Here is a 72089-nt window from a genome sequence, read left to right as displayed (position 1 = left end):
GTTTTTTTTTTTTATCTATTTTCAGAACAATGTCTCTTGGCCCTCTGTTTCATGGGTCTGTAGGAAGAACAAAGATAATTGCCCTCTATTTTTGGGCTTTTTATGATTTTGTACTTACCCGTTTTTATGGCTATGCTTCTGTTGATGACCATGCATGTGTTTGTGATTTAGTATAAATTTCTTAGCATACCTTGTACTTAGCTTGTACTTAGCATAAATTTCTTAGCTGTGATCTGCTCGTCATTCTTTATCTTTAATGAGGGTTCTTGTCCTTCTTCTTTTTCTCCTTTATCCTTTCTCTTGCGGATTCGTCAGTATCCTGAGTTCGTCAAGCGGGACTTTGCCAATTGCGTAGGCCTTAAGGATTGTGTCTTCGTCACCAGCACGTTATGGGGACATTTACTTTCTTTTATGTCTTCGTTAGTGACTTACATCCGTCAAAGCGGAATCTTATCACTTGGCCACTTTTCGGTGATTTACATCCGGTTAAGGAATCTCGTCACTTCAAGATTCGTCAGTGATTTATATTCGTCTTGGCGGAATTTTATCACTTGACCATTTTTTGGTGACTTACATCCACTCAAGGAATCTCGTCACTTCAGGTTTCGTCAATGATTTACATCCATCTTGGCGGAATTTTATTACTTAGCTTTCATATATTTTGTACCCGTTATGAGGGTCGTTAGTAACTTACATCCGTCAAGGCGGAATCTTGTTACTTTAGTTTGCCTTATACCCGTTGGCGTTGTCGTCAGTAACTTACATCCGTCAAGGTGGAATCTTATTACTTTAGTTTGACTTGTAATTGGCTAGACCTGTTTGCACAAAGACATCAAAGAATAAACTTTTTTTTATTAAATTCAAGAATGACTGCATTTGTCTATTACATCTACTAGTGGTACTTTTTTAAATGCTCAATGTTCCATGGTCGAGGGAGCCTTTGTCCGTCCATGGTTTCCAGGTGGTAACTTCCTTGTCTTGAGTAATGAATGACTCGGTAAGGTCCTTCCCACGTAGGACCCAGCTTTCCCTGGGTAGGGTCTTTAGTTGCTGTGGTGGTCCTGCATAGGACGAGGTCTCCTATGTCCAGTCATTTGAGTTTAAAGGTCTCCTATGTCCAGTCATTTGAGTTTAACCCTCTTATCGTAGTACTCGGCCATCTTTTTCTTATACTTCATCATTTTGCTGGATGCATTGTCTCTTACTTCGTCCAGACAATCCAGGTTGAGTCGTAGTTCGTCATCATTGATCCCTTCGTTGAAAGTTCCTTGTCTGATGCTCGTTACCCCCACTTCGATTAGGATTACTACTTCTGTGCCATAGGTAAGCCTGAAGGGGGTTTCTCCTATCGGGGTTCTGGCTGTGGTTCTGTAAGCCCATAGGACATTTGGTAATTCTTCTGGCCAGGCACCCTTCGCATCGTCCAGCCTGGTCTTGATAATCTTGAGCAGCGTCCGGTTCGTCACTTCCGTCTGCCCGTTTGCCTAAGGATGCCCTGGGGACGAGAACTGATTCTTGATCCCAAGGTTTGAACAGAATTCCCTGAAGCCTTGGCTGTTGAACTGCCTCCCATTATCTGATATGATCGTCAAGGGAATCCCGAACCTGCAGATTATATTCTTCCACACAAAGCTCCGGATCCGAGCCTCAGTGATCGTTGCTGGAGCCTCTACTTCAACCTATTTCGTGAAATAATCAATAGCAACAAGTAGGAACTTTACCTAACCTTTACCTTGGGGTAGCGGACCGACGATGTCAATTCCCCACTGTGCAAATGGCCATGGGGAAGCTATAGTCGTCAATCTCTCTGCTGGAAGCCGTTGCACATTCCCGTGTCGCTGGCATTTGTCGCACCTCTTGACGATCTCAACAGTGTCTACCTGCATGGTTGGCCAAAAATATCCTGCTCGTACTACCTTATTCACCAGGGATCTGGAGCCAGCGTGGTCACCGCAAATTCCTCCGTGGATTTCTTCCAGGATGTATCTAGCCTCTTCCTCATCGACGCACTTCAAGTAAGGCATAGAGAAGCCTCTCTTATACAAGGCGTCATTCAGGATCATGAACATGGCCGCCCTCTTCTTGATCTTTTTAGCTTCTTCTGTGTTCTGAGGGAGGCGCCCATCTTGGAGGTAGGATATTATGAGCGTCATCCAGGTGTCTGTGCTCTGGATGGTGAATGTTACAATTTCTTCGATACTAGGGTGTTTCTGGACCTCCATCGCCAGGTTTGTGCTAATCCCCCCTTCTTCTGATGACGCTAGCTTCGATACTTCGTCAGCCCCCATATTCTGACTTCTTGGGATCTGCACAAACTCTACTATATCGAACTCCTGAGTTAGATGTTTCGTCAGTTTGAGGTATTTCTGCATCCTTTCTTCCTTTGCTTTGTACTCTCCCCTGATTTGTTCGATCACTAGCTTTGAATCACTTTGGATCAATAAGTTTTTAGCACCAAGAGCTTTCCCAAGCCTCAGTCCTGTCAGTATCCCTTCGTATTCAGCTTCGTTATTGGTGGCTGGGAATTTTAGTTGGACCCCATATTTGAGCACTTCTCCGTCAGGGGTGGTTATGACGACTCCTACTCCCCCCTTCCTCTGGGCCGACGAACCATCAGTTTGTATTGTCCATCTGTCTACCCCGTCGGTAATCCTATCTTCGTCTGAAAGAGTGAATTCTACGATGAAGTCCACCAGAGCTTGCGCCTTGATCGCTGTTCTGGGATGATACTCGATGTCAAATTGACTAAGTTCAATTGCCCACTGGACCATTCTTCCTGCTGCTTCAGGCTTGTTCATTGATTTCTTGATTGGCTGGTCCATCATTACAAGAATGGGATTTGCCTGGAAATATTGCCTTAGCTTGCGCGAGGCTACTATTAGCGCAAACGCAATCTTTTCGATCCTTGGGTATCTAGACTCAGCTCCTTGGAAGGCTTGGCTGACGTAATAAACCGGGAGCTGCTTCTTGCCCTCTTCTCTGATCAGGGCTGCACTTACTGCCGAGGCTGACACTACCAGGTATAAGTATAGGTTTTCCCCTTTTTTGGACGGGCTTAGGAGAGGTGGGCTGCTCAGGTAACGCTTTAGTTCTTGGAACGCCGCTTCGCACTCGTCGGTCCAGGCAAAAGCCTGCTTCAAAGTCTTGAAAAAGGGCAGACATTTGTCTGTAGCCCTAGAGACGAACCTGTTTAAAGCTGCTATCCTTCCTGTGAGTTTTTGAACATCCTTGACGGTTTTGGGTGAGGCCATGTCGATGATGGCTCGTACTTTTTCTGGGTTTGCTTCTATTCCTCTCTGGGACACCATGAATCCCAGGAACTTCCCCGAAGCTACCCCAAAAACACACTTACTTGGATTCAACCTCATCTAGTGTTTTTTGAGGGTTGCAAACGTTTCCTTCAAGTCGTCCAGATGTGTAAGCTCTTCTTTACTCTTGACGAGCATATCGTCCACGTACACTTCCATGTTCCTGCCAATCTATTGACTGAACATTTTGTTCACCAACCTCTGATACGTAGCTCCAGCATTTTTCAACCTAAAAGGCATTACCTTGTAATAGTAGAGTCCTTGACTTGTGATGAAGGCGGTCTTCTCCTGGTCTTCCTCAGCCATCTTTATCTGGTTGTACCCTGAGAAGGTGTCCATGAATGTCATTAACTTGTGCCCGGCTGTGGAGTCCACGAGCTGGTCTATTCTTGGTAGAGGGAAGCTGTCCTTTGGGCATGTCTTGTTCAGGTCGGTGAAGTCTACACACATCCTCCATTTCCCGTTCGCTTTCTTCACCAGGACGACGTTTGTGAGCCATTCAGGATAATACACCTCCCGGATGAATCCAGCCGTCAGGAGTTTGGTAACTTCCTCTGCAACTGCCTGATCTCGTTCTGGGGCGAAGGTTCTTCGTCGTTGCTAGATGGGTTTCCGTTCTAGGTCCACATTCAACTTATGCTGGATGACTTTTGGAGATATGCCCGGTATGTCCTCGTGGCTCCATGCGAAGACATCTAGATTCTTTTTAAGGAACCTTATGAGTCTTGTTCTCATCTTAGGGCTCAACGTCGTTCCTATCTTGGTCGTCTTGTTCGCTTCTCCTTCTACCAATTCCACTGTCTCCAGGGCCTCTATCCTGTCTTCTTCCTTTTCTTCAATCATCCATGTGTGGTTCTCCTTCCCGGCCAGGACGGCTTGATAGCATTCTCTTGCCAGGACTTGATCTCCTTTCACTTCACCGATGCCATCATCTGTTGGGAATTTCACCTTCAAACAGTAGGTTGACGTCACCGCCTTCCACTTGTTGAGGGTGGGCCTCCCAATGATGACATTGTAGGATAAGGGACAATCTACCACCAAGAAGTCTACTTGTCGAGTCAACTGTACTGGGTAGGCCCCTGCCGTCACCGTCAATGTCACTATGCCCCTGGGGTAGACCCTGTCTCCGCTGAAGCTGACGAGTGGAGAGTCAAAATGGCACAGTCTTTTAGGATCTAGTCTCAGCTACTGGAAGGCTTGGAAGTAGATGATGTCCGCGAAGCTTCCGTTATCGACGAGGATCCTCTTGGTATTGAACCCTTCTATAATCAGCATTATGACCAAGGGATCGTTGTGGGGCTACTTCACTCCCATGGCGTCTCCTTCACTGAAGGACACGTCCTGGTATGTTCGTCGGTGCTTGGATGGAGGTATGGCGTGGACGCTGTTCACTGCCTCTGGTATGCCTTTTTGAGTGATTTAAACGATCCTCCTGAAAACGGTCCTCCTGTAATCGTGTTTATCTCCCCGATCACCTTGTGTGGAGGCTGGGACGGACGGTCGTCATCCCAGGAGAAGGATTCATGCTGGATTTTATTGTCGTCCCTGAACTTGCTATATTCTCCTTTCTTCACATATTTCTGTAACTTCCCTTTTCGTATTAACTCCTCTATTTGCTCCTTTAGGTCTCTGCAATCCTCCGTGTGGTGGCCGTGATCTTTGTGGAACCGGCAATACTTGTTCTTGTCACAGACATTGGGGGATGAGTACAATGGTTTGGGCCATTTGAGATAATGCTCGTCCTTGATCTGCGTGAAGATTTTGTCAACAGGCATAACCAAAGGAGTAAATCTTACCGTCCGAGGATTTTTATCATCTTTCCTCCTGTTCCCGTCATTGTTCCGACGGTCTGGTCGATCTCTCTTCTGCCCCCTGCGGTTGTCTTCCCTCTTGGCCTTGTCTCCTGGCTTCTCGGCATCCTTTATGGCAGCTAGAGCATCTTCAGCATTCATGTACTTCTGTGCCTTCAGGAGCATTTCCGCCATCGTCTTTGGGGGGTTCTTTGCGAGGGAGGCCACAAGGTCTCTGGACCTCAACCCCGCCTTGAAGGTCGTCAGCTGCACCTTGTCATCAGCTTCGTCCACCTCCAGAGTCTCCCGGGTGAATTGTTTGACATACGACCTCAAAGTTTCCTTCTCTCCCTGCCTTATGGTGAACAAATAGTCTACCGGCCTCTTCGAATGTTGCCCCCCTATGAAATGGCGCAAGAAGGCACTACTTAATTGATCGAAGTTGTCTATGGACGAATTTGGCAACTTCGTAAACCATTTTCTTGCAGCTCCTTTGAGAGTCGTCGGGAAGGAACGACAAAGTATCTCGTCAGGTGGTTGTTGAAGACCCAAAGTCGTCTTAAAGGTATTAAGATGATCCTGAGGGTCTTTTAGTTCGTCGAATGGCTCAAGTTGAGGTAAGCGAAACTTTGACGGTACAGGGCATTCGAGTACCGCGGCGGTGAAAGGTGAATCCGTAACCCTTAGCATTTTGTCTACGCTTCGGTCCATCTTCTCCTTAATGGCACTCCTCAGTTTGTCCATCTCCTTCCTCATTTCTCAAAGGAGATCTGAGTTCTGCTCGTCTGGAGTAGTTGGCCTCTGAGGGGTTCCTCTCTGGTGGCTATCCCCTTCTCCCTCCGGGTTACCCTTGGACCGGTTCTCTTCCTGTTGAGCCTGTTGTACCTGCTGGAGCCGTAGCTTCATTTCCTGGTTCTGTTTGGTGAGTTCTTCAATGGTGGCTGCAAGGGCTTGGACTTGCTGGGCCAAGGCTGCTGAATCTGGGTTGGATTCCATCTGAATGTAGAGGGTTGATAGAAACTACGTTTTCAAATATAAATTTGAGAATGTCTCCCCACAAACGGCGCGCCAAACTGATGAAGTGTAAACTCGTCAGTCGTAATAAGCAGATGGAACTCCCCGTCAGCACCTGTGTGTCCTCAAAAAGGGGTTACCGGTGTGGTGCTTGCCACAACGCCTCCAATGCCAAAGTTAGAACGATAAAGCAATTCACAAAACTAGAAAGTAATAGGTATTTTCTCAGAGTATCAGTATGTATGTACCTTATGCTGCCAATGTAAGGACTTTATATATGTGATCTTGACTGCTAGCCGTTGGGGTGTTAATGCCTCTCTTTAGTAACGCCTTCAGCCCAATTATGGGGCTTTTATTAGGCTCCAACGGTCTGTTTTGCTGGTTTCGTAACTGCCCAGGTTACTTGCTGGCATCATTGAATGACTTTCCTTTCCTCGTCAGTGATGGCTGCTCGTCGCCAGGGATGACCTCGTCACTAGGTTGACTTCGTCAAGGTAATGTGTTCTCGTCACTCCCATCAAACATAAAAGGAAAAAAAAAAAGGAATAATTTGCTAAGAACATGGATATGAACAGTCATGTGCAAGGAAGAACACAAAAACCATACATGATTATGTTCTTCCGAAAAAAAAGAAAAAAGAAAAGATATTTTATTTTATTTTAAAAATCATAAGTTTAGATTTTTGTTTTAATTGTTTTTCTGGAGTGGCTTTTTTTTTAATATGTAAAATGCTGACGTGGCATTATTTTAATATTAATTAAATTTATTATTATTATTTTAATGTCTACATAGACACTTTATGTGCCAATAGTGCACTCCGTTTAGTACATAGAATATTTCCGTTAGTTTGATGATGGTAGGGACCAAAATGGAACATGTTTTTCACTTTGGGACTAAAAACGGTAAAATAAAAATGTAGGGACCAAAATGGAAATAAGGTTAAAACATAAGGATCAAAACTTCAAAAGGGCATTTATGCCTATATTAAATTTAATAATAAATTAAATTATCTATTTTTTTTATTTGAAAGTGTTTTTAAAAAAATTGCAAGTTTTTTTAGGGGAAAAATAAAGCATTTTACACTAAATTATTATATAAGGTGAGATTTTGTAAATAAAAACTTTTGAGTGTGACTTTGCTTTATTAGTAGAAAAAAAAATCCCAAACCAAAGCTTATCTAGAAAAATCAATCACCCAAATAATTGAACAAACAAAGGATTCAATCTTTTGAGGGAGAAAGACTAACAATTAGATAGTATGGTCGTGAACAAAAAATATGTTGCCTTAAGGTATGACATAACATATGCAGAAAATAATTTTTTATATTTTATACTTTCTATTGCAAATAAAATTCATAAAAGTAAACAAAAGGCAAGTCTTTAACTCGTGATAATAATAAAAAATTAAATACAAAATAAAAGGGAAAAATATGTAAATTTCTTTATAACATCCTTTTATTAAGGACTTTATAAGAGCATGAAATTTTAACTTTACAAATTTGATCTTATAGTTAGGACTTTATAATTTATAGAGGCACTCTCTTTTAGGGATGGACCTATGCGTGGGTTGGGACTTGGGACCCAGGTTTTGAAAAACCAAAGACTAGTACATATATCTACAGAGAAGTTTAGAATTTTGTCCCTGAAATATTATATATTTTACCTACTCCCTCAAAATTCTTTTCAAATTGACCCATGAAATCAAAATAGTAAACTTATTATCTGACCATTCCTGCATTCCATTTGCTAGAAGAAAAACAAAAACCTTAAGACAATCCTTTGGACAAATTCACAAAGAAGCCCCATCCCATGCCTTACCTTTCCTTTTCTCTGTCTTCCACTTCCTTATGTGGCTTTCTCTCTTAACTCCAAGATAATTCCCACTTTAATTATCTTGATATATTCCGAAATTCCAAAGATGAAAAACATATTAGATCAAGCTAAACTCAGGCCCTTGACAAACCACAATTCAGAAGCAAACCCAAACCATTTGCAACTTAAAGCCAAGTTTCAAATGGTATTGACTACTGAAGCGAAGGGTAAAGACAGAGATTGGAGTAGAGAAGGAAGTAACTGAACCGCAAATGGGTTTCTTGTGTATGGTTTTGTAGTCAAGTTTTATAAAGAGTATTGGTGTAAACTGTAAAGTTTTAGTTGGGTTTTATAAAGAGTATTGGTGTATGGTTTAAAAAATAAATGAGCCGTAAAATTGTGGAGGGTGCAAAGCTTACGTGGCAAGTTCTAAGGAAGTTAACAAAAAGTCATAGGTTTTAGTTTTATAGTATATATAGATATCTTCATCCTTATTGAATTTGTAATAAAAAAGGGTGACGTTAATCTTTAATTATTAATATATCATTATAGAGATATTAGGTATAATGTTAAAAATATTAAATAAATTGATTTTAAAACAAAAATTGTAGTGTGAAAAGATTAAAGAATCAATCCAATTTGAATCGAACCAAAGAACCTAGAAGTTTAGAACCACTCACTATTTTCGGTTCCCTTTGCAATCGTATTTTTAAAACCATAATGGATTCTTATAATTAATATATATATATATATTATATATAATAATATGATAGTTACAACAAAAAAGAAGGGGATTTGAACCCTGCACATTTTTGTTGGACACACAACAAAAAATAATCAATAGTTTTGTAGCTCAATTTTCCCATAATCCCTAGAATTAATATGACTTTTAAACAATTCTAGAGCCAATTACAATATGCTATTAATCCCGCAGCTCAAACATTTTTTCTCCTAAACCTCTAAGCACCTTATACATGGGAAGGTGCCAATTTAGTTACAAGACCCTAGACAAGCACAAAGATTCAATGTAAGGACATCTTGACATTGCATATTGGCATGTAACGGTTAGAAGATTTCTTTGCCACCGAATAAATAAAATCACAAACTTCAAGCTTTTTTGGGAGCTGTAAAGAGTGGAACATTTACACAAGGAAGAATATTTACGTTTCTAGCTTTACTTCTAAGTGTTAGCTTGAAAAAGAGGCTATAAGATTAAGCGGTGTGAATAAAAGCAAAGAAATATTAAAAAAAAAAAAAAGAAAAAAAAAAGAAGTGTTAGCTTGAAAAAGAGGCTATAAGATTAAGCGGTGTGAATAAAAGCAAAGAAATAAAAAAAAAATAAAAAAAAATATAAATAAATAAAAAAATAAAAAAAAAAGTGAAAGCCAAAGGACCTTGTCATGTGTTAGGCTCAAGCTTTGTTTTTTTTTTTTTTTTTTTTTTTTTTAAGAAAGTTTCAATTTATAGGTTCTACTCCTGATAATAGCTCTTTATTATCATACTAAGACATCAATTAGTTTTTGGTATAAGCGGGGATTGAACTCCAGATCTCTTATACAACCATCAGAGATTTTACCAGCTGAGCTAACTGGAACCCATGCCTCAAACTTTGTTGGATGCTTTTAAAAAATGTACATTTACGCAAGTAATATTACATAAGCATTAATTCTTGTTTTTTAATAGAATATTTATATGCTTCTAGTTTTAGTGTTTTTTTTTTTTTTTTGATAAACAGTTTTAGTGTTAGTTAAAAAAAAATAAAAAAAAAGAGACTGGGCTTTTTAAATCTGTCATATATATGCTTCCATAAGCATTATATATGAATGTGATAGCTTCCTTATTTGAAAGCTTGATCCATTGCCCATACAGATGGGCTGTGACCGTAATTTAAAATTCTTCTTATGGAAATTAAACATTGCAATTAGAAAGTACCAGACTAATGAGACTGAAACGTTCTTTAAAAAAACCCCTCGAAATTGGACCACTTCAAAGAATTGATTGTCCCTCGAAAGACCATAAAAATCCAGTACAGCAACCCGTTTAGACAAATCAGTACAATTAAAGTATCATTAGAAGTAGAGGTAGGCAGGTGCCACTGTTGGGGGTGACAGTAACAGAGATCCATGAGCTAGAAGTTTTGACGATGCCTAGAGAGCATTAGCATTGAAGAATGCCAATGCCATATTTAAGGCCTTTTTGGCATTTCATGGCTCAAAAATATTTGCATCAAAAAATTGTAAACCCCACTATTGCAAAATTTTTTGCAATAGTACTACAGTACAATTCTAAAGTTAGAATTGTACTGTAGCAGTTTTCTAAAACAAAATATATATATTTTATTCCACCCTCGAAATTTCTCTCTCCATTGTCTCAGTACTTCAGTTCTTTTCTCTCTCTTCCTTCTCTATTTCTCCATCTGCTCTCTCCTCTCTTCAGACCCAAACACCATCTCTTCTCTCTCTTCCTTCTCTGTTGGGTCTGGTGTTTGGGTCGTGGTTGGGTTATGGGTCCGGTGTTTGGGTTATGGGTGACGGCGTGGGTCAATGGTGGTTGTGGTTTTTGGCGTGGGTCACTGTGGCGGTTGTGGTTTTTTTTTTTTTTTTTTTGGTTGTGACCGGTGCTTAAAGGGGTTGTGGGTCGTGGTTGGGTCCGGTGTTTGGTCGTTGGTCGTGGTTGGGTTGTGGCTAAAGTGGGTTGTTGGTCGTGGATCGGCGAAGCTTCACACGGCCTCTCTCTCATCTCTCATCGTGGATCGGCGAGCTGGGTTTGGATCGATGGGCTAGGATCGGTTGATGGTGGGTTTGAAACGGTGGATCTGTTGATCGGTGGGTGGATCGGTTGGGTTGATCATCGGTAGCTCCGATGGTGGCTCTGGTAATGATTTTTTTTTAATGGGTTTGCTCCGATGGGTTTCAAATCGGTTGGGTTTCAAATCGACGGCGTGGGTTTCTGATCGGTGGCTTGGGTTTGCTAATTGGTGGCTTGGGTGGTGGGTGTGGTGGCCGTTGTTGGCTCCAACTGGTTTGATGGTTTGTGTGTGTGTGGCTCTATTGATGGTTTGATGGTTTGTGTTTGTGTGTGTGGCTTTGTTGATGGTTTGTGTTTGTGTGTGTGGTTTTGTTGATGTTTGATGGTTTGTGTTTGTGTGTGTGTGTGTGTGGTGATGGGTTTGGATAGGTTGATCGGTGTATCATGGGTCTGTGTGTTGAACCAGTGCTAGAGGTTGAGGGAGACTGAGGAAAAAAAATACTGTTGGAAAGCTCAGGAAAATGGAATCATGCCTAGTTTGAAAAAAAGTATCGGTTAGAAAGAAATAATAAAAAAAGATTAAAGAATAATATTTTAATAAAAATAAAGTTTTGGGATGTGGGAGGTATTGTAAAATGGTATGGTATAAATAATAAAGTGGCTTTTTGAGATGGTAAAATAGAATAGGATAGTATTCTTTGATGCTGATGCTCCAAGGAAGACCAACAATTCAAATTGGATTACAATTAGCTAGCTTCGTGATATTATTGCTAATGTGAAGTAGGTGATATTGCTTATAACGTGATCCTCGTTATGTTCGGAATAAACAATCCTCTATAAATAAATAAATAAATAAATAAATAAATATATATATATATATATATATATATATAAAACAAAATATTTAGTGACAGTACTTTTCAAATCTATATATTACTAAAAGCTGAAGTGTAGCGTTTAATGCTACTGCTCTTACGTTGCGCCACATCAGTTACTACGTCATTCTTTTTTTTCTTTTCTTTTTTAAAATATTAATTTGTCCTACAATTTTAAAATGGTTTTTACAATTTTCAACCTTATAAATGCAACTCACTACTTATTTATTTACTTCCACTATCACCCTGTAATAAATCCAGCCTACTACTTATTTATTTACATCCACGGTCACCCTATAATAAATCTGTATAATTAATCAAGTCCACCTCTTATTTATTTAATTCCACTATCAAGCCCAACCCAAAGCCTTTTCAGTTCAGCTTTAGGGTTTTGTGTGAGTCTTTTCAGCTTAAAGGAAGAAAAAAAAAACAAAAAACAAAACAAAACGTTGAAGCCTTTCAAGCTTTAGGGTTTTTTTTTTTTTTTTTTTTTTCCCAATTTTCTTATAATTGTTTTTAACATTTATTTTTTTTAATATTTACACTTCTCCAACCTTTCTCTCTCCCTTACCATTTCATCTTCCCACTACTTCTTCAATCTTTCTCCCGTCCTTACCTTTTCATCTCCCTACTACCCTCTACCTTAATATCATTCTTCCTCTTTCCCTTTATCTTCCTTTATTTTTATCTGTTCTTATTCACATCCTCTTACTATAAATTTGTCACTATCTTTTCTATTCTATGCATAGTTTTCCCTCCAAAAAAAAAAAAAAAAAGGTTCCCTCTCTCTCTCTCTAAATATTTTGGTGGATTTTTTTATTTTTATTGCATCTCTACTTTAGGTTGATAATTAGTTATATTCTTTAAAACTCTATTTTGGGTTAATGTGATTTAGTTTTGTTTTTTAATTTGTGATTTAGTTTTGTTTTTTAAATTGTTGTTGTTGTTTTTTTTTTATTTTTTTTATTTATTATTATTCTCTTTGATTGTTAAATATTATCCTATTGTGTTCTAAAGAATTAAATATAGCATATACAAATATAATATTATTCTATTACATAGCATGATTTGGATAATTTGGTATTTATTCCATTACATAGCATGATTTTTTATAGTACTCAATTTAGATGTTAAACTATGAGACTTTACTAATTTTTGTTTATTTTCTAATCCTTTGTGGTGGACAAAGTACTCTTAATAGTTGTATTCGAAGTACTCTATAATGCCATTTATTTAAAGAAAAGCAAAGGCTAGCCAAACAAAGACAATCGGATATGTGACAAATTTTAACTTTTGCAATTTTATTTTTATTATTATTATTTTATAACAATGCATGTATAGAAATTTAATTCTTAGATTTTGCTAATAATTGTTTATTTGATAATATGTTTTGGGCGGTCGAAATTATAATTTTTACAAAGAAAATAACCTTAATAGATTATCAAAAACAAAATTTTATCCTAATATTGGTTCAATTAATCATTGTTAAGTTTTATTAATTTTTTTTAGTTTACATTTTTTTGGTGTTTTGGATTGTTCCTATATTACATTTATGATTGTTCATATAATAAATAAAAATATAATTACGAAATACATTACTCATTATTAGATTAGTTTAAATTGTAAAATTTTTTTTTAATAAAACCACCATAAAAATAATTATCACGCGCAACGCGTAGCTAGTACAAGTGAAAGTCAAATTCGTGTAATTTTGTAATATTTTTAGGAATACAATAAATGCATACTTAGTATCATTTCCACTATAAATTTAATTACTATCATGTAAGAAAAGGGAGCATATATTTATTATACTCCTAAAATACTGAATAATTACACGTCAAATTCATGTTATAACCCTAAACCAAAATTTTTGCATCTTTCACTTTGTTCACACTGATGAGTCCAACCCAAGAGTATATGAGAAAAAAAAATTGTGAAAAATAAAAAACTAAAATGAGCCAATCTGAACTTGACTAAATTAACTAAAATTTGGTAACGAGACACCTTGGAGGCCTAGAGCTAGATGGACCGGCATCCTCAATTTACAATCAAAGCAGCAGCCAGCAAGCTCCATCGATTTTGGAGGTTGTGTTAAACGTTACTACGATTTACGGGGAATAATAGAAAAAGGATTGTGGAGACGATTTTAACAAGCCAGAAAACTCCAAGCTAAAACAACATTCCTACTTTTTTAGCCCCTTGTTTTGAATAAATCCCGGAAGGGAAAGAAGGAACAGTTGATTCAGAATGCGCCACATAATGAACTAGAGAATCTCATTGTCTGTAAGCAATCTGTTGAAAATTTAAGGGTTAAATGACAAAAGATCATTGAAACTAGAGAATCACCTAAGTCTAGAGAAGCTAAGCAAGATATACAAGTCCTAGAGAAGGAACCTGAAGACAGGCAGAAAATTTGGGGGTAAATATCTGCTTTGTGACAATATACATATTGGGAATGGCTCTATAGATAGGAGGCTGACTTGTTTCATTATTTATTGGAATTTGGAGTCTTAACAGATGAAATTGCTTTTGTAGCCTTCAGAGCAAAGGAATGGGGCTTTCTAATGGAAGTGGCATATTTGATATTAGGAAACAGTCAATAATTAAAAGAAAAGGTTTTATAGAGGAAGAACTAGAATATGACAAAATTTCCCGAGGTAGATATGGATACTCAAGGCCTTTTTCAAAGATACGCATGCAGACTCAGATTTCTTTATATTCAAAATAATATACAGTGGTTCTTTACGAAAGCATTGTGTCAAGAAGCTCAAGTAGGCCCCATCTACATAGGATAATTTCACCCAAAAATCTTACAAATCAGCAATGCTAGAACAAACCACAAAGATTTTAGAGGACGTACTTGACATAATTAGTATCAACATGCAGGAAAAAACAAAGGGATACAATAACACAGAAAACATCAAATTAACAGCTACTCTGATTGGAAAGTGCTGCTAATCACTTTATTAAGCCATTTTTGCTTCTAAAATGGTGTTCCAAGTGGTTCTTCTTCACTGTGTCCTCATTACATCTTTGGGAACTCATATATGCTTAGATCTTGTTGCTTCCAAATGGTTCTGCCTATATATTGATAAGATTTGTGGTACATCCCTTCTTTCTATCCTCGATCAAGGACATCTGTATGGTCCAAGTCATTAAGAAACTCGACTGATTGGTTGAAGACTGTTGTTATGCCCACATCATGTCATTTATCATGACCTTGCTTTGTTTCTCAATTGAACACTGCAAGCACAAAATGAGCAAACAAGTCCATATTATATTGCTGGCTAGTTGCCAATAATAAAACCAATATGCTCCTGCCCCAGTTGAAAAAACTCATTTATCAATGAATGAAATTTTGAATAAAAACTTGTAGTCACTTACAGATTCATTGATCATGTTTCTAGATCAATAGGTGCAACAAGCTATGTGTAAAACAGGCCAGATATTTAAAGGTCAGTTGGACATTTGTGCAAACCCACAAACACATACATATAGCTCACACAGAGAGCCAGACATGATTAAGGAAGATAAAAAATTTCCAACCAAGAAGAAACTTACAGGGAATGGAATGTAAGCATGCCTCCCATTAATAGGCTCGACTGTGAATATAATCCATATACCCTACCACTAAACCATGAATAGCCCTGTGTGCAAGGAGGGTTGAGCACACATTTCAGATGCATTGCTCAGAACAACACAGATCATGTAATTAGGATCTGCAAAACAAGCAAACAAAGGCTTATCATTTGCCCATCAATTTTTAGGACAAGGGACAGAGGAAGGAACTGTAAATTTTCCCCCTATACTGATTTTAGACTGCTCCAAATACATGAATATCTCTTTAGACATAATTGAGGCTTTACACTTGCCTAACATGCACACTATAGATAACATGCATGCAAGAAAATGACCAAAAAAGAAGTTTAAAATACAACATTAATTTTTAACACCATGTTCCAGGAAACTTTATATCTCCAAAATGATTTTTGGGCGTTTTACGCAGTCCAACATGTTTCTCCAACATAATGTGTGTTTTCCATAAATCATGGCTAACTATAAGTTTCCACATCAGATTATAGGACATTATAAGAACAATTATTTTTTAATAAACTAACAGTTATATTTGAGAAAGATACCCATCTTATGCAGCCCAACATTGACGCCAACTTTCTCTTGCAGTACACATAAACGAGATCACAATTGTATCTCCATTTGGCAACCCTGTCATTAGGGAGAATTCTATCCATGAACGTTAGCCAACAAATGAAGGAATGCTTAGGAATAGCAATACAAATCCAAACCAAACACCATCAATCAACAACTGGAATCTTTTACCTAATCTTATTGATCTACATTAACAAAATGAATAGAAAAACAACAATTTATTTACTTCTGAAGCACAATAGGGAGCAAAAATAAGGACTCATTTGTCAATTGAACAAACAAAACACAAGTTAAGGGAAAATTATATCAAGTACCATGACTAGTAGTGTTAATCTGTGACCACATAGCTGGGATTTTCTCTTTGAGATTGATCTTGACCTTTCTTCATCATCCATTGCAAGTTTTTTGTGTTAATCTTCTAGGCTTATGCTATTTGTAAAATCCAGAGGACCTTTCTTTGATCTGAATCATAAGTGCCAAACAGATTAAGATTATCTTGAGATGAGCTAGATGTGACCTAGTTGACAGTCATTTGAAGCATAGAGAGTACCGGAGTTCCAATTAATGTGACAATTGTCAATGATTTTAGGAAGTCCAGCCAAAAAAACTTTGGGGGTAGTCCTCCAAATTTCCTACAGAGAGAGTAATCTTTCATACAAATTTCAAATCCACAAATTATCATTGTGTAGAAACTTGTTATTATCACATAGCCCAGTCCACTTAAAATTAGGGATCTCAAAAACCTCAAATTTTAACTCCATGTGACCATAACTTAGAAAACCAAAAATAATGCTAAATCAAATTGCATTACCTTACAAACCACTGAAGACCTTCTTGAGCTCCTGCTACTCTGAATGAATAAACTCTTGAGATACACAAACAAATAATTACCAAAGAAATAAATTGGAGCTGTTCGCGTGAAGACAACCACATAGGCTAAATTTTAAAACTTATTAATGGCAATGAAAACATATTTACTATAGGATGTGATCCTGAAACTGTTGAATTTGAAAGTGTGGTTTTGGGCGCATTATTAATATTAATATTGCATTTGCCTGAAACTGTTGTTGTTGTTGGTAGTGGTTTTTGACTGCTGAAAGTCTGAAGAAGAAGGAGGCCCGGGAGGTTTGGTTTCTGAATAGTCTAGGTTTTAATTACTTTTTTGCCCCTTATAAACCCTTATTGTGTGTGTGTGCCTGTGCGTTTGGTTCCACTTTCAGAGCTACGATTGCGAAAACACAAATATATTTTTACCAAGATCTCCAAATAAATAAATAAATAAATAAAATACCATCAGAATTTCTCTGCATTCTTTGCTCCCTCCTCCTCGTCACTGCCAACAAGTCCAAAAGCAGATTCCCACCGCGCAGTGCACTGCAGGTAGTAGTGTTTCTTCTTTCATTTCCTTTGCTCATTTACTAGCCATGTCAGGAGTGGGAAGTATCTCATAACAGTTAGCCAAGAAATGAAGGTATTGCTTGCAAATAGCAGCTGAAAACAAAACCAACCCCTCCAATCAACAACTAAATGCTTTTCCCTAATCTTATTCCAAGTTGATCTACATTAACAAACTTCAAAATCAATAGAAAAGAATCAATTCAATACTTCCTAGGCACGATGAGGAGCGTAAAAGTAACCCAGCATTTATAGTACTAATTAATAAGGTGCCAACAGCTCAAGTACCAGTAAAAGTAATGGCTGATTGATTGCCCCGTGTCATCACATAGCTAGTAGCCTCCCAAATTGTTTGGAGAATCACCAAGGGATGATGAACCAAAGCATTCATATACCACTGGCTGATTGAACATTATTAACACACTAGCACTTCTCTCACCTGCAATATTATCTTTAGGTCATTAATTATCAGAAAAATGAAATTTAACAAAATCATGCACTTGTACAAACAAATTTTTCTGTAACTTTAGAAACCACCACCTGCCCCTAGAGTGATAAACCTGAAAACCAGTCATTCACATTCAAACAAAAAAGATATGGAAAGTGGTACTTACAGATATGCTTAACGCCAATTGCCTAGTTTCCAATTCATTTGTCACTGGTTGACCTTATTTCTTCTTCACATCCATGACATGCTACATTCACAATGTTGAATAGTACCTCTTCACTCAGCATAGTTGCAATCTATGGACTTAGTATAGAAATTTATTAACAAGGTAAATGATATAGGGCAGAGAGGAAGGGAGCTTTGTTATTCTAACGTATCAAGCTTTGCAGCTGATGGAGCTTACCAAATATATCTTGCACCAGAATGTAAGACATGGCTATCTGAGGTGCATCCTTGCTCAACAATTTTCACCAATATAAAACTGTGCTTCTCCAATAGGTTTAAACTGCATTAGTTTTTACAAACAAGATCAATGATTCTGGACAAAGGATAGAAAATAGAAAAACGTACTTATGAGCAAAGTTTGAAATATTAATTAGGTGAGGATACAAAGATGAAACTCTAGTTTCTGCAAGAGTTGTATGGAAAGCAAGGAGCATTTGTTCTTTCAATGTGAATGCTCCTTCTCTAGAAGGATTTGGCAACAGTTTGATTAATAATCGCTGGAGTTGTTGTAAAGAAATAATGTTGTAGTGGGGAGTAGTTGTACAAACTAGCCTGGGCTGCCACTATTTATATTGTTCTACTTTAGATAATATGAAAAGGCTAACAGAAAACAATCTCAGCACATAAGTGCCAAAACCCAAATTTTTATATGGTTCAGCTTCAGGTACTTTGCAAATAAGAGGCTGACTCTACACAAGCACAATCTCAGCAAACACTATGGGCAATGAATTTCGAAAGAAAGATCGGATAGATGTTCAAGTCATGAAAAGGCAAACCTTCAATGAATGCCTAATGATGAGGAGGAAACGAAGACATTAAGGCTTCAAATGGTGAAACTAAAACCCAATTTTTGAAGTCATCGTCGCTATAAAGCTCAACACCATAGTGCACAACACCATTTTCCATGCATATAACTTTGTGCAACTAGCTTAATGATCCTCATCTGTGATCTAAGTCATTAGTGACAACCATAAGAGAAGATTTAGTCATTGGGAACATTAATATGCAAAAAAGAAAGCCTTACTTCATTGGCTGTTTAGGATCTTTGCTTATATCCCCAAGTTCTTGCCAAACTTCCTTTATATGCGGGGATTGTTTCTTTTGGCAAGGAGAAATAAATAAACCCTGATGAGCTGATCTTTGATTTGCCACACCCAAGCATCTGGTATAGCTGCCTTGCCATTCTGTTTGCCATTGTCAGTTTCTATGGGCCCTTTCTATCAACCGTGCATGAAGTTTGAGTGGAGTTTTGCACACGCATTTGTTGGAGGCAGATTTGCAAAGGAGTAGGGGATTAGAAGCCCAACGTCTTCCATACAAGGATTATTCAAGTTAACAAGCATCAATTAGAAGTAAGAAGTTTAAAGATGGCATAATATTGCAATAGACAACAACGAAAATGTTCTAAAAAAGAAATCAATTTTAAGATTTTTATCTCTATTTCAAGGGGTTCTAACATTTAAAAAGGAATTTGAAATTCTAACCAATAAAGAAGTGATGGATGCGACATTTCATCTGAGCAATCAAAAAAATAGTTAATATATATATATATATATATATATTATTTTTACGACTGAGATAAATTAAAAAAAAAAAAAAAAAGAAGCAAATATATCACAAAATAGTTCAACCTTGACACAACACAAACAGCAAACTACTGCAAAACACAAAAACAATCAACACATCTATCTACTCTAAAACAGACACTAATATACCCCTGTAGCCAAAATGGCTCTATTTTGCACTGAGTTCTAGAACCCTGTAAACTACACTAACGACGTCTAATGTCATTTTTCACTAAACACAGGATCGTCTCTTTGCTATAAATGACTCCCTTGTGAACATTAGCATTGCCTTGACACCATATATGATTAATGAAGGTAGCCCAAGCCAACTTGCAAACAATAGTTCTGAAACATTTACTTTCAAGGAATGAATACCTCAACAAAACACTGAACTCCAATCATTCAGTTGCTTGCAGACTAAACAAAACCTTAACACCTATTGCTATAGCCTTTTATTAAAGGAACAGTCATAGGAATATGTGAACTCTGGACTCTTGCTTTCTCCTGTAGAACACACATACTAGGTCAGACTTATCCCCATTTACCAACCCTGTCAGGAGTGGGAAGTCTATCCATAAGAGTTAGCCAACAAATGAAGGCATGCTTGCAAATAGCAGCAGAAAAACAAACCAAAGCCCTCTAATTAACAACTGGATGCCTTTCCCTAATCTTATTCCAAGTTTATCTAAACTAACAAACATCAAAATCAATAGAAATGCAGCAATTTATTACTTCCTAGGCACAATGAGGAGCATAAAAGAAACCTAGCATAGATAGTACCAATTCATGTCACAAAACAGAGCTACCAAAGACTTTCATGCATTGTATAAGAAAAAATAAGAATGCTTTTGTCAATTGAACAAACAAAACAGGAGTTACGGGAAAAATATATCATGTACCATATTTTAAGAGTCAATCTCTCATAACTTTCCTTTTGGACTGGAAGATTCAGGCTCATGCTTATTTCTTTCCACAGCTGAATCCATGACCAGCCAAATGGGTTGTTTTCTTTGAGATTGATCTTGATCTCCCTTCCTCATAAATGGTTTGTATCTTCTAGTCTTATGCTGTTTCTAATACCAGATTGAGATTATATTCAGATGAGTTAGATTTGACCTGCAGTTTACAAATCAATTAAAGCATAGAGAGTACCGGAGTTCCAATTGCTGTGACATTGTCAATGATTTTTAGGAAATCAAGCCACAACAACTTTAATGGTCGTCCTCCAAATTTCCTACAGAAAAGAATAATCTTTTTTAAACAAATTTCAAACCTTCAAATTATCGTTGTGTAGAAACTTCTAAATAACACAACCCATTCTGATCAAAATTAGGGATCTCCAAAAATTCAAATTTTAACTCCACATGACCATAACATAGAAAACCAAACTCTTTGTTCAATTAAAATAGCTATTCAAATTAATGAAACTTACCAGTGTTGCGGCCCATTAACTTGATGACAATGATACCATTCTTAATGCTTTATGATTGAACATGGGGTGTATGACCACTTTATTGAGCTTCCTAACAGTAGTGCCAGAAACAAAGGATAATTAATAACCTAAACTAGGAAGAGGATAAGGTCCGATAAGAGAGTTTCAATATCAAATCATGGTTTTCTGTTACTTCATGCTTTTTGCAAGAAGTGGCCTTGTTCAATAAATTTTTTCTTACTTATCAAAAAATCAAAAATGTGGCCATCAAATTTTAGAGTTGTGTACGCCTTGAGGAGTACTAGAATGTCATCATCAATTGTGTTCAGTATCCTACCACTGCAACTGTAAGCCCACACCTCCTAATTTCCTGCATGAAACAGGGCTTTATTAAAAACCGCGTACAATGACTGGCAACCTTTTCCATTTCTATTTTATAATGAACATTTCCATCTCAAGGATAGAGCACAAACCCTAAGAGTGGCAAGAGAGGGAGTGATCCTTCTGGTTCTGACGCAATAGTCAAAGAAATGCTGCAAAAGGGAGAGTTAACAGAGGCTTTAGATCCCTCTTCTCTCTCACTATCATCATTCAAAAAACCTCCACTTGTATCTAAAATTAATGATCCCTGACACAAACACACAAAAATTCAAAAAAACCATTCAATAAAATGCTAATATAGTTTTAAATTTTAACAACTATAATCATTAATTGAAACACAATTGGATTCAAAAAATTGATCCAAGATAGAAATATTAACCGTAACCAAAAATAATAGGCACAAAGCAATAAACACTGATTGAAAATGATGATCATGAAAAATAATCAAGGAATTTCACCTCATCATTTCGTCTTTTTAAAGTCTCTGTTTGATTCAACACCCTCCTCTTACTACCCTGTCCCATAATATGTATCTATCTTCTTCTGTGTATGTCAATCGCCCTGTACTGTTCAACTTTGCAAATCACGCTTTCATCATTGTCTACTTCCACTTCTTCATCCATCGTATACTTAGTCTAATTGATAAGTCCTTATGCTTAGTCCCATCTTCTTAATCACCGCTATCCTCAATCTTGTATACCTCAACCACCTAATCTTTGTCATTGATTTCTTGTTCACTGTCTTGATCATCATTAATGCACATCCATGCCTAAAAGAAAAGCATAAGATTTACGTCACATTATTCTAAATGGCCAAAACAAAGAAACTCCACATAGACCCACACAATATTAACTGATCCTAAACCGTATTCAATTACACTACAGTAATCATGTTTTTCTTTGACCTCATGTACAATGTTTTTCCGAAACCATTTCCCTTGAATGAACTTTTATATGAAAAAATTTTAAAAAAATCTTAAAATAGCTTTCTTTGCAACAGAAGTACATGTTCAGATCAATCCAATAATTTCTCAAGTGTTAACTCTTTGTTATGTTAAAATAGCTTTTTAGGTGAATGAAGCTTACCAATGTAGCAGCCCATTAACTTGACAACACAGGTATCATTCTTAATACATTACAATTGAACATGGGTTGCATGAATTATTTCTTGAGCCTCCGGACAGTAGTGTAATCATGGTTTTCTATCGGGAGATATACATGACCATCAGATTTTAGAGTTGTGTCTGCCTCGAGGAATACTAGAATGTCATCGTCAATTGTCTTTAGTATTCCAGCCGCTGCAACTGTAAGCCAAACCTCCTAATTTCCTACATCAAACAGGGCGTTAAAAAAAAACCCACGTACTATGACTTGAAATCATTTTCATCTCTACTTTATAATGATTGTATCTATCTCAAGGAAAGAACACAAACCCAAAGAATGGCAAGGAAGGCAACAGGGAGGGATTGATCCTTCTGGTTCTAAGGGGAGAGTCAAATTAATCTTAAAAAAGGGAGAGTTAAAGTCAACCCAAACTTTAATAACAGAGGCTTCATATCCCTCACTATCATCATTTTATAAAAACTCTATTTGTAACTAAACTTCATGATCCCTGACACACAAACACTCAAAAACTCAATAAAACCGATCAATAAAATGTTAATATGGTTGTAACAACTATAATCATTAATCTAAACACAATTGGATTTAAAAAATTGATCCAAGATAGATATATTAAAGGTAACCAGAAATAATAGGGACAAAGTAGCAATAAACATAGATTGAAAATGATGTTCATGCAAGTAATCAAGGAATTTCACCTCATCATTCATCTTTAAAGTCTCTATCTTCTTCTGTGTATGCCAATCGCCCTGTTCTGTTCAGCTCTGCAAAAACCTTCTTATCATTCTCTATTCCACTTCTTCATCCGCCTTATACTTAGTCCAATCTTCTTTTTTGATAAGTCCTTATGCTTAGTCCCATCTTCTTCATCACTAATGTCCTCAATCTTGTATACCTTAACCACATAATCTCTGTCATTGATTTCTTGCCCAGATTCATTATCTTGATCATCATCAATCCACATGCATGCCTAAAAGAAAAGCATAAGATTTGTCACATTATTCTAAATAGCCAAAATAAGGAAATTCCATAAAGATCCATACAATATTAACTGATCCTAAACCATATTCAATTACACTACAATAATCATGTTTTTCTTTGACCTCATGTACAATGTCTATCTAAAACCATTTCCCTTGAATGAACTTTTATATGGGGGAAAAAAAAAAGGAATAAAGAATCTACACAAATAACAATTCCTGGTTCTTTTTCTCTATGCTGATGCAACCCACAATTTCCTTAGTAGGCACATCGAAGGCCAACTTGATGGATAAACCTCACCGTGTTTGACCAAGTTTTCATCTTCAAAATCCTGCTTAGGTTACAGATGGTTCCCCCTTTATTTCATGTTGAACATCTTTCCTGATAGGCCCTCCACCAAACCGACTTGCTAAATAAAGTATATTACATTTAATCAAATACTATTTTTCTACAAACTACTCTCAATGCCTTGCATTTATATTATTTTTAGCTCAAGATAATGGGTGAAAAAAACGTAAAGTGCCACATGATTTACCTATAAGCAAATCAATGGTTCTTAAGTTTGCATCTTGTATAGAGGCTGACAGTTCCTAAATGAAGGAACTATCATGTTCTAGTGCTACATTTACCATTTGCTAAACTGAAAAGGGGCAACTCAAGCAGTTGAAATTACATTAATGTCTCTAGCACCATGTCAGAAAGCAAAATGAAGGAAATAATAGGCAGCCCTTAAAGTTAGAATGAGTCGCTACACAAATAATCCTCTCCAAGTTCTTTCTTTACTATATTTCAAAATTGAGATGTTCACAATTTCCGGGCATGGCAAACAACATAGTTAACTCCAAAGCAAGACTTACATCCTAGCATCCATGCCTAAATCCCCTGAGATATCCCCATACTCATGTCCTGCTAGTCTTTTGTATGCATTATTTCAAGAAGAAGTTTTGTAACTTCAACAATTACTATAACCATGTGCCCATTTTCTTTGTCTTTTCACAATAAATTCAAACAGTCCACTAGCTCCTCCAAGATAAAATGGTGATTGCACAATCAAGCAACACTCCACATCTCAGCTAACAAGGGAAATGTACATTGCTATGGATCGTTCATAAAATTTTCTAACCTACAAGAATTTGGTGAAGCTAATTCAAGAAAGATTGATTCTCTTTAAAATTGGCAAATTTGATCAAGAAGAATTAATGCAGGGAAACCCTTCAAAAAGAATAAAGTCAGTGAGAACAAAATTGACCTGGGCAGCATAATTACTTGATGGATGTGCCCCAACCAGCATCCTGGATTGAACAATGATGATCATTTAAAGACGCTTAAGTTTATTTGAGATAAAAGTAAAGAATAGCAAGGAGAAAAGTGAAAGAGGTTCAAACTGAATCACCTAAATAAGGGAGACAATATTGACATTAACATGGAATAGTAGGAATGTATTTAGAGTTTAATTTTTTTTATTTCACCAAAATGGCAAATGCAAAAACATATTTTTATCAAGATGGTTAAGATTAATCACATGAATTAGTAATAAATCAAATAAAAAATAACAAATAATATACAGCGCAAATAACAATCCAGCCAATAAAGACATGGAATTGAAATCAAGAACAAAAAAATATTACAAGAAGAACATCTTATGTTATGAAAAAACTTGGAGAGAGTTTCATAAACAAAGGCTTTATATCTCTCTTTGCTCTCGCCATCATCATTCGAAAAAACTCTACTTGTAGCTAAAAATTAATGATCCCACACATGCACACACAAAAATTTATTGAAATCAATCAATAAAAAGTTAATATAGTTTTATCTAGTATAATCACTGATCTAAACACACAATGGAATTCAAGCAATTAATCGAAGATAGAAATATTAAGGGTAACTAGAAATAAGAGGCATAAAGTAGCAATATAAACATAGATTTAAAGGTAATGTTTGAGCAATTTAAAAGGGAATCTGACCTCCTCGTTCATTGTTTTCTTTAACACCCTGCTCTTACTACCCAGTCTCATCATAATGTATCTGTCTTCTTCTGTGCATGTCAACTGCCCTGTACTGTCCAGATTTAAAAATTCCCTTCATCAATGTTTACTTCCACTTGTTCATCCGCCTCAAACCCAGCCCCATCGTCTTCCTCGTGATTACTGTCCTCAACCACATCATCAGTGTTTCGGAAGCATAGAGCCTTGTCCCACCTGTCCAACACGTCTTTCGGAAGCACTGCCCTGCAAGCATCGAGTTCTATGACACCCTTGCAGTCCAATCCAGGGCAAGTAACAACGGTTATGCTTTCTTGGATCTTTGTGGCAACATGTTTGCCAATGCAATCAGAGCAAAATGAGTGAACACAACTCTCAGTTTTGAACATCTGGTCACTATCTTTCCTTTCCAGACAAATTTCACAGAAGCTATATGATGATTCTCCAGCTTCTTCTGCATCTACTTGCATCTGGTCACTATCATCATGCATCTACATGCATGTCCAAAAGAAAAGCATACCAGCTATGTCAGATTAGTTTAAATAACCCAAAATGAACAAAACCCACAATGACCCATATTATAATAATATTGAACAAAAAAAATGAAGAAGAAAAATAAAATATAATAGAACCCATACCAGTGAGAGATTAGAGCAACAAGGATCACAAGCCAAACAAATAGAATGATTTGGTGGCGGTAGTGTGTTTGTGATATTGGGAAAATTTATCAAGGGACGTGGTTGGTATTATAATTAATTGTTTTTGATGGGATAAATTTAGAAGTTAAGTTAATTGCGTCTATTTGCACAAATCCATATATGTATTATTATTTATATATTTGATAGGATAGTTTTGCAAGAAAAGAAGAGTTACCTCTGAATCACTGCTGTCTCGAAGTTGACGGCCTGTTTCCGGTTCAATTACGATGTATGGAATGTGAGAAATGTTGGGGCAGTAATCTGCTATCCCTCTTTCGCAATGCTGCTCCAGAATTGGACATGCATAGATGTACAATTGATGTAGTAATGGAGTATTACGCAGGTAGTCTGGCAGAGACTTTAGATTGTGGCACCCCACAAGTGCCAAGGAATGAAGAAGTGGCATTATTTTAATTTTTGGAGTGTTATTTGTAACAAAAGCATTAGCACTATTATCTTTTTCTTCTTCTTCTTCTTCTATTGTTCCTCCCATCCCACTCCATTCTTCCCACTTGAACAAACCCCAGAAGCTGAGAGATTTAAGGTTTGGGAATATGATGATGTCTTTGGATGATTCTGATAATTCTTCTTCTTCTATGTCTATTCCCAAAAATTCATCTCCCACCTTTCGAATCATATAAGCAAGCTCTATCCTTAATTGTTCGAGCAACGGCAGCTTCCCCAAAGGAGGCAACTGCTCTAGGTTTGGGCATCTATAGAGATAAAGGCTTTTCAAATAGGTCAATTTGGACATCATCCAATTAGGATACATTGTGGTGCCCTTATAAAGACGAATTGCTAAAGATTCCAAGCGGGGAGGTGGCTCTAAGGCATTTAGAATGGCTACATCTTTCTCCATTTTTCTTCTTCTTTCTTCCTCTGTCTCTTCCTCTTCCTCCTCTTCCGTTTCCTTTTCAGATTTGCTTTTCAATTCCTCTAATGTGTTAAAAAATAGCGACAAATCACGGAGGTGGATCTTCGTCTTCAATGCATTCTTGACCTCACCAAAATCTACCACATTTCTCAACCCTCTTATTTGAAGTTCCCCTTGAATGTGGTTCAAATGTTCTAATTCTCCCAGTTTACATATTTCTTCGCCCTTATCTACAAGAAAGTATTTTAATGTTCTAAGACAAGTTAATCTCCCAATTCCCTTCGGAAATGATTTTATTATAACTCCATCAAAAAGCAGGAGGTGTCTTAAGTTAATTAGTTTACCTATCCCATGTGGTAATTTATCAAGTTCCGAACAGTCACTAACATCCAAACTTTGTAAATTACATAAATTACATATACTTTCAGGCAATTCTTTTATCTTTATATAAGATAACTTGAGTAATCTTAAATGTATCAATTTTTCCACCTCATTTGGAAGTTCCAAAATGGACTTACCTTCCAAATGTAATGTACGGATACATGTCAAATGGTCGAATAACTTGGGTTGGACAATCGGAGAAGAAATAAAATCCAAATTTAAAAAGCGTAGATTTTTCGCTTCATAGACAAACTCAGGAAATGTTTCTCTAAATATTAAAGACAAATGACGAGCCCTCTTAAAGTCTTTCGCAACCTTGTCACCCCTATAATTGATTTTGAAGCACACATCTTTAGCCATTGATTTCGCAAAGTCATGCACTATATCGTGCATTTTGCAACTTACAATTTTACCATCATTATTATCTTTCTTAAAGTCTTGAAAAAAAGAGCGCATGGCTAAATTTTCAAAGTAGTGCTCTGCTCTGACTTCCATCTCCATATTTCCTTTTGAGTTGATATATCCTTGTGCCATCCAATTGATGATTAACTCAAATTTATTGAATTGATAATCTTTTGGAAAGACAGCACAAAATAAGAAACATTGTTTCTCTGATGAGGACAATTCATAATAACTCAAAAAAAATGGCCCCAAAAGACCCTTTTCAATATCTTCTAATTCCCATAAATCATTGTGCAAAACCTTCTCCAACTCTTTTTTACTTATCTTACCACGTATGTAACCCCCTAAAGTCTTTGCAGCAAGTGGCAAACCTTTACACTTATTTGCTAATTGTTTGCCCAGGTCTTCTAATTCCCTACATTGCTCTCCATAATCATCAAAAAATGCTACTTTCTTGATAATTAACCAACAGTCATTGGAGGACAATACCCCCAAATCCATTATGAGGGAACTCTCCATCATGTTTGCAACCCTAGTTTTACGTGTGGTCACTAGAATTCTACTACTTTCGGCACCACATTTGAGTGCATTTCTGAAAGGCTCCCATTTTGTGAAGTCTTCAGTCCACACATCATCTAGGACAAGAAAGAACCTCTTTCCCCCAATCAAACTATAAAGTTTATCTAACAAACTTTGTAATTCAGTAGTGTTGGGAGGAGCCTCAAAAGATTCAATGATTGCTTTGGCAACCTTGCACTGATCGAAAGGATCAGAAACACAAACCCACATTCTTTTATCAAAATGGGCCTGCACCTCACTATGATTGTAGGCTATTTGGGCAAGAGTGGTTTTTCCAAGACCTCCCATGCCCACCAAAGATATGACATGGGGTTTTCTTTCCTTTGGACTACCCTTGCCTAAGAGGACGCTCAGTAGGTCATCCCTATACGTATCACGACCAATTATATCTGACTCATCCACAAAGGACGTAGTTCTTGGTCGCTCAACCATTTCAGGTTGCCTGTTAAAGTCCATCCCATAATTCTCTCTGTCATTGAGAATCTTACCTAATTTTTCATTCAGTTTTTTAATTTTGTGACCAACATCATGACGCAGAGGAAGGGTAAAACAACATGATGGAAATGGGAAGAAGGAGCATACCTTCTTCTTCACAACAGCTGGAGCGTTAATATCAGCTGGTTTTCCTTCTTCTTTCTCTATCTCTGCTTTGATCCTTGCAGTGTTCCAGGTGTCCAAAACGTCATCCATCTCGTAGTATTTGTCTTGGAGCTGCTCTAACCAAAGCTTCTCAGTATCCAGCTTCACTGCATGTCTTTTATCGGCATCATCCAGCATTGCCTTGATGAATCCGAGCTTGTCTTGAAGCTTTTGGACTTCTTCATCAACGCCAACAAGCAACTTGATCTCTTGTTTAGCCAGCTGAACAGCGATTGAAGCCAACCGCTCAAAGAGATCAGTAAGTAGTGCATCAGCTGACATAGTTAATGGAGACTGAAAGTTAAGTTGGATTGATAACACAGCAAGAAATGAACAGAAAGTAGAAAATAATTAGCAATAGTGCGGTTGAGTTTGTGCTTCTTCATTTCTCATATTCAGCTATTTATTAGGAGTGGCTAAGTGGTACATGCATGTTGGAACATTTTAAATTACTTAAAAGAACAAGTTGCAGCATCTTTGACTTTGTCCATGTGATAGTAATACGCGCGTGCCCCAATACACAACGGAAGTAAATGTGGTTCAATATATACTAATTAAAGGGCATTTTTTTTTGAAGATTACTAATTAATTAAAGGGCATTGATCGATCAGGATATGTAAAGGGAAATGACGTTTTAAATCTTAGTCCTGTTCTTAGCTTCATTTCAACAAAAGGAACAGGTCTTTTACGGAATGGACACTACAATTATGTACCACTATAGTCCTTCTAGCTTCATCTGTGAAATTGTTTTCATTTTTTCATTTCTTTCTTCCTTCTCTTTTGCTTTTTTTTTTTTTTTTTCAAAATTTTAAATCAATACTTAAATTAGGATCTGTACAGTTCTTAAAAATAAAAAACAATTAAGAAACTAAATGATAAAAAATATATATTTAGGTAACATTCTGAAAATGTTATTTTCCTACAAATTTTTCATATTTTCTCAGCTTTCAAACAAATTTTATATCACAAAATCCACCACTATCCACACAAAACCCACCACCACACAACACATAAACCACCAAAACGCCACCACCCACACCACCACAACAACAGCAAAAAAAAAAAAAAAAAAAAAAAAAAAAAAAAAACAGAGATCAAAGAGAGAAAGCAGATCGGTGACGAGATCGACCTAGAGGAGGAGATAGATCAGCGAGTGGCGGACGACGAGATCGATCCAGAGGAGGAGATGATCTGACCCAGAGGAGGACGAGACCGGTCAAGCGACGACAGGCTTCATGTGGCGCGATCTCGGCAGGACGATCTCGGCGACGCGAAGTCGACGATGCGATCTTGTTGGCGCATCTAGGGTTGGGGCGCGATCTCCCTGACGTGTTTGGTTGCACGAAGTCGAAGGCTCTCTACTCTCTCTCTCTCTCTCTATGCGTCTAAGTCCAGAAATGGTTTGAAGTGAAAATAGAAATGGAAAACAATTTCCAGGTCAAAGCTTTTATTTTATGGTCAAATGAAATACTTTTCAGGAAAATTCTATTTTCCATGCGTAACCAAAAACACGATGAGGTGTAAAATGATTTCCTGAAATGGTTTGAAGCCAAAACAAACGCACCCTTAGGGAGCATTAACCAACCATCTTACCCATCAAGTAGAACTTGATGAGTAAAGGATAAAAAAAAAATGATGTGTTATGTGTGTTTGGTATGTGTTAAAATATGTTATGTTATGTGTGTTTGGTATGTGTATGTGTGTTTAAAATATCTCTCTTTTAAAATATGTAATGTGTGTTTGGTATGTGTATGTGTTTTTTTTTTTTTTTTCTAAAGCTGAAAAGTACAGGAAAAGTATCATTATTATTTTATTTGAAGAGAAAGAAAGTTCCCCCATGGGGTATAATCAGGTGGGACCTACAATTTTTAACATATTTAACATATTTTTATTTGGGTACTGTTATTTGAAAATTGAGAACTGGTATGAGGAGTTCTCTAAATTCAGTGTTCAAACACCCTAAAATAAGAAACATAACTCAACCAGTCCTAAAAGAAATCCTCTACCAAACGAGTTTTTTTTTTTTATTACGTTTGTAAAGACTAATACAAAGTGGAAATAATCAATCAAGAATTAGAAAAGAAAAAAAAAAAAATATATATATATATATATATATATATAAAGGATAAAGATAGAAAGTTGTTAACCTTGATTATTGGCATAAACCCAAGGATGTCTAGGGTCTTATATTTAATTACTTTTATTCATGGACGAATCATGTGGATCATTAAGATTAAGGAATAAGTGAATAACTAAAATATTCTATTCGCTAGTACTCTTTAATAATTCTCGAAATCATATATTGTTTTTTAACTATTCCAAGGAATAGTAGTTTATGTTTAGAGCTATAAAACATTGGTGCTAAGGGCTTTCTAGTTGAATGGGTACCTTTCCATGCACAAAGCAGTTGCGGTTGTAGGATTATTTTTTAGGGGTTAATAAGAAATATAAATTATACAAAATTTAAAATAAAAAAGAAGTTGAATATATTGATACCACCAAAAAAAAAAAAAAAAGCAACAACAACAACAACCATAATATATAAACTTTTATAATTGATTTATACAATGTTTCATATTTTGAAATCATTGCATGATATCTTCATTATCAGTTCTATAAGCTACATCTCTTTCAATGTACACAGTCTAGCAATAATTATCCATTGATCTCCCATTTGATTGATTTATTTCAAATTTTTTAAGATCTAAATGGGATTTTTTTTAAGTTTTAAGATTAGCAAATTTCTACTTTTGTTGTTGATCTTATTAATTTGTTTTCTAAGATTTTATATCAAATTGGTTTGTTATTGAGGTTTTTTTTTTTTTTTTTTTTTTTTTTTTTTTTTTGTGTGTGTGTGTGTGTGTGTGTGTGTGTGTGTTTAAAAATGTTAGAATATTGTTAAGAGGATTATATTCAAACTTATTTTAGCTGGGCTTAAAAAAAAATTTAAGGTCATGGTGTTCAACTTTTTATATATTTTAAGGGGGTCAAAACAAAAAAGAAAAAAAAAAAATATATATATATATATATATAGTTTTTTTGGGGGGGGGGGGGGGGGGGGGAAGCAAGTTCAGGGGGTTCATTTGAACCCCCTGAGCTCTAAATGGATTTGCTTATGGTACAAAGTACTTGGGAGTCTAGGAGGGAAAGCTAATTATAATTTTGAACTAATTTTTTTTTTAATAATAGATACAATAGTATTTCAAACCTATAGCGTTCATGTTTTTAAAGATACAATAGTATTAGAAACTTTTTATATATATAAAAAGAGAAACAAGAAACTGTTTTTGTTTACAAGTTTTTATATTTTTCATAAAAGTAGTATTAAAAGATTAAAATAGTCTATTAACAAACGAATGACTTGAGGGCACCTGTTATCTATATTTTTTGTTTTTGTTTTTTTTTTTTTTTTTTTTTTTGTATATATGAAAATTGAACCATGAATTTCTTATTCAACAATAAGATATTTTATCAATAAAACTAAATGGAAACCATCTTTGAGACTAATCTTTATGGTTATCATATACTATTCTATTGACCATTCCAAGGCAAAGTCACGTGATAACAGGTCACAGCATTTTATATATATAGTCACTGGTCTTTTGTAATGAATGTTTTTACATAGAACATTGAGGATTATTAACTTATTCTATTGGTTCCATTTAAAAAAAGAAAAAAAAATTATTCTATTGGCTACTCTTTCATAATTCACGATATCATATACTAATTTTTATTTGCCATTTTAAGGCAAAGTCGCGAGGGTAACATTTCACAGCATTTTGTATAATTAATTTAGTTCTTAAAGTTGTTCCATTTAAAAAAAAAAGAAAAAAAAAATTATTCTATTGGCTACTCTTTTATAATTCACGATATCATATACTATATTTTATTTGCCATTTTAAGGCAAAGTCGCGAGGGTAACATGTCACAGCATTTTGTATAATTAATTTAGATCTTAAAGTTAACTTTTTTTTTTTTTTTTTTGAGAAGGAGTTTTTAAAGTTAACTTAGTTCCTAAAGTAGTTGAGAAAAATAACTAATTGGCCTAAAAATTTTAAGGGAATAAATTAGCTTTAAGAACTAAATTAATAAGTTTTGAAAAATCTTGAACTTGGTTGACATTAGTCTAAACCTCAAGATTTATAAAAGAAATTTACCCTTTATTTTTTTTTTTAACGCTAAGGTAAAAATTTGATTCACAATAAAATTTAAAACTCTACAAATTATAAGGGTAGAGTTGGTCCGCATAACGTTGGCTGATATTAATTGAAAGCACTTGCCAGCCACTACTTTGTTTTAAAAAAAGCAAAACGCGTGACAGGTCCTTGATATTGTCTGTGGTATTGGTAATAATAATTGCTAAGTTCTAAGTCCTAGACAGAACAAAGGTCTTGCGTGATCCTAGGACCTCAGGCTTTGTGGAAACTAACAAGTGATGGTACCTTTCTAAGCGTTCAAGGTAAGTTCAATCATGCCTCGGTCCTCAGACCAAACGCGTAAAGCAAGTTAAAGCTATGAATATCATCAGAAACGTGGAAAAGAACCCCATTACCCAGTGATCCCCTCGGACAACTTACTTTAGGTTACACGTCCTCGGGCGATCACTTTGTTCGCAGCACAGAACATGCGGTTGTTTTTCCCGGTTAGTCTTACGTAATTGACCTACTTAAAGTCAGCGTTGCGATACCCGTTAGTTTTGATAAGTTTAGAGTGATGACTCTTTACCATCAATGGCATCAGTTCTAAGTACTATTTGAAAGAAAAGACACCGGCACATCCATTCATAAAACAACTATTGCAAGAAAGAAAGGATACGCAAAATGAAATAAAATCACCTTTTTATTAGATAAATGAAAAGTACAATGTGCATAAAAAGATTTAGACAAGCCTATATCAGAAGCTAACTAAAAAAAAGGGGGTACAAGGGAACCATAAATCCTCGATCTAGTTCCAGTAGCAATAGAGCAAGTACAGATGACCCCGGCGGTGGAAGAGAAGAAGAAGCGAAGGTGCCCGATCCACGACCTTGGTCTAGCAGCAACCAAGCAAGTCTGGATGGTACTGGCGGTGGAAGAGAAGAGGAAGCAGGAACGCCAAATCTCCACACTTACTCTAGCAGCAATCGAGCAAGTATGGATGGTACCAGAGATGGGAAACCTAAACCCTCACATGCGTGACACACGGCGCCGGATGAAAGCCAAAATTTTGCCGCACCAGAAATCTGATGCGACCTACACCTGCTTCGGATTTTGGCTGAAGGAAGAAAGACTTCTTTCTTGTCCAGTCGAGGGGGAGAAATATCTTTAGCCTTTGTCTCTCTTGCCCTGATCGGGCCATTCTGAGTCTTGGAGACACCCGAGGGTTCTGAAGAGGGTTGGGTTCCTTCACCCTCATCCTATCATTGACCATTTCAGTCACTCTCATAGTGGGGACTTTGGGAACAATTGGTGAGTTAGAAACTTGAAAAACTCAAGGGTCTGCGAATAAATAGGGATTGCCTCCCATCATGCGTCTTATATAGGGGGAAAACCCGGAGACAATCAATTTCTAAAATCTCAAAGAAGGAATTACAAGCGAGATAAATCTCACTCAATTTCTAAAGAAGTCTTCAGCCGTTAGATTTATGTCACCTTGTGAAAAAGGCTTAATTAAAACGTGCCTCGTGTACCGAAACGACAGGAACGTGGTTTGGATAGACTAAGAGGATGTCTCACAGCCAGGAACGCACCTCAGGCAAGCGAAGAGGCTCTGGCATTAATGGAGGACAAAACTTGGCAAGCCGTGATAGAGGCCTGGTGTCACCAAAACCCTCCTCTCCGTCCGATAAGCCGGACAGCAAGATTTTGAGGGGCTATTGTAAGGGGTAAAAGACCCGGAGGCCCGTGTCAATGCCTACATTGGGCCAAGGGCCTAGCCCAAAGAAAAACCCCTCCTCGGCCATGGGGAGAATCCTCCTCGGCATGGATGTAGTCGAGGATAAAGGAGGCAACCTGTTATTGGCAATGACACTCCAGATCATTCCACAGAACGGGACAAGTACTAAAAGCAGAAAAGGACAACAGAGAAAAGGGAAATGTCTGAGGGAAAGGCTGTCATCATTACGTTCAGTGCCTTGTGCCTGACATGGCCATGCCTTTCTGTCTTTACAACCACTCCCAACAATTGGAGGGAAGAGCTAATGGGACAAGTACCTACCCTAAGAATCTCATTTAGGAGGAAGGAAACTATTATAAAAAGGGAGTAGAGGGAGACAGAAGGGGCGGGACAGAGACCCTCCAACACACCAGAGGCATCAAAAAAGCTCCCTAGATTGTGCCGAGGACCAATTCTCTCAGATGAACCCAGTCCATCTCAACTTGATCCTAAAGAACACCGTGATGACCGTTGTCCATACACTAAAGCCTAGCTCTTTGGCCCATTCTTTACAAATTCATTGTATCGGGCTCGCTAGTCTGAGGTCCCAAGCATCTTGGGCTTGGCTTGAAAAATGTGACCCTACAATATATATCAGATTGGGTTCAAGTTACACCTAGGGCACGTTTGGTCGACTATAACGGTAATTACATGGGAATAAGAATAGGTATTATAGGAAATAAAAGATGTTATAGTATAATACTTATTACTATTCATTTGTTTGGTGACAACATAATAATAGAACCTTGAAGATAATGGAATGAAAGCATTTTTTTTTCTTCAAAATTAAGATATATTTTAAGAAATATTTTACTCATATAATTATATTTCCTAAAAAAAATATTTTAGGAAACACTACTGGGACCAGGCTAGTGTTACATCTTGATGGTCACCCCTCCTTTCACCCTTACTGGACGATCTCGTTTGCATGCCTCTGGCCTATTTTGGCCCCCCTCTGGGGCTCATCCTCTTAAGAAGGGTGGGTTCTTCCTATTTCCACCACTTCCTTACCTTTCTGCTCCCTCTTTCTCTTGTGATCGGCGGGATCAGATCGGAGGGGCTGGGTGGGTGGAGGGGTAGGAAGCTTGGTTGTGGCTGCCTTCCTAGGCGCATCTCCCCCAGGATGGGACTCTAGTAGCTCTTAGAGGGTGGACCTCGGCTTGGGCTGTATCCCCATATCGTCAGGCACGTTAGTAACTTCTTGGTTATGACTGGCTAAGGCCGAGAAAGGATAGCCGAGGTCACCAGTTGGGGCTTCTTGGGACAAAGGCTAGTTAAAGATTTCGAAGTCATCTTTCGAGTCAAAAACTTCAACGACCTCTTTCTCTTCCTTAATTAGGGGCTGGGACGGGGTTGCCTCTTCCTCGGCAGTGCATTGGAATGGTAATGCTACCTTTGGTATGCCTTTTGGGATAGGATCGGTGGTGAGAATGCCTTCTGGGATAGGACCAGTGGTGAGAAAACCCAGGGCGACAACACTTATCCAATGTAGGCGAGGGTCCCTTGCTTTAATTACACACTTCGGCGCCTAGAAATTTTTGGAGATGGGGATGTAGTCCAAGATTAGATGGGCCGTCCTCAGTTGGCCGTTTGTGTGAACAAACACCTCGGCCTTCAAAATCTTGTCCAAGCTCGGCTGGTTTACAAGATTAAAGTTGGGAACAACAATGTTCTTATCTCTAAGACCATTAGGAAAAACAAAAAACATCATCAGCAAAAAATAACCCGAATCAAAGGAAAACTCATGTACAAACACAAATAAAAGAAAAAGAAAAGGAGATGACTTTGAAATTATAAACCTAGACCTAGAGCCCCACCTGGTGTCCCCTTTCTCGTCGGATAGGGGAGGCCATCGTGCCACTCCCCCGATACGATCAAGAAGTCCTTGTTCAGGCCTTTATTGGAATCAGGGAGGCATTGGATGAGCCTAATCTCAAGGTACCTAGATTTTAGGTAATACACCTGCCACTTTAGGTGGTGGAGGTTGTAAATCCAATTGACATCATGGTGGGTGAGTCCTAAGCCCATTTTTTCATTTAGGGCGTCTACACTACCTAGAATCCTAAATACGTTTGGGACACATTGGGTGGAAGCTAATCTATGAGCCCTAAGGTAGTCCCTTGTGACGGTGCCCATGAGGATTCTCATCCCTCCCTCTATAAAGGTAATCAACGGGATTACCACTTCTTCCTGTTGCCTTTTCTCGTACCATTCCCCTTTGGCACAATATCTGATGAACACACCAGGTGGAATCCTATACTTGGCTCTAAAGTTCTCAATATCCTCCACGGATTCTACCAGGTAAGCAAATCTACCAATTCTTAAGAGGGATTTGAAGGTACTAAGAAGATTGAGGGAAATAAGAGGAGCTGAGGAGAAAAAGACACAAAGAAAAGAAAAGTAGATGGAAAAAGTAACTGAAAGGATTTATGAAGACTTATAGAAAGAAGAAAACTCTCCTCGGACTAGCTTTCGGTGTTTGTAAGGGCATGAGTAAATTAAGTAAATTTTGTAGATTCAGTGTATGAGTGCTAAAGTGAGAGGACTAATAGATTCAGGCAGTATTTATATCAAAGAAAAAATTACAAGCGGGAAAATTCCAGCTCGGATTCCAGCAAAATCCTCAGCCATTGGATCTGCATCGTGCCATAAACCGTGAGGAACATGGAGTCGTAAAAATTTAATAAAAGCGTGTCTCGGATATCGAAGATTCAAAAGCGTGCCTTGGGCAGTTAAAAAGGCATCTATGCAATCAGAAGGTGATATATGACAAGCAAGGGGTAATTATAGTGATATCGAAATCCTTCTTTCTTCTCGAGGAGCCAGAAAGAAGAATTTCGAGGGGCTATTATAGGAGTGAAAGGCCCAGGAGTACATATCTACATATGTATTGGGCCAAGAGCCCAATTTGAGGATAGTAAGTGGTCCGAGGATAGGTAGACACTGTCATAAGGATCTGTATCAGTAGGTAAAAAGGTAAGGTCTGATCATGATCGCCCAGGAGGGGGTTCGAGGAGGAATGTTACCTCGGCTGAGCAAAGCCGAGGTCAGAAGATGTGGTCTGCTATCAAGAGCAACATTTCAGACCATTCTATGAAAAAAGATAACTATCAGGAAGGAACAGGACAGAGGAAAGTTATGAAATATCTAAGAGAAAGTTGCTACCACGGCATTGAATGCTCTGCAGCTAACTCTCTTGCCGCATTAATGAGGAAGTGATACCTGAATAGTAGTTTTCAGCCTTACAGCTACTACCCCAAGACTTCTAGAAGGTGCTGATGGGATAAGGATCAATACTAACAATCTCATTTGCACGTGGAGGGTAGAGATGAAAGGGGAAGATAATATAAAATAGAAGAGATACCCTGAGAGAAAGGGATCGGAGAATTAAGAGAGAAACACTGTAGCAATCAAAATTGTATTTGTAACCAACTTCAAGTAATATATACAAGAACTAATCTCCTCGGATTGTGCCAAGGACGATTTTCCTTAGATAAATCCAGTCTACTTTTACTTTGTTGTCATTTGGATCCATTATAATTGTTACCCAACTCATTAGAACCTAATTTTCGAACCCTCTCTCTACAAATTCGTTGTATTGGGCTCTTTGGACCTAAATCCTTTTACCATTTGGGCTTAGGATCCAAATTGCATCCATACAGTGCCAATTGAATAAACCAAAAGGCACTATAGCTATTGTTCATTAGCGCATTCGCACTTTTTATATATAGATAAAAGGCAAAAATACTATTTTAGTCTCTATATTTTGGAGTCACAGTCAATTTGATCCCTACATTTTGGCAACAACCAATTTGATCCTTGTTATTTTCAACTTGCAATCAATTCGATCTCTACTGTTAACTCACTAATAGAAAATGCCTACATGGGCGTGCACAAGTGACACACTTGAAGCTGACGTGGCTAAAAAATAATAACTAATTCAAGTTAAAAATTCCACCTTAGCATTAAAAAAGATTTTTAAAAAATTCAAAATCTCATTTTCTTTTCTCTTTTCCTGCCCTTTCTTACTAATCAAACAAATCTAAATTCATTTGCTTACATGTTTCTGCAAATCCAATAATCACACAAATTCTTACAAAAATAATCACACAAATCAACACACGATGACGAAATAGATTTAAATTATATAAATAAATAAACAAATCTAAACTCGCTTCAAATTTTTTTTTTTTTAATTTATTCTCCTATTTTTCGTTTCCCTTTCATCTGTGCAGATCTCTCTCTTAGAAAGGAGTAGATGAAGAAGAGCTTTGGCTTGGAGGCTCTGGTATTACTTGAGACTCCCATCCCAATCCTAGACCATACAAAAACAGATTTTTTTTTTTTTTTTAATTTATTTCGAACAACTTCTTCTTCTTTTCTTTTCAATATTTTATACACACTAAAATTTCTCTTTCGTGTCTTTCAGAGGAGTAAATTTTTTTACTACAAACAATTTCACTTTTTTCCTTTTTAGTAGATCTCATTTAACTTCGGGTTTAGCACTTTTTAAAATGAAGATTCTTTGTTACATTTGGTCTGCATGTCATTCTATGACTAAATCTGAGATTGCAGATTGAAACCATAGATGAGAAGGTCCATGAACTCAGTTTGAAAATGGTGCTAACTAATGAAAATAGTCCTAAATAGTTTGAAAACAGTACTAACTAACGAAATTGTTTGAAAATTGGTGTTATTTTGAAAAAAAAAAAAATTCCCAGTTTCTTGGCCGAGTCAGAAGCATTGGAACAAATGAATTTAAAGATCTTTTGGCACAATAAAAAAAGGGGCAGGAAAGATTAAAAGAAAAAAGGATTTTGATTTTTTGATTTTTTTTTAATTTTTTATATTTCAAATGATGAGGTGTAATTTTTTAATGTCAATTAAAATTTATTATTATTATTTTTTAGCCACGTCAGCTTCAAGTGTGCCACTTGTGCACACCGTTTGCCATGTAAGTATTTTCCGTTAATAAGTTAACAGTAGGAAGCAAATTGATTGTAAGTTGAAAATAACAAGGATCAAATTGATTGCTATCAAAATATAGAAACCAAATTGACTATGATCCTAAAATGTAAGAGGCAAAAATACTATTTTTGCCTTTTAAATAATTGTTTTTGTTTACAAGTTTTTATATTTTTTATAAAAGTAGTATAAAAAGATTCAAAACTTTTTAAAAATAATCCACTAATAGACAAATGGTGTGGGGGCACCCGTTATCCAAGTTTTGATAACCCCAAATTTCTTACTCGACAATAAAATATTTTATCAATAAAACTAAATGGAACCACGTTTGAGACTAAACTTTATGGTTATTATATACTATTCTATTGACCATTCCAAGGCAAGCCATCTCTTCTTCAATGGAAAACACTTCACTATTTGGCAACGATGTTGATGATATTCGTCATTTGATTTGGGGATTGCAGTGGTCTAGTGTTTGTTGTATAAGAAGGGGTGGGAATAGAGTAGCACATGCTTTGGCCCAATATGCTAGGAATACATTAGATGATGATTTGTACTGGATGGAGGATTCTCCCCCACCAGCTATAGAAGCTCTGTATCATGACTTTTTATCACTTTAATTGAACGACTATTTCTCTTTAATAAAAAAAGAAAAAAAGAAAAAAAAGAAAGGCAAAGTCACGTGATAACATGTCACAACATTTTATATATATATATATATATATATATAGTCACTGGTCTTTTGTAAGTGTTAACGTGTATTAGGGTATGTGGGCTTTAGGCCCACCTTGTTTACTTGTATAGCACACTTACTTGTACTACACACTCTGCCTCCTATATAAAGGCACTTATGTATATTCTAATACTTGAGAAATACAATACAATCATTCAGTATAACAGTAAGCAACGTTTTTATATAGAACATTGAGGATTATTAATTTATTCTATTGGTTCCATAAAAATAAATAATAATAAAAACACTTATTCTATTGGCTACCCTTTTATAATTTGCGATATCATATTCTAATTTTTATTTGCCATTTCAAGGCAAAGTCACGAGGGCAACATGTCACAGCATTTTGTATTGTATAGTCATTGGTCTTATGTAAAGAACGTTTACGTAGAAGACAGAGCCAAGCTCTGCACTGTTTTGAAAGAGCTTGAAAGGGATGGTCAAAGGGGTCAATGGAGATCGATTTGCATTGTAAGCATGTAAAAATATGAACGCAAAGAAGCAGAAGAAGACAAGGTTTTTAACGTGGTTCGGCTGAAATGCGTACATCCACGGTTTATTTTATGTTGTTTTTCTGCCTTGATACAAGTTTTATATTGCCAAATCCGTTCCCTACATATATTGACGACCGAGCCGTTTACTAGCCATTGTTTTCGTCTTGCATTGGGTGGAGCTGTTGATGCGTAGATAGTGGAGGATTCTTGTTTCTCAATGTATCACCGGCTGCACACACAAAATGAGAAAACAAATCATATTATATATTAATTACTGGCTAGTTGCCATTAATCAAACCAATATGCTCCTGCCTCAGTTTAAATAACTCATTTAATGAACTTTTGATTATAAACTTATTACTTGTAGCCCCACTTACAAGCCTCATTCATCATGTTTCTGAACCAATAAAAATACAAGAAGCTATATGTTAAGTTCAAATGAATAAAAAATTAAGGAACGTTTTTACATAGAACATTAAGGATTAATATATTTTATTGGCTACTCTTTAATAATTCCCACTATCATATCATTTTTTTTATTTACCATTTCAAGGCAAAGTCACGAGGGTAACATGATCGCAACATTGTATATAGTCATTATTGGTCTTTATGTAAGGAACATTTACATAGAAAATTGAGAATAAACATATTCTATTGGCTATTTTTTGATAATTCTCTTATCATATTTTTTTATATTTAAAAAAAAAAAATCTATTTTGACCATTTCAAGGCTAAGTCATGAGGGTATCAAGACACAACATTTTATGTAGTCAATGGTTTTATGTAATGAACGTTAACATGAGGAGTGGGAACAATGGTATTCCGTAAGATATATTATATATCATCTCTAAACTCTATACTCTACTCCAATGGTATTGTATTCGCTACTCTGCCTTAGACCCGCACTCATCCCCTCCCCTTCCAAATTTATATAAAATAAAAAATAAAAATCAACTCTACCCCAAATATAGCTTGCTATTTCACATAATCACAACTTAAATTAAAAGTTTATAATCGTACTTTAACATGATTTTACCATGACATTTTAAATTTAATAAGGATTTGGTGCAAAAACTGTTGGATAATTTGAATGCCTAAGTAAATAATAAATTAAGCTTAATGCTTTGTCTATAGAAAGAAAGCACAGCCATGCATGCACACAGAGAGGCTCAAGGCTAATTTGTTGGATGCTATTAAGAGATGAAAGTTTGCCATTGCTCTTAAAATATGTTCATTTTTATAGAATATTTATGCTTCTAGTTTTAGCGTTAGTTTATAAAAGAGCCTACACATGACAGCTTACCTTTTTGAAAGCTCAGCATTGCCCATAAAGACGGGCTGTGACCTTAAGTTAAACTTCTTCTTATGGAAGTTAAACATTGCAAAGAAAAAGTATCAAATATAGGGGAACGAAACTAAAGCAGTCTTGGTGTTTATAATCTTGTGGGTTTGATTTTTTTTTTTTTTTTTTTAGTAAAAAAATTCTCTAAAGACAAGAAATCACAAATCTTGTAAACAAGAACTTCTTTATTAAGATTGTCGGACCATGAGCTATGCCATTCCACCTCAAAACCAATTGGTGATGAGAAAGACACACTTAAATCTTTTATATTATTCAACATTGTGCAAGTTTATTTTTAGAGTAGTTGTAGGGAGTTAAGTTGTGGTCTCCTCAACAATCCCTCCCTCACAATACCATGCCCGCAACTCAAATCTATGACCTTGGCTCTGATACCATTTGTCAAACTATGAGTTGTGCCATTTCACCTCAAAACTAATTAGTGATGAGGAAGACACTCAAATCTTTTATGACATTCGACATTGCGCCCCACAAACCTATTTTTAGAGTGGTTATAGGGAGTCATATTGTGGTCCCAAAAAAGATTCTAATTTAATTAATTATTGAAATTCATTACCTATAATAACAAGCAGTCATAGATTTTATAATGACGGGCATGACCAAAATCAGAAGCAGACTGCAAAAGAGGAAATAGGAACCGAACCTGCAATTGATCTAATAAAAACCATAAAACCCAATGATTTAACTGTAAAAACCATTAGTTCAACTTGTAAAAATTGAATACCAAACATTTTTTTTTTCAATATTTTAACTATTTCAGTTTTTGAAACCATAGGAAGATGTGATTCATTAATGAAAGGAGAAACCACATGCATACTAGAATCTTCTATTAAAAAAGAATACATATATACATACATACATTATAGAAAATACAGATTGGTTGTGCTACTAAAGTCTATGAGTAATCTATAGAGGGCCTCATAATAATTAAGCCATGCAAAAAGTAGAGCCAAAAACGAAAGATGGTTAGGATTTGGAAAATCTTTTCTCAGTAAAAAGTACTTTATTTTATTTTTGGGTAAATTTCATTCGTATATCCAAAGTGTTATGCTAATGACAATCAGATTCAAAAATTTTCAAAATTAACTGATTTGGTCCCTAAAACTTAGTCCTTGAAATAGTTGAAAAGAATGACTAACCGGTCTAACGATTTTGAGGGATTAAGTTCGCTTTAGGGACTAAATTGGCAAATTTTGAAAAATCTTGAACCTAGTTAGCATTAGCCTAGACCTTAGAGTATCTTAATGCTACTTACTCTTTATTTATTTATTTATTTTGAACGCTTAGGTAAAAATTTTATTCTATTGGCTACTCTTTAATAATTCCCGCTATCATATCATTCTTTTTATTTACCATTCTAAGGCAAAGTCACGAGGGTAGCATGATCACAACATTGTATATAGTAATTGGTCTTTCAGCCTTGATACAAAGTTTAATATTGACAAATCCCTACATACATATGTGCGTTTACATTGATGACAAAGCCATTAATGTTTTCCTTTTGCATCGGGTGGAGCTGTTGATGCGTAGATGGTGGGGGATTCTTGTTTCTCAATGTATCACCGGCTGCACACACAAAACAAGAAAACAAATCCATATTATAAAAACCAATATGCTCCTGCCCCGGTCGAACTTATGCGAGTGCTTTAAGGAGTCCACTCCGTTAGATAAGCTGTGCATTTCTTGATTAGGTAGCAAGCAACTTGTTTATTAACAACCAAATATGCAAGTGGCTATTGTTAATTAAAAGAGAAAAATGTACCAACAAGTAGTGGACTCTACTACGTACGTACCTTTTTTATACAATCTAGTTTTGTCTTTCCCACGCAACAAGTAGTGCAACAGGTAAATTAATCAACAAGTAGCTTAATTAATTTGTTACCTAACCATGAAAAGCACAACCCACCACCAAACCAGAAAACTATATCCTTTTGGCATTATATACCATGTAATTGCTCTTTTCCCAAGCAACGTCACATGAGAAAAAGAATCTTACAAAGAAAAAAGATTAATTTGCCACCTAATCAAGATAAAGCACAATGTACCAAATATCTTTCGTGGGTGTTCTCTCTAATGTGGATAGACAGGTTTGCTCTTAACCCTTTATACAAAAGGTTTGGGCCTTTGCGGGCCCATTTTTCACTATTGGGCTATAAAAATGGAAGGGTCTTAAGCTTTGTTTGTTTCGGCTTGTCCAAGTTGTTATGCATCCAATTTGCCCAGGTTGTTCTGCAGCAGATCCATTTTGGGCTTTCTCCCCTTTTCATGGTATTATGGGCTATTTCAGGCCCACAATTACTCTTTTGGGAAGAAGTCCCTTCTAGAGGTTACCTTTCAGTATACTATTCTATTAACCTTCAACACTTTTTTTTTTTTTTTTACTTATTCTCTATGTTAGTCATTATATATATATATATATATATATATATTTTACTTATACTTTGATACTATGTATTGTATTCCACACACATAAATGAAATAATTTTTTCCCTTATTAGTGTGAACTATTAGAATTGTATTTAAAATTATGAATGAGGTTTATAATTTAATAGATTTGAGAAAATTTGTTAATTGTTAACATGAAGTTATTTTATATGAATTTCAAAAATCGTACGAAATCTTTTTTTTTTTTTTTTTTTGGCAATTTTCCTTATACTATTTTTTTTTTTTCGCTGAATTTCCTTATACTGTATTTGAACACTTGGGAGCTTGCTTCACAAATCTATTAAATACTAAAAATATTCTAAATATGAACATTAAGGATAATTACACAGATACTCTAACAAAGCTAACTAAAGAAAAGGACATACCATTAGTTTGGAAAGTAAGTATTTTCATTATACCTTATTTTGCATACTGTAATTGTGATTTAGTTCCAATTTTTCTACATATGATTTTAAATATTAAATTTATAATATGGTATGGTCTCCTAAGAATGCCTAAGAACTATACAATTTCAATCTCATATATCAATATTACTAAACAAAAGTCAATCAATAGTTTGGAACTACTTCTAAAATAAGAAAAATTATAAATATGAATTAAGAAAATGGAGCTTTAAAGCATTTTTGACAATAGTTTGGGAAAACATAAATACTATATACAACAAAATGAATATTATATATAGACCTTAAAAAGAGAACATAAAAATTATTTTCAAATGAAATTGTAAAGTGTATCATGTAGGACATTATCTAGTTGACCAATGGGCAAACGACTCTTATATTTCCCTTTTCTAGTAAACAAAGTTAATACTCTACACGTCTAAGCTCTTCTAGACTATTCTAGTGTTTTGATTCCCCACCCGCCAGTTGTAGCAAATTCTGAGTAAAGTACAGGATATTAAATATTGTAGTATATATTTCTGTATGCTGGATAAGACAATTTTCGCAATTAAACATTATATGGAATTGAGCCCAAAAACAAACCAATAATAGTAACATACTTTATCTTAGACAAAGGAGGGGGGAGGAAGAGGGATGGAGCACTTTTGGTTTTGTAATTGCCCATATCTTTAAGCCGGGAAAAAACAGAGGGAACTCCTTGAGTGAGACATGATTGACATGAGACAGCATAGAAGTCACAATAAACCAATAATAAATTCATTTCACTTCCAGTAATGTTGTTCTAGGTAAATAGATTACATGATTGTTACCTAATCTAGCTAATGAAGCCAAAGTATTCAGAACATCTTGATCCCTACTGGCAGCCACTTCCCATGCTTTGCACTCTTCCACGCTGAGAAAGAATTTGGCTCTGAGACAAAGAACAAGCACAAGATATTGACTTAGAAACTTGATAAACTTACCCTATAACATTAGGACTGAATGATTAGCAAGTATATATTTGAGCTATTAGGGCTTCACTCTTTCTTCTAAAAAAATGTTACTTAAAATAAAAAAAGGTTTCAAGCATTCAAAATCATAAATGGAATGCCAAATAAAGGTGTTACACTTACTGTACAAAAATCTAGTTTGCTTTCATATGTTATCAAACTAGACAGACGATCAAAGAAACCAGCAATCTAGGTTAAACTTATTGCTGCTGCATCTTGGAAGTGATAGAGGACCTTTTGTACACACACAGCCTTCTGCTGATGATGTTTAGATTGGATAAGGCCGAATGAGAATGGGACATTTTTGCATGATGTTCTTGAATGAGATCAAAACATTCCTGGGACCATTAAGGTTGGAAATGTAACAGCATCACAAGAAGAATATAAAGGTACTTGTGAGTGAATTAGAATTGAAGAGCCCAGATTCAACCAATGTAATATGATTTCAATGCTTCAATCTCCCACCCCCCCCCCCCCCCCCCCCCCCAAATTGACTTCTAATTCAGGTATGTCCATTTTCAAAATTTCATTCCAAAATTGTGCAACTGTCAAATCAGTGGTAAGAAACCAGGATTCATCCCACTCTTTCCCCTCTACCAAGGCACATAACTCTTCAATCACTAAGACAAGAAATCTACATGCTTCTATTTTTAACCTCCTAAATCCACAACACTAAACGGTGATAATTATCAAAGTAGATGGTAAATCTCAAAAATTAAAGCTAGAAAATTCATACATTGATAATTGGTCAATTACCAAGCTCACCTTTCATCTGCCACGATATAATATAGACTATTCTAGAAATGAAACATCACACTTGCCTTTCTACCATTACAAAAAGATAAACAGAGTTTCTTTTGTGGCCCTTTGTCAAATGTTGCTTCAGCACAAAATATTATGGATGGAGAAAATGATAAGGAAAATAGACAGAAGACTAAGAAGATTATCCAGATATACCTTACTATAGAATAGTATCCAACTCTTAATCCAATTAAGAAAGCCAAGATATTTGTGATTTCTTCTTCCCACCTGGTTGTCACATCCATACTTGACAGAACACTTCAGCCTTTGAAACAAGAAAAAAACATTGGATATTGATTTAAAACTTGATAACTAGCAAGTACCAAAGTGTATAACTTTCAAAAGTAATGATTAAAAAAAAAAAAATTGGACCCTTAAAGCACTCTCTTTATTCTTAATAATTTTCAAGCATTAAAAACTCTAAATAAAAATAATATGTAGTAATGTTAGGCCAATTAACGAGATTTCTTTTCATGAGGCACCAAATAAGATTAGCTACTAAAGATAACCAGCATACCAAATTAAGCTTGTTTTTTGCTGCATCTACCAATTAATGAAATTTTGAATATACACTTGTAGTCAAAGGAAAATATAAAGTTAATTCAAATTATGAAGGAACTTAAATGGAATGGTATGTAAGCATGTCTCCCACTTAGAGTGCCATGAATGGTTGTGAGCAAAGGGAATGCAACACACTTTCAAAAGCATTGCTTGGAATAGCGCATATCATGTACATGGGATCTGCAACAGAAGCAAAATAAGTCCTATTGTTTGCCCATCAGATTGTAGGAAAAATATAGAAAGAAACAAATAACATGAAGATAAAGTATCAATAAGACAATAACTAACCTAAACATTTAAGACTAGATAACCATCTTCTTCAATTTCGTAAAGTGATCCCAAGAAACAAAAAAACTTGTGATTACTTAAAAAAAATTCATGATTACTTTTAAGTATATATGAACTTTAGCAATTGAAAATACTTTATGTCTTACCATGACTGAAAGCATAACAAAGGAAATTATAGCCAAGCCTTTAAAGCTAGAATTAGTTACTACAAAATACTCCTCTTCAAGTTCTTTCTTGTTCAGTGATTCCCAGACTTGATTGGCTGCCTTGATTAGCCTTGATTTCAGCACCATATTTCAACACCAGATTCTCAGCTCATCTCCCCCATGATTCTAGAGATTTGATTTGTATCAATTAAAAACTGATTATAGGGATTGGTCTGGCCTTTCCTTCTAGGTTGTAGATTCTTACCTATAAATACATGTACACAATGTAATCTTTTTTAAGCCAATATACAGAAACTTTCTGGTCATTACAAGGTTTTTCTCTTCAGTTCTCTACTAATTTTAAAGGTGATCTGCTCACAATTGCCAGGCTTGACAAACAACACATTTAACACAAAGGCAACAGAATGCATACAAGTATCCATACCTTCATCTTTGAGATATCCACAGACTCACATCTTGGAGTAGCTAATTTCCAAATTCTCCACCAGCTCCTTCAAGGTAAAAAGGTGACTCAGGAATCAAACACAAGTCCTCACCACAGTTAGCATAATTTGCTATGAATCCTGCATGAAATTAATTCAGCCACAAGATTTAGGTGAAGCTAATTTAACTTCTCATTATAAATTGGCTGATTTGATTAAGATGAATAATTGGAAGAGAATTGTGTTAGAAAGATTTAGGACCATTAATTGGAAAGACTTAAGACTATTCTTGAGAATACTAATTGACCTAGGTTCTTAGCTACCAGATGGCTGTGTCCCACTTAGCACCCTGGATTGACCAAAGATGATCATTTAAGGATTCTTAACATTTGTTCATATATAAGTAAACACGTTTAAAGAGAACAGTGGAAGAAGTTACAACTGAAAGATTTAAATATTAAAGAACATACATTATAGTACCATTGAGAGCCAACGAGGTTTTTGACTTTTTGGACTAGATTCAATCTAGTAGCTGCTCAATAGTAGGCTGGCTTGTAATGGGCAAATCACAGACCAAGGCAATCCCACTCCCTTACTCCATCAAAACCATCCCTAAAAGCTCAACCTCCTCTCTAGTAAAAGACACAAAGATATTATCCCCATGTAGTGTTGAAGAATTCAAATAATAGCAGTGTGTTAAGTGTTATAGAATTTGAGTACTAGTAAGGTGTTATAAACAATCTCATAAGTTCGTTGCAGTTAGGCACACAGAAACAGTGATGGGAGCTGGTAAGATAGGAAATCACTGCTATAATTTTGAAAGTTTCTGCTCCTCTCTGTTGTGGTTTTACCTGCATTTCTGTAGCACTAAAAATTTCTTTTGAGGTATAATATGCCAAAGTCAAGTCTTGACACTATGCCCACAAATGAAAGGAGAAATAAGAAGAATTCCAACAACAATAAACAACTAATTTAGTTGCTAGGTAAGTCAAATATGCAATATACCGAATATGCAATTTTTTATTTTTGTTTAAGGATGTAACTCTATGTAAGTCATTAAAGAACAAGGACATGAAATAATGAAAGTCCTCCATTAAACTTCATGATTTCATGGCAAGCAGATTATAGTTTGCAACAATCTCTATGATTAAGTTCGTATATACTTCATGCATCAATATTACAGAATAGAAGGGAAATTAAGAGGAAATAGATTTCTAATTTCAAATCTTTCATTATTTCACATTCAAGAATACAAATAATGGAATTCAATTCAATTACAATAAGAAGAAATGAAATAAGTAAAAAAATCACGAACCTGAAGAGTGTGGCCATGGAGATGGCAGGGAGGGTTTAGTTGTTTTGATTCTTAGGTGTGAGAATGAAGCTATGAAGCAAAAGAGAGAGAGAACCAACTACATGCCCCAAAAAAAGAGTTATGTCAAATTAGTCTAATAAATACCCAAAATCAAGACAACTTGTAAGACCCATATTGATATAATATTAAAACATAAATGAATAATAAGAAAAATCAAATTTAGTCAAAACATAAATGCTATAATATTAATCTACACTTTACCCACAATCCAAAATGATTTAAATCATACATAACCACATGGTAGTATGATTTAAAAAGCTAACAAAAAAGCACCTCATGAGAAAAGAAGAAGAATGTATAGTTAACTATGCTAGATGCAGTATTAGCACCCAGAGGTTTATAGCAGACAGTAACTCCACAAATTGTATGGACAATTGGGCTGCAAAAGAAAGATGCAATAATATCCAAACAACAAAGGTCTTTATGAACAATCACAATAAATACATGATCATGACACTTCAAGTCCATAGAAAAAAATGCAAACCTTCAATGTAAACATAAGGCTATAAAGAATGAAATTTGGAGGTCAGCTTTCAGATCATTAACGCTATAAAATTCTTCACTGTTGCATCCAACACCATTCTTCATGCATACTATTTCAAACACTGGTTCTGCTACTACCCTAAAGAGCCTTGAAAGAGATATGAATCATGAGTGACAATCATACCAACAGATTAGTGGAGAGGAAGATAGAAGAAACTGAATAACAGCATGCCAAATATAAACCTAATAAAGCATCAGATCGATACTTGAAAGACAAATTTGGGGCAACATTAGAATGTACAAAGGGAACACATACTTCCTTGGCAATTCAGAATCCTTGCTCATATGTCCAAGTGCTGGCCCTTGGAATTCCCTTGTAAAATGGGAATTGTTTCTTGTGCTGGATGGGGGTTATTCATGGTAACAAGCATCAATTAGAAGTAATACCACCACCACAGTGAGAAGAAAAAGAAAGGAAGAGTATTTAAAAACATACTTTGTCTAAGACAGAGGAGGATGGACGAAGATAAATAAAGTACTTCTCGAAGGAAATAAACTAAACACTAGAGGGAACTCTTTGAGTGAGACATGATTGACTTGAGACAGCAACGAAGTCACAATAAACCAATAAGAAATTCAGTTCTCTTCCAAGAATGTTCTTCTGGATATAGATATTGTGTAATGATTACCTACACCAATAAGAAGTCAAAGTATTCACAATATCTTGATCCCTAAAGGCAGGTGCTTCCCATGCTTTGCACTCTTCCATATTGAAAAGCACTTCTGGGTCTGAGACAAAGAACAAGCATTAGATATTGACTTAGAAACTTGAGAAAGCAAATACTACTACCTAATCCTATAACATTAAGACTAGGTGATTAGCAAGAATAGAATTTGAGCTATGAGGGCTTCCCACATTCTTCTAAAAAATTTATTTATTTGAAAAAAAAAAAAAAGAGATTTTAAGCATTCAAATCATAGATGGATGGCTAAATAAAGGTATTACTGAAAAATTACCTAGTTTCCTTTCTTAGTTATCAAGCTAGATGGGCTGCATCTTGGAAGTGATAACAGGCCATTTGTACACACAGCCTTTTGTATGATGTTTAGATTAAATGTGGGCGAATTAGAATGGAACATTTTTGCATGATTTTCTTGAATGAGACCAAAACATTCCTGGGCCCATAAAGGTTGGAAGCTTGGATTATAAAGCAAATGTAACAGCATCACAAGAAGAAAAGGAAGAATATAAAGATACTTGTAGGTGAATTAGAATTGAAGAGCAGAATATGACTTCCTTCCATTTGCACAATCAAAAACATTTAATTGATATTTTTGCAGAAATAAACAAAGGACAGTTACCTCTGAATGTTAGTCCGAATCAAACTTGATGCTTAGGATGTGAGAAATCTTGTGCCCGTCTTCCCTTGTCCCTCTTTTGCAATGTTGCTCAAGACTTGGACTTCGAAGAACCTCCAATTTCTTTAATGGTGTAGTACGAAGAAAGTCTGGTAGCGACTTTAGCACGGGGCATCTCAAGATTTTCAAGGAACAAAGGCGTGGCATTATTTTTGTAGTAACAAACCCATTATCTTCTTCTTCTTCCCTTGTTCCTCCAATGTCAATCCATTCTTCCCACTTTGGAAATTCCTGAAATTCGAGAGATTTCAATTTTGGGAATATAATTGCGTTATCTTTCTTATTTTTGGGTTCTATTCCCAAAAACTCAACTCCCACCTTTTTCAAAGTATATGCAGCCGATGTCTTTAATGATTCATCATCCAATTAGGATACTCTCAAGTGCCATGGTAATCAAAAATACGTAAACTTTCCAAGTTTGAAGGTGCTTCCAAGGCATTCAAAACTAATACATCATCCTTTATTCTTCTACTAATTTTATCTCTGAAAATATCAAATTTTCCAAACCATAGTTCCAAACTATGGAGGTATTTCTTCATCTTGAGTCGTGCATCTTCATCATCAGATACATCTATCATGTTACCCAACCCATATATTCGAAGAGTCCCTTGTAGGTGATTCAACTTTTTTAATTCTCCAAGCTTACATCCTTCTTTTTCATTTTTACCACCTATGTTGAAATCACTTAATGTTCGGAGAGAAATCAATTTCTCAAACCCTTTTGGAAATATTGGACATTTTTGACAAGAAAATCCAATAAAACTAAGATGTCTTGAGTTAATTAGCTTACCCATCCCTTGCGGTAATTTCTTGAGACTGTAACAATACTTGATACACAAGGTTTGTAAATTATTGAGATTGCATATGGTTTCAAGCAATTCTTCTAATTGAACATAATTAGACATAAGGTGACACCTTAAATGTATCAAATTTCCTTTTGCATCCGGAAGTTTATTAATTAGACAATACAAAATTAATGTCCGTAACCATCTAAAGTGTGTAAATCAGCTAGGAGCTTGTCAAAGATATAATCCCTTGCATCAGAAAGAAGAAAGAGAGTGCGCAATTTTTTGCTTGGTAGACAAGTTCAAGACTTCGTGTTCCTATTGGAATTTTTAAACGCCAATGGCGAGCACTTTTACAATCTATATCCAATTCTTTGTCACAATTGATTTGAAAGCATTCATTTGTTGTTATTGATTGGGCAAAATCATGCACTATATCATGCATTTTACAACGTATTATCTTTCCATCATCGTCATCTTTCTTGAATTCTTGAAAGAAAGAGCATAGGGCTAAATTTTCAAATTATTCTTCTCCTATGATTTCCATCTCCATATTTGTGTTTGACTTGATATATCCTTGTGCCATCCACTGGAAGACCAATTCATCTCTAGAAAAGAGACAATCTTTTGGAAATAAAGAGCAATATGAGAAACAACGTTTCATCACTAAGGGGGCAATTCATAATAACTCAATAACAATGGTGCTAAAAAAAAGCTTTCTAACTCCCACAAATTACTATCCAAAATTTTCTTCCATTGTACTAAATCTCTCTTCTTGTGCATGGGACCACCTAGAGACTTTGCAGTGAGTGGTAAGCCTTTGCACTTAATTGCTAATTTTCTACCAAGATCTTCTGGACTCTTACGTTCATCCTCATTAGAAAAAGCTATTTTACTAAAAATCAACCAACAGTCATCATGATTCTTAAACAGCTCGTTAGCTGCGGTGAGTCAAGGCCCGGTCCACCAAATCCTCCTTTTCATTTAGGCCTAGGATCCTTGGGCCTGAGTGTCACGAAAAAAGGGCACTCTCACATTTTGGCGACTCCGCTGGGGACTGGGCAAAGAAGAAGGAAGAAGCAACCCCTTCACAGAGAATGCCTCCAAGACAAAGAAACAGCAAAGGAACTAATGTGCCACCTACGGCCTCTGAGCCCGTAAGAGAAAACGAGGTAGCTTCCAGGCAAGGAGGTGGGATACCCCTGGTAGAACAGAAGGTTGTGTCAGAACAAAGACACGCAAGGCAAGAACCAGACCTCATGGCCAGGATGACAACAATGTTAAAGGATCTGGAGCAAGAGGTTCGTCTTCTCAAAGAGGGCAGGACACAGGAAATCAGAGACAATGTTCCCCCTACTGGGCACCAAGATGGGACGCAGCCAGAAGGAGGGTCGGCAGTGGGAGGAAGAGACAACCCTCAGTACTTGACACTGGCAGATGTCAATGCCCTCCTGGAGCAAGAAAGGGAAAAACACTCAGGGATCCCCAAGCAATTCTCTCGGGATCCCCCGTTCCCTCCAGAACTTCTTGGCAAACCATACCCTAAGGGGTACGAACCCCCAAAGTTCCATCCTTTCGATGGGAGGAACGGGAGTGCTGTGGAACATGTGAGTAGGTTTGTCCACACGATGGGCCCCTATGCAGGAGACAGAGAATTATGTCTGAGGGAATTCGCCAAATCCTTAGTGGATAGGGCATACACTTGGTACACCACGCTGAGACCCGGGTCCATCAAAACCTGGGATGAGATGATGAAGAAATTCTGCGCCAAATATTACCCTGGTGAAGACAAAATCACTTTCCAGAATTTGCAAATGGTGAGGCAGAGACCTGAAGAAGATCCTGTTCAATTCATCAAAAGATTTGAAGATGTGTCCCTAGACTGTTATGGGGATCATGAAGAAAAGGAGCTCGTGGAAACCTGTATAGCCAACATGCTTTTTGATTATAGACTCAACCTTGAAAACCTATGTATCGCGCAGTTTGCTGACCTGTTACAGAGAACCAGAAGGACGGCGCAAACCATGAGGACAAAAAGGCTGCCCGCATCCCAAGCTATGACAGCATCAGTAGGAGAAAAAAGGAAGAGACCAGACGGGAAGGTGTTCGAGGAACCACCAGTGATCCCATGTACAGCTGAGGAGTTAAGCCATGTCCTAGACAAATGGATCGGAGATGGAGTTGTTAGGCCATTCACTGTGTCCAGGCCACCAACTGAAGAAGAAAGGAAGAACCCTTTATTTTGCAAAATCCATAATTATGTCAAGCACTCCACCAAGGATTGCTGGACCCTTCGCAGACTCTTCCACAAAAAGTTGAGAGAAGGAACCCTGGAGCTCACTCAGAAGGAGCCGGAAGTGCAGAGGAACCCCTTGCCTAACCACAAAGGAAAAGGGGTGGTAGCAGTAGTAATACATGGGAACCCGGCAGAAGCAGGAGAATCTAAAGGATCCTTCCACCCGAGTACAGTCAGGACCCTCTAGAAGAATCCTAAGTTCAGGTCACTATTCAATCAATTAGGATTCGGACCAGAAGCAAGAAGGGTGGCCACAGAGTCTCTCATGAGCATAGCAGCAGATTCAGGGATGGAATGCTTTACAGCTAAGTCACATGCTAGTCGAGCTTTCCTGGAGACAACCAATGCAATAACATTCACTGATGAAGACATGGAGATTGAGCACCCAGACCACCGTAGACCCCTTTATCTAATGGCCACCATAAACGGCGTTCAAGTCAGAAGAGCACTGGTGGATACAGGGGCATCACTCAATCTCATAGCCTTGAGTACCCTGGAAGCTGTTGGCTTGGTTGACAGAAGGATCCTGGGGGCTCCCATGGAAATAACAGGATTTGGAGGATCAGTGGAATCAACAGAAGGATACGTGCAGCTAGCCTTAAGGGTAGGGCCAATAGTAGCTTTGACAAGGTTTCATGTGATTAATGCAGAAGTTTCTTATCACGTGTTGCTGGGACGCCCGTGGCTTCATAAACATCGCCTTATTCCATCCACGTTCCATCAATGCATTAAAGGGAGGTTGAATGGAAGGCCCATAAGGATCCCTGCCAACCATAATCCTTTCAGCCAGGGAGAAGTGAACTTTGCAGAAACAATGTTTTATGATGAGTTGGAGCCAGATGATGAGAACCCCGCCCCAGGGACCCTAGGGGCACCTATCTTAGAAGAAGAAGAAGGAGGGAGGGGCACCCGTGACCTGAGGAACCTTCTAGAAAGAAAAAGACAAAAGAGGGAGCCCAGCTCTTCAGGATCCCGAGAATGTGTGGTGGTACGGGAACCTGGGGGAAGACTGATCTATCGTTTGTGAAGGTGCGCGGGACCCGAATGCATTGTGCAGGAAGGTCCCGGACCACCAAGATGCATGATGGCCCAAGAAGTAATCCCAGAAGAACCAGTTAAGGAGGCCCAGATTCAGCCTGAGGAAGAATTAAAGGAAATAGATTTGGGGACAGAACTAGGATCCCGAAAGCCTGTCTTCATTAGCAGTCAATTGGTGGCTCAAGAAAGAGAACAACTGGTAACCTTGCTTCAGAAATACAGAGATGTGTTTGCATGGACCTATGATGAGATGCCTGGTCTAGACCCAGGATTGGTAGTCCATTCTCTTAATGTGGACCCAGGAATGAAGCCAGTAGTCCAACCAGCTAGGGTCTTCCACACTGAGGTAGAAGCTCAAATAGTTTAAGAGGTCAAGAAATTGCTAACAGCTGGTTTTATCAAACCCATCCAACACCCAAAATGGCTTTCCAACATTTTACCTGTGAAGAAGAAAAATGGTCAGATCTGTTGCTGTGTAGACCTTCGTAACTTGAACAAGGCATGTCCTAAAGATGAATTCCCCTTGCCCAATATCGACCTCCTTGTAGATTCAGCTGCAGGAAACTCAATGTTCTCATTTATGGATGGGTACAGTGGATACAACCAAATCCGCATGGTAGCCAAAGATGCAGAGAAGACGGCATTCAGAACTCCGATTGGGAACTTTTACTACACTGTAATGCCCTTTGGCCTCAAAAATGCGGGAGCTACATTTCAGCGGACCATGACAGCCATTTTCCATGACATGATGCATGAGGAGATGGAAGATTATGTAGATGATATTGTGGTCAAGTCAAAAACCAGAACAGGACATTTCCAAGTACTTGAGCAAGTCTTTGAAAGATGCAGGAAGTACAAGTTACGTATGAACCCCATGAAGTGCGCCTTTGGAGTGTCTGCTGGAAAGTTCCTTGGGTTCCTGATACATCACAAAGGCATAAGCGTGGACCCAGCCAAGGCCACAGCTATCGCCACGATGAGAAGACCAACTACTATAAGGGAACTCAAAAGCTTCCTGGGAAGGGTCTCCTATATTAGGAGATTTGTGCCTGGTTTAGTCTCAGCTACCGCAGGCCTATCCAAACTGTTGAAAAAGGGAATGAATTTATCTGGGGGACAGAGCAGCAGGAAGCTTTTCAAAGAATTCAGAGCATCATAAATCATCTGCCCACCCTCTAGGCACCAGTACGTGGGCGACCTCTGTTGCTATACTTAGCATCAAACTCTCAGGCAATAGGAGCTTTGCTGGCACAAGAAGATGACCAAGGAAATGAGCAGCCTGTATACTATGTAAGCAGAACACTCAAGGATACCGAGACCAGGTACCCCAAAATAGAGAAAGCCTGCTTAGTGATCATTTATGCATCCCAAAGGTTGAAGAGGTACTTCTCAGCTCACCAAATCCTCTTGGTAACCAAGTCCCACCCCATAAAAGCGCTCCTGCACCAGCCCCTTCTCACAGGAAGGATAGCACAATGGCTAGTGTTGCTCTCACAATATGATATAGGTATAAGAACTCCCAAGGCTGTCAAAAGTCAGGCCATAGTAGATTTGCTAGCTCAATTCCCAGGAAAGGAGGAAGGCCCGCTGAGCGAAGAAATCCTTGGTGAGGTAGCAGTGGTGGAGATCTCAGGGAAGAAATGGACCATGAGGTTTGACGGGTCGGCTACAGCAACTTCAAATGGGGTAGGAATTGTACTAAACTGTGAAAATGGGGATATCATGCCCCTATCTTTCAAGCTTGGTTTCTCATGCTCTAATAATGCAGCTGAATATGAGGCATACTTAACTGGGTTGAATATAGCACTCAGCATAGGAGTGAAACACATGAGAGTGTTGGGAGATTCCAATCTTGTAGTCTCCCAAGTGAAAGGTGACTTTGCATTACGGGAACAAAGCTTAGCAGCCTACAGGACTTGGGCACAAAGGCTGGAGATGAAATTTCACACCTTCAGCATAGAATACACTCAAAGAAGTGAAAACAGGTTTGCTGATGCGCTCGCCACCCTGGGATCCCAAATACCGCTTAATGGAAGGGATACGCTGATAAAAATAGGAAGGCAGGAACATTCTATTGTAAGGATCCTCCAAGGGATGTACCCCGGAGAGTCCAAACAGTGGGACTGGAGGGACGAAGTCAAAGAAAAGATGAAAGAGGTAGGTCCTAGAGGGAACATCAAAGAACTAATGGATTACACTCAGATAGAAGGAGAATTGTATAGAAGGCTGCCGGGAGGGATACTGTCCAGATGTATCACCGAGAAGGAAGGAAAGTCGAAACTAGAAGAATTACACGCCCAAGTATGTGGAGTTGCAGAAAAGGTCAGCCTATACAGAAGGATGCAACGCATGGGGTATTACTGGCCAGATATGGACAAGGAAGCAGCAATCACACAGGGGAAATGCCAGGAATGTCGTGTGGCAATTGATAAAGAAGAAAGCTACGCGGTGTTTATTGCAGAAGATTGGCGGGTTCCTTTCATAGGATACCTGGCTCAGGGGATCTTGCCAACCGACAGGAAACTGGCCCACAAGCTCAAAAAGTTAGCGTGCAGGTATTTCCTGCAGAATGATATTTTATTCAAAAAGGGATACCATGGGGATCCCCTCAGGTGCCTGGGACCAAAGGAAGCTAGAGAAGTAGTCAGAGAGGTACACTCTGGAGATTGTGGAAGTCACCCAGGGAAAAGAAGGCTGTACAAGCAGTTACTGTTGTTGGGATATTACTGGCCAACGATGAAAAGGGACTCTGAGGAGCTGGTCAAAACTTGTCGTGCTTGCCAAGTCCTGGGAGATGCAATTCACACTCATCCAAATGTCCTACAGGATATGACGACGCTATGGCCTTTTCATACTTGGGGGCTCGATCTCATAGGGCCTATAAACCCTCCATCCAACGTTTATATATGGATCCTGGCAGCCACGGAGTACTTTACAAAATGGGTACAGGCCATCCCCTTGAAAAAAGCTACTGGAGCAGCTGTGGCAAATTTCATTCGAGACCACATCATTACAAGGTTTGGGATCCCCAGAAGATTAATCAGTGACAATGGAACCCCATTCATAAACAAAGATATGAAGGGATTAACTGAAGCATACCACATCAAGCATAGAAGATCTACCCCATATTACCCACAAGGAAACGGCCAAGCTGAGGCTACTAATAGGGTAATGTTGAAGATCCTTAAGAAAATGAAGCACGAGTATGGAGGGAAATGGAGTGACCATCTGGCAGATGTGCTTTGGGCATGTAGAAGCTCTGTAAAAACAGCCACAGGATTTTCCCCATTCTCCCTGGTCTATGGAACAGAAGCCATCAGCCCCGTGGAGTTAGTCATTCCTACACCAAGGGTAATTCTGGAGGAAAATCAAGGAGAAAGTGAGGACGCAAACAATGAAAAGAGGCTAGCAGATTTGGAAGGGGTAGAAGAAGAAAGAGAGCTGGCCAAGAAAAGGAACCGGAGATACCAGCAAAGAATGACCAGAGCATATGCACAAACAGTACGCCCAAGAGTGTTCACTGAGGGACAATTAGTACTAAGGATGGCGGAGCACATGAGGAGGAACCTGCCAGGGCCTTCCAAGTTCGCCCCAAAATGGGAAGGACCCTACATCATCAATGCAGCTCATGAGAGTGGGTATTATTACCTTGCCAAAGAAGATGGGACAGTCCTGACAGAACCCATAAACGGGAAATGACTGAAACAATACTATGCATAAGGACAAGGGGATCCCGGTACCTCAGGATCCTTTTACCAGCTTCACTATCTGCTAAGTTTTTTTTTATTATCCTTTTTTTATTTTTTCAGCCTTTATCATGAATTCTGGTCTAAGATAATTTTGTTTAGGAACATGTGATAGATTGACACTTTGTGGTCAATACTGCACCAAATGATTTTTTTTTCTTTGTTCCTTAAAATGACCATGCTTTAATGAAGTTCCTGTTTCTTCAACATTTGAATCTTTCTTTAAATACTGCAAAGACCGAATTTGGATAGATTTAAGGAAGGATACCTGAGTCAAAAAAAAAAAGGGGGGGGAGAGTATGTAATACCCTTTTACATATGGCCCAGAATCTACCTCACAAATAATTTCAGATATCCCACAAACAGTTCCAAGTGCATAGGTCTAGGATCACAGAATAAAAGTGAAGTATCTAGGATACCTAGCCTAGCACTTGGCAAAAGGGGAACCTGTCAAAGTTCATGAACTGGGACCGTATCTCAAAAAAATACATAGGAAAAGATACCAGTGTACCCAGTTCAGTACTTGCACAATAGATTACCGGGTACCTGGACCAGAACTTACAGTGAAGCCTGTGGAAACCATGGTCCAAGACTCAGGAAAGAAAAGAGTCATAAGAAAGTAAAGGCAATATATCCAAGAAAAAAGGCAGATTCACATACTAAGAAATGAGAAGCAGTTTTGAAACACAAAAAAAAAAAAGAGAAAACAAAGAGTAGAGCAATGTTCAAAAAAAAAACTTGTACAACCCCAAATTGTTTGTGTAAGTCTAAAATAAGCTAAGGAATGAGGCCAGCCAACAGGGAGGCATCCGGAGAAATAACAGGCATAGTCAAAGAAGAAAGGATCCTCTGCCACTTGACCTTCAAGTCTTGTAAAGCCTTGTGAGCATGAGCCAAAGCTTCCTCAGCAGCAGCTATCTCAGTGTCTATACTCTTGAATGATTGCCTTTAAAACAGCATATGAGCCAGCAGACGCAAGTGATCCAGCAGAAAAGACAAATTGAACTTGGCCTCCAGAAGGTCTTGCACCACCCCTCTCCACTCCAGAAGCTTTTCCTCAGACAAAGAATCTACAGAGGAATTCCTCAAGGAAACCAGCACGGCACACAGCAACTCCATCAAAATATTGCCTAGAAAGATGCCTCCCCTGAAGCCACTGGTGAAATCCTCGTGACTCTTGAGCAGACTCTCTAGCAGCGGCAGGCCTTCCACAGGAACAGAGAAGCGCAGGAAGTTGCCATAAGAAGACCCAAAGACATGGAAGTGGCTGGCGGGAAGACTGTTAAATTCCAAGAGATCAAAGCGAGCCAGGAAGGAGGAAAGCCCTGAATCAAGATCTGAGGCAACCACTTTCGAGGCATCCCCCATCACTGTGTCACCACTTGCAGAGACAGGGGGACTTGCAGCCTTTCGCTCTGGATGAAGGTCAGCAACTTGAACAGGTCTCACAATTCCTTCAGGGATAACAGGCTCAGAACCTGCAAAGCCTGTATCAATATTCAAAAAGAAAAGAAAAGGAATAACATATTTATTCTTAAAAAAAAAAAAAAAAAAAAAAAAAAAAAAAAAAAAAAGAAAAGAAGGACAAACCAGTTCCGGCTTCTTGGGGCAGAGCCTCTTCTTCCTGATCCCCTGACTTCCCCGAGGATTCTGGGAAAGAACATAAGGCAAGTTGAAGAAAAGGTGAAGGACCAACGACAAAATGGCTAAAGGAAGGAATAGATGCAGGAGGCTTCGCCATAAAAGAAAAGGAAAGAGAAGGGCGAAGGGAAGAAAAGAAAAGAAAAGAAAACACAATGGGAGCAGCTCGCACTCACCTTCTGAGCTGTCTGATTCTAAAGAAGAAGCAACACTGGGAGCGGATTTCTCACTGGTTTGACCTAAAAGGGAGAAAGAAAAGGAGGAACTCAAAAAAAAAAAAAAAACTGGAAAAGAAAATAAAGATATAACGCTATTTCAAGGAAACAAGGCTTACCTGTTTGTTTAGATAAAGGAGTGTCTCCCAAAGCACCTTTATCTGACAAGGATTGAGGAAACACAGTCCTGATAGGACTAGGAGTACATTCAAGATGGGGACTTTGAGATGAAGGGATCCCAGAGACTTTGGGATCCTGAGAATCCTGGGAATCTTGCATCGGTTGCCCGGTTTCCTCAGCTGAACCACCAGTAGGGGACTCCTTCCCCACAACAAGAAAAACAACAAAAAGAGCTGTGATAGCTTCCTCTCCCAGAGCCTTGCTAGTCATAGGAGGGGATACCTCCACCTAAAGGAAGAAGAAGAGGAAAAGGCAGCGCCAAGTAAAAAAAAAAACAACGGGAAATGCTAACAACACAATGACAGAACAGAAGGGAGAAAACAAAAAAAAGGGAGACACACATACCACATCATCACCAGAAGATTGGCTTTTACCCTTCTTGTGATCAAACTTGCGCTTGGACTGCAAAGGAAATCATCACTCGTTAGCAAAATAAAAATAAGTGCAACAAGGTGAAAAAAAAAAAAAAAAGAGAAGAAGGAAAGAAGTCTTGCCCTTCTCTCTCTCTCAACAGATTCTCTGGAAGTCTTTTGCTTACTACGAGTACGCCCAGAGGGTCCTAAAGGAGGCTGGGATACCAAACCAGAGGATCCTAAAGAACCATGGACTGAAGCAGTCACAGGAACCTGGGAAAAAGAAGACTCTACCTTGGTCTTCTTCCGGGTCCTTGAAACCAAAGGTTCCCTGACATCCTTGCCTTCCTGAGATGCCAAGTGTGCTTGAGATTTCCCAGTTTTTCTTCTTTTCGCCTCAGAACCTATCCCCACACCCCCTGTACTTTCGCCAACATCAACAGCTTTCATTTTCTTTGGCCTGACGTCCTTACCTTTACTCGGAGCAGTGGCAGCACTTATTGTCTCCATTGCACCTTTCTTGATGGGCACTCCAGAAGAAGCGCCAATAATGAGACTATCACCCAGCCAAGTCTCAGGAAAGTCCTGTCCATAAGCCACCAACCTCCCCTAGAGGCATGCCACTCTGCGAACCCAGTCTTACTGCTTGCAGCAGCAGAAACAATCCCAGCAGTAGGAAGGGATAAACGTCTATTGGATGTCGGAGCAGAAACAATGCTAGGATTCGGGGCTTCCCAAACTGTACCAGAGCCAACATAATCAACAAAAGACTTTTGTACTCTTTTCCAATAACTGGTATAGCCACTAGAAGCAAAGACTCCTCTCTGGGAGTTAGGCACTGCAAATTGGGGGCTCCTCCGTGACCAATAAGAAAAGGCCTGCAGCCTCAAGAAAGGATCCAAGGAAGGAAGGGATGGCACCACGTCCTTAAAAACTGGAGGGATGTCTTGGTCAAAACCAAATTGACGGAGCACCCGGTGTGCTGAATAATGAGTATATTTTGCGCCACTTGAAGAAGGCACAAGAAGCCAGGAGGGGCTAATGCAGGCAAGATAAGCCAGACTGCCCTCATCACCACGGCGCAAGTCAAAGGTATTACCTATAGAAGATAAAAAAGAAGACAACACAGAATCACACGCGAAGCCAGGACCAAACTCACGAGGGGATCTCCAATGTAAGCTCCCTGCTTGATCAAACAACTCCACAAGATTAAGGCCACCGCCTTTCAAGCTAATCCAACGAAAAATGATGGGAAAGGCATCGGTAGAATTGCCACAAAGACCCTTCACTATGTCAGGGGATCCTTGGAACTTGTCCTTCACAAATTTCAAATTCCTGCACTTGGCCAAAGTAGCTGCAGAACGGTCCCACATGAAAATTTGAAGAATGGCACAGTGAAGAGATGAAGTGATCACGTAACAAGAATCACCCTCAGTCTCATCTCCATGAAGCTGGTCCAATTGAGAGTAAACATGACCCAAAAACAGAGGGGCCAAAGGATACTGGGTGCCTCGAGCCAACTTGATTGCTAACGGAAAAAACGAAAACTTAACTCCGTACCCAGGGAACTCACTAAACAAAAACTTACTAAGCCAAAAAGCCAGAAAACCGACCCACCTCACTTCCTTATCCTTCTCACGAGAAAGGGTCATCACCCATCTCCCCATCCTAGCCGGCTTACCACCAGAAGAGGCAGCGCGACCACCAAAATGACCAAACAATTTATCCTCTACCACGAGATCCTCACCAGAAAGGCTAACATCAAACGGGCTCTCTTCACCAAACACCGGGAGTAGGAAATTATTAACCACATCTTCCAAGGTGATCGTCAATTCACCAGCAGAAAAGAAAAAAGTATGAAAAGAAGGGCACCAACGACGTACCAGATGCCTGAGCCCTTTGGCGTCTCTGAAGCCCTCAAGGTTTCTGGAAACAGCCACTGCCTTTAGGATACCGGCACGCTCCAAGCGACCCACAAACTCAGCATCAGACAGTTCCTTGTCTACCCATATAGGCTAGCCCTGAATCTTTCCTGGAACAAAATCAAAGAAAATAGGAACCGCTTCTCGGATTCCTTGCCTAATCTGGAGATCGAAAATCTCTCTAGGGTCAGGAACCTGGGCGGAACCAGCGAAACCCGCTTGGCCAGAAAACATCCAAACATGAGGGGATGGAGGAGCCTCACCATGAGATATATGAGGGAAAAACAAACTGGGAGAATACCAAGGATCTCGTAAAGGGAAGGCCGGACGTTCGGTAACCTCGTGAGAATCACTCGGAGCAGAACCAGAAGAACCTTCACCCTCAGAAGGACTGGGAGTACGCTCTCTCCTCCTTCGGGAAGAAGAAGAAGCCATCGGAACAACACGTACAATGAGAAGAAAGGAGATTGAAAGTGCGAAAAGGGGAAGACCAGAGTAACAGAGAAGAAGAGAAACTCAAAGAATGAAAAAAAAGCTCAGAGAAGCAAAGTGATAAGATGAAACGGCTACAATAAAGGCGCAAGTAGCAGTTGGGGAAAACAGTTTATGGAAAGACGCGCCAGTTGCAAAAAATTTAATTTGAAGAAGGGATTAATCAGCAGTTATTAATGAGAAGTAACGGGAAACGAGAAAAGTGGGTAGAGGAGTTTTACCTCAAATACTCGACTGCCACGTCCCGTGTAAAGAGGAAGCTGCAAAAAGTAATAATTATAAGAGAACGCAACACGCAAAAAGGAGGTGACCAAAAGCAGCAGAAAAGGGCCGGGATCCCGAGTAAAAGGGAAGGGAACCAATAGAAGTAGAGAAAAAGGGGATCCCACGAAAATCTTAGGAAACCTAAATCACTCACGCGTGGGCTTCAGGCAACCCACGAGCTCGAGGGGCTAAATGTTGAGGTCCGAAAAAGATCATAGTAAAATAAGCCCAAAAAGAATAAGTTAAGCCCAGCCCGGAAGGAAAATTCAAACTAAGCCCAAAGTAATTATATAGGAGACCCATGAGGGAATAAAAGAAAGGCCCAGAGGATCCCGAAGCCCAGAAAAGAGAAGCAACCAAAAAAAAAAAAAAGAAGACCACGGCAAAGTATAAGAAGCAAGGATCCTCAGGAACCATCAGGCACAAAGAAAAAAGGAAGACTGGGACAGCTCGATAGAAAGAAGATAGAAAAAAAAAAGAAAAACAAGAAAACAAAAGTAAAAAAGAGCGCGAGCGACTTCTCATGGCACAGACAGAAGAGGCCTCGGGGAACCAAGACAGGGAAGAAGAATGATAACAAACGATTTTTAAAAAGGCAGAACAGGATTCCACCCAAATAGGAAAGATAGAAGGCGCCAGAAGTGAGGATGCCGAGAAGGGCATACCTCAGCACTCCCAAAGAAGATGGCCAACCAGAAGCTTTCAAAAGAATCAGAACTGAGAGAAGGAAAGAATGAGAAGAAACGGAAAAGGGACTTACCGAGACAACAGGGACAAGACATACTCTGTTCACAAAAGAACAAAACAGGGGAACCAATGGTTCCCCGGGAAGCCCAGAAAACTCCATTATAAAAGGAGGGGATGGGTTGCGAAGAAGAGGCAGCGAAAAAGGTGAGAAAGAAAGAAGAAGTTCTCTAGAAAAAGAACTATCAGAGAAAATCAAGAGTGAAGAGAAAATATTAAGGGAAAACAAAATATTGCTTCCCGGTATCCTGTAAAAGCCACTATTGCACATACTCGGATTCAACGAGAATCAAACTTTGCAAGTTTTGAAGGTTGAAATAGTCATTCAAGACTGCAATTTTTGAGCTTGATTGAACCTTGTAGCACGTCCTAGTGAGCTTTCTGTAATCAAACAAACAATGCATTAATGAAACTTTGCTTCATATTTCCCAAGATCCCCACAGCACTAATTTTTATCGCTTAGTTAATCCTGTTTCTTTCCTCCTGAATTTACCTTGTTAATTTTTGGCATTCTACGATATCCTTGTTTGTCATTTTGTTTGTATTGTCAGGAGTATTCTCTGCATTTCACTTGATTCTTAAACAGCTCGTTAGCTGCGGTGAGTCAAGGCCCGGTCCACCAAATCCTCCTTTTCATTTAGGCCTAGGATCCTTGGGCCTGAGTGTCACGAAAAAAGGGCACTCTCACAAACATCAATGCCTTCAGATAGTCTCATTCAACCCTGTCATACGCTTTGCTCATGTCAAGCTTTATCACCATATGTGTAGTCTTCCCTTGGCGTTTGGACTTCATGTAATGCAAAGTCTCGAATGAGATGAGAATATTATCTGTGATTATTCTCTTTGCTACAAAAGCACTTTAACATTCAGATATGATGCTCCCCAAAATCAGCTTAAGCCTATTAGCTAGGACTTTAGAAACAATCTTAAAAATAACATTGCACAAACTGATTGGCCGGAAATGAGACATACTCTCTAGATTTTTTTTTTCTTTGGAATCAGAGTTATATGAGAAAAATTGATACTATGCAAGATATTACCAAAATTAATACAATCAAGAACTGCATTAGAAACATCAGTACCTACAATATGCCAATATTTCTCGAAAAATAAAGGATTCATACCTTCAGGCCTCGGTGCTTTTGTAGGATGCATTTGGAATAGAGTTCTCTTTACCTCATCATGAGTGAACTCAGCTAATAACATGTCGTTCATAACCGAGGTAACCACTTCACGAACGTGATTAATTACATGCTGGATAGAACTAGTAGAAGCACTAGTGAACATTAACTGGAAGTAGTTAGTTGCCACCCTCTCTAGATCAAACTGTTGTGAATACCATCCACCATCAGAGTCTTGTAGTTTTTGAATCTCATTTCTCCTCTTCCTTTGGGAAGCCACTGCATGAAAAAATTTTGAATTCTGGTCTCCATCTTTCATCCATGAGATCTTGGAGCGTTGGTGCCAATAAGTATTTTCCTGAGCCATTAATTCATTAAGCTCCAAACTGATGGTGTTTCTTGCATGAGATAATTGCTGATTTGCAAGATCTGAGTGACAATCTAACTCCAAATTGGCAAGATATTCCCACTTTGTGTTAATAGAACGTATAAGTCCCCTTGCACTACCACCTCCCCACTGAAGAAGAGCCACCCTTATTGCCTTAATCTTCTGTGTTACCCAAAACATAGGAGTACCCCATTGCAAAGAATCCCAGCTGGATCTGATAATATCTTCACAATTAGGATCACGCATCCAAAACGCTTCAAACCAAAACATCCTATGTTTTCTGATAGGAGGATTTGCAGCATCTGTTTGGAGTTTCACCAACAATGCCATATGGTCAGAGAAACCAAATGGGACATAAGACAACTTAGATTAAGGAAACAGTTGTATCCATTCCAAATTATGTAAACCCCAATCCAATCTTGCATAAACCAGATTCCCCTCAAATCTCCTGTTGCACCAAGTGAATTTCGGACCTCTATAACCCAAATCCATTAATGAACAATCATCTACTACTCTGGTAAATTCTGCTATTTGGTTGAATGGTCGAGAGCCACTACCCCAGTATTCATCACTATGAAGAATTTCATTGAAATCTCCAATCAAGAACCAAGGAAGAGAATGTGATGTGTGTAACTGACGCATTAACTCCCAAGACTCCCCTTTCCTTGAGGTTTCAGGATGTCCACAAAACCCAGTGAAACGCCAAACGACGCCATTCTAGTTTATCAGAGCATCAATGTGGTGTGGAGAAGATGTTTGAACATCAATATCCACATTATCACGCCACAATAGAGCTAACCCACCTCCCAATCCAACTCGAGCTACTTCAAAACCTTGCTGAAAATCAATTTTCCTTTTTAGTCTCCTAAAACCATCACTGTCTAGCTTAGTTTTAGAGAGAAAAAGAAGTTTGGGATCTTCCTCGCTTATCAAGCAACAGAGCTCCTGTACTGCCTCTGGGATCCCAAGCCCACGACAGTTAAGGCTTAGTATTTTCATTGAGGTTGACATGGGGGAAGAGTATCCCTAACAAGCCTTTCAATTGCTAGCTTTTTAGGTCTCGGGTATTCAACTGAGGAAGAGTTTGAATTAGTTCGTTTAATGTGGGTTTTAAACATAGGCTTCTCACTATCAACAAGGAGTGGGTTGGGATTTGAATTCCTTAGTAACCATTTCTAGGATCGGAGACTGGTTTTGATGTGGCCCGAAAATTCCTCACTACAATCTGGGAATAATTCCATTTCAATATACTCAACTAAACACTCCCCATTTAAATTTTCAAGTTCCATCTCCTTAGATTTCTCTGAGCTATCATCCGGTACAAGAAGGATTACTACACCGCCTATATTATATGGATTAGGGTTCACTTGAATTGATGGATTTTTGTGTGAATTGCTTTCCATGGGATTAGGGATAAGGTTTTTTGAATTGGTTGCCATGATGGATGGGAAACTCTCCAGGCTTCTATGTTTTGGCTTCTCTATCTTATTAGAATTTGAAAATGAAGGGGAAGTGGGTTTTTTGGGGTTAGGTGGGTGGGTATTGTTTTCCATGGGATTAGGGATAGGATTTTTTGAAATTGTATCCGTGATGGATGGGGATTTCTCTAGGCTTATCTGATTTGGCTTCTTTGTTCAGTTAGAGTTTGGGGATGACAGGTGTTGAGGTCTAAAAAGGATCATAGCAAGGGAGGCCCAAAAAGAGTGAGCCAGGCCCAAAAGGAAAAGAACAAGATAAGTCCAAGGAAGCAGGTGCAAGAGGACCACAAAGGAATAAAGAGGCCCAGGAAGCATGAAGCCCAGACGAAGAAGCATCAAGAAGAAAAAGAAATCCACGGCAAGAGGATAAGTAGTCAGGATCCTCAGCAACCATCAAGAGGCGCGGATCCTTCCAGGCACACAGTCAAAAGAAAGACTAGGACAGCTCGAAAGAAAAGGACAGAAAAAAAGAAAATAAGAAACGAAGCAAAAGAACACAAGCGCCAAGAAAACCCAGCGACCTCTCATGGCACAAGCAGACAGAGTCTCGGGGAACCAGAATAGAGAAAAACACAAAAAAAGAGAATGGTAACAAGTGGCTTTCAAGTTGGCAGAATAGGATTCCGCCTAGATGGGAAAAAAAGGGGAAAAGTGGAATTGTCAAACGGTGATGCCGAGAAGGGCATACCTCAGCACATCCCAAAGAAGGTGGCCAACTAGGGACTTTCAAAAGAATCAGAGCGGAAAGAAGGAAAGAATGAGAAAAAGGGGAAATGGGACTTACCAAGTGATAGGCACGGAACAGGCTCTGTTCACAAGAAGGCAAAACAGGGGAACCAACGGTTCCCCAGGAAGACCAGAACTCCATTATAAAAGGAAAGGGTGGGTTGCGAAGAAAGGAGCAGCGAACAAAAGAGAGAAAAAGAAGAGATTTTCTAGAGAAAAACTATCAGTAAATCTGTGGCGAAGAGAAAGAAAACACTAAGGGAAAAAATGAATATTGCTTCCCGGTATCCTGTAAAAGCCACTATTGCACATACTCGGATTCAAAGAGAATCAAACTTTGCAAGTTTTGAAGGCTGAAATAGCCATTCAAGACTATAATTTTTGAGCTTGATTGAACCTTGTATCACGTCCTAGTGAGCTTTCTGTAACTTAACAAAGAACGTATTAATGAAATATGTCTCCTTAATCCCAGGATCCCTTTAGCATTAATTTTGTGCCTCTTTGTTAATTCTTCTTTTGAATTTACCTTGTTGTTTTGGCATGTCTTTCAATACGAATATCCTTGCTTGTCATCTTACTTGTATTGTAGGAAGCATCCCCTGTACATTACTTGACTCTTAAACAGCCTGTTAGCTGCAGTGAGTCAAGGCCCGGTTCACCAAACCTCTTATTTAGGCCCGGGATCCTTGGGCCTGAGTGTCACAAAAAGGGCACTCTCACAACAGGGAAGTGGGTTTTTCAAGATTTGGTAGGTGGGAATGCAATCTAGCATTTGAATTCAAATTAAGATTTTGAGATCGTGGTGTTACTTGGCAACCTGTATTTTCAACAGCATCATCCAACGAAATAGCTGGCATGATTTCGCCGGACAGTTTACTAATCGGCGATGGCATCTGTTGCTGGCGAGGACTATGAGAAAAGTGCCTATCCCCTGTTTCCTCATCGGAATCCAAATCAAAGTCAGCCTCGGCCTCTCCCTATTTTGTTTTGCTGAAAGAATTACTTCCCCGATTGAGCTTAGGACCCACAACACGTAACCAAGGCCCAAATTGAAAGTCACCTTCCTCTACAATAAAGCAACCCTTCTTGGCTTTTTGACATTCTCTCTCTTGATGTCCCAAAATCCCACACCGATAACAATAAATTGGAAGTCTCTCATATTTAAAATGAACCCACCCTTTCTCTGTTCCTTCTATCTGTATCATCTTTAATGGCTTAATAATATCTACATCTACCCTTATACGAAGAAAGGGTCCCCACGCTAGGCCACTTTTAGGAGCATCAACTAAAAGAGGAACGCCAATTTCGTTGGCAATATAATTACCAACTGTTGCATTCATACTTTTAATTGGGATGTTAAAAACCCGAATCCAAAATGGAGATCATTGGAATGTGACATTTTCAGGGCTAAAATCATTGGTGAAACGCTTCACCATAACCAACCTCTTATCAAAAGACCACGGACTCCTGTCTAAAATATCATTCATATGATCCTCCGTATCAAAGATTGCCAAAAATAGATTGTTCCCCACTTCTTTGATAGATACATGTTGAGAGCCTCTCCACAACTGTTGGATGGTGGATTTGAAAGCCTCCTTATTAATATCTCTGTTGGTTTGTAGCTTGAATAAAAGGCTGAACTGAGCTTGTTCTTTTGATCGAGTGACATCCTGAGCATTAATTGACAAAACACCTTTTTCCTCCTCTGAAAGAGTGAACTTCTTCCAAAGTTCCTCCAATGTCACATCCATATCTTGGTGGTAGATGATTATAATTGGGAAATATGGAAGAAAAGATGAGGGAAAGAAAAAATCCCCTACTACAATCAAAGATAAATTGATTTGAGGGTTTTGGATTTTATGTATGAAGAACGCAAGTTAGGAGCTTCCACTTTCCAAAGACTACTAAAAGCCTAGGAGAGAGAAGGTTTTTTTTTTTTTTTTTTTTTTTTTTTTTTTTTCATTTTACACTAGTTACTGGTAGGATAGTTAATTTGCCTTTATTTAAGATTTTTAAAAAAACTCTAGTTTTATACAATAACTGGATTGATACATAGGTCGGTTCACAATTCAACCAATTTATGGTACAATTCAACTAATTTATGTGCAACCAGTTTAGACACACACAAGTCAAAAGGCTTAGGTATCATTTGGTAGGGGTGAGAATTAGAGGGATGTAAAACATTGGAGAAAAAATAGGTTATACAAGTGACACATCACAATTATTACATCATCTTAACTTCTTTCTCTATACATTCATTTTTATATAAAATAAAAACAATTAGCCCTCATATATTACTGACCGCTTTGTTTCTTTCAATGGAAAATCATGTGAAAATATAGTTTTCTGTGTTTTTCAGTATTTGGTAGTATCAGAAAAAATGAATAAAATAAAAACTATTTTTAGTCCAAAAAAAAAATATGGCTTATTTTTTAGATATTGTTTTCCACAATTTTATTTTTTATTTTTAAAAACAACTTTATCTCACGGCAAGCTAAATAAGGAAAATTAAGAGATCGTTTTCCAACTCATTTAAAGTTACTATCAAAGATAGGAAAATGATATAGTTTTATAGAAAATACTTTTTGAATGAAAAATGATTTATTTTCTAGAAAACATGTTAAAACAAACAAAATGTTTCTTTTATACTAGATAATAGAGCTAAGTCCTCTCAAAAAAAGGTAATAGGGCTATGATAGTAAATTTATATAATTTTTTTCTATCCAATCATTTTTCTTCTCAACCAAATAAAGGATTTTTATATGTATTTTCTATCATTTAACTTTTTCATCCTCCAAACTAAATATTCTCTAAATTTTTTCATTATAATGTACACGATATTTATTAATTGTGTTTCAATATGCTCTACCTAGATAAATTTTATGTTTTATTTTTGTTATTATAGAGTTTCAACCTATTACTGTGACTTATTATAACTCATTTAATATTTAAAAATAATTTCTTATAAAGAATGAGAAATATCTCAAATTAGCAAGCTAGAAACATGTCACAAACCTGGAATATTGGAGCCAAGAATCTGTTAGAGAGTTTGAGTTTACAGAGTTTTA

General features: G+C 37.7%; 2 protein-coding genes and 1 long non-coding RNA gene across 61 annotated transcripts; all 3 read right to left on the bottom strand.

Moving 5' to 3' along the window:
• Positions 1-1484: 1484 nt before the first annotated feature.
• LOC126728185 (uncharacterized) lies at positions 1485-3251 on the bottom strand. Its single transcript, XM_050434050.1, has 3 exons — positions 2857-3251; positions 1917-2718; positions 1485-1679 (listed from the first exon to the last, which is right to left on the bottom strand). The coding sequence occupies exons 1-3, from the start codon at positions 3249-3251 to the stop codon at positions 1485-1487; spliced, it is 1392 nt and encodes a 463-aa protein (XP_050290007.1).
• A 10974-nt stretch (positions 3252-14225) lies between these two features.
• LOC126725965 (putative disease resistance protein RGA3) lies at positions 14226-28753 on the bottom strand. Of its 42 annotated transcripts, XM_050430996.1 has the most exons (23): positions 26117-28753; positions 25226-25734; positions 24511-24553; positions 22979-23250; positions 22245-22486; positions 21618-21928; positions 21252-21406; positions 21020-21148; positions 20779-20869; positions 20499-20580; positions 20246-20419; positions 18806-19090; positions 18558-18731; positions 17960-18061; positions 17723-17803; positions 17397-17547; positions 17005-17204; positions 16525-16563; positions 16264-16345; positions 16028-16175; positions 15686-15770; positions 15108-15265; positions 14226-14789 (listed from the first exon to the last, which is right to left on the bottom strand). In XM_050430996.1, exons 1-2 carry the CDS (start codon positions 28631-28633, stop codon positions 25330-25332), a joined length of 2922 nt encoding a protein of 973 aa, XP_050286953.1. In that variant the 5' UTR covers positions 28634-28753; the 3' UTR covers positions 14226-14789; positions 15108-15265; positions 15686-15770; positions 16028-16175; positions 16264-16345; positions 16525-16563; positions 17005-17204; positions 17397-17547; positions 17723-17803; positions 17960-18061; positions 18558-18731; positions 18806-19090; positions 20246-20419; positions 20499-20580; positions 20779-20869; positions 21020-21148; positions 21252-21406; positions 21618-21928; positions 22245-22486; positions 22979-23250; positions 24511-24553; positions 25226-25329. The 42 variants fall into 42 exon arrangements, 39 of the variants coding, with proteins under 39 accessions (XP_050286953.1, XP_050286957.1, XP_050286951.1 ...); XM_050431000.1 differs by lacking the exon at positions 24511-24553 and having other exon boundaries at positions 17723-17859; XM_050430994.1 differs by lacking the exon at positions 24511-24553 and having other exon boundaries at positions 17723-17852.
• A 16723-nt stretch (positions 28754-45476) lies between these two features.
• On the bottom strand, positions 45477-52409 carry LOC126725963 (uncharacterized). 18 transcript variants are annotated; one of them, XR_007655646.1, is made up of 11 exons: positions 51576-52408; positions 50710-51002; positions 50530-50613; positions 50215-50361; positions 49671-49767; positions 48826-48987; positions 47767-48496; positions 46882-47658; positions 46240-46454; positions 45937-46037; positions 45479-45823 (listed from the first exon to the last, which is right to left on the bottom strand). It is a non-coding gene; the product is annotated as an uncharacterized LOC126725963 (long non-coding RNA). The 18 variants fall into 18 exon arrangements; XR_007655642.1 differs by lacking the exon at positions 45479-45823 and having other exon boundaries at positions 45858-46037; positions 47767-48177; positions 48358-48496; positions 51576-52409; XR_007655641.1 differs by lacking the exon at positions 45479-45823 and having other exon boundaries at positions 45858-46037; positions 47767-47795; positions 47913-48496.
• Positions 52410-72089: the final 19680 nt, after the last annotated feature.

Source organism: Quercus robur, chromosome 5, assembly GCF_932294415.1.
Source record: "Quercus robur chromosome 5, dhQueRobu3.1, whole genome shotgun sequence".
In the NCBI taxonomy this organism is placed as follows: domain Eukaryota; kingdom Viridiplantae; phylum Streptophyta; class Magnoliopsida; order Fagales; family Fagaceae; genus Quercus; species Quercus robur.
Note: the sequence above shows the minus strand (reverse complement) of the source record. Positions and strands in the feature narration are given on the sequence as shown.

What these genes read in the sequence shown, in the direction of transcription:
- LOC126728185 (XM_050434050.1), bottom strand. Translation starts at nt 3,251, where the DNA reads ATGGCCTCACCCAAAACCGTCAAGGATGTTCAAAAACTCACAGGAAGG. An exon ending in GTAGCCTCGCGCAAGCTAAG is followed by an intron (nt 2,719 to 2,856) that starts GCAATATTTCCA and finishes GTATCATCCCAG; the next exon opens with AACAGCGATCAAGGCGCAAG. An exon ending in CCAGATCCCTGGTGAATAAG is followed by an intron (nt 1,680 to 1,916) that starts GTAGTACGAGCA and finishes TTCACGAAATAG; the next exon opens with GTTGAAGTAGAGGCTCCAGC.
- LOC126725965 (XM_050430996.1), bottom strand. Translation starts at nt 28,633, where the DNA reads ATGGACTTTAACAGGCAACCTGAAATGGTTGAGCGACCAAGAACTACG. An exon ending in GAGACAGCAGTGATTCAGAG is followed by an intron (nt 25,735 to 26,116) that starts GTAACTCTTCTT and finishes ACATGCATGTAG; the next exon opens with ATGCATGATGATAGTGACCA.